Genomic DNA, 72,089 nt, shown 5'->3' with positions numbered 1-72,089 from the left:
CAGGAAAAACAAACATTGGATATATGATGAAAATTCTATTATCAATTTAATAAGGTGGGAGGCTTTTTAGCAAAATAGTAACGAAAATTAGGTCACGTAAAAACCATTTCTGTGTAATTTGTAAAGCCAATTTTAGCTTTGGGTGTTTACGAGATCCAGTTTTCCAATTAAGCCAAATTCAATATGATGACGGCTATTAAACTTTTCTTAGAGAGTCAGTAAGATTGGGGTCTTAAAAGTCGTATTTCAAACTCTTTACAATTTTTTACTTATAAGAAGTATTTAGGAAGAATTGCAATCGGACAAACAAGCAAAATCGCGATTCTCACAAATCTCGACGTTATACACCCCCTTGTGTCGGAACAACTTAGTTTTGAAGTATTGTATGTATGTCTGTATCTCTATGTGAGCTTGTTCGTGTGTGAGTGTTTGAATGTCTGTGTATCTGCGTGTCCGTATGTCTGTGTTTGTGTGTCTTTTTGTTTGTAAATACGATAGCGTGAGCACTGTTTCAGTTATGTTTCATATGTTGTTATTATATCAAATTTTAGGATCCGAATCAACGTTTAAGGAATATCTGCTAACCATAAGTGGTACTCACTCTACTTCCAGTTTCTTAACAGCCAATAACTTGAGTACCGTTTAGAGTAGGGGGACAACATTTCACATATAAGTATTACACTCCATGCGCTTATTTCTTTGAAATCCAACTGTTTCCGGTAACTGGAAATTACATTTTACTGTATTCTTGCAGGAACGCGCGATTCCGATTACTGTGTCATTTATATAATTTCATTTATATAAGCGCACGATTATAAAACGGGAGTACTCACTTTTAATTATTCAATAACCTCTGATAACCGGAAGTGGTACTTTACTCTTTTGCTGGTGTATAATAAACAGATAATTTAACAACTATTTCCGTGAAGTAGACAAAGTTGTAAACATTTGTATAAGTACTTATTCCCTTCATTCTCTCAAACTTTAAGTACTTTACGCTATTTCCAATTTCTCAAAAGAGGTAAGGAACATCTATTTAAATATATAAGGCCAAATGATCGGATGCCGATTCGGTCACTTGCATGCGCTTCAAATTTGGCAGGCGATCGCATATAGCGAAATAATCGAGGGGAAAATTTCGGTCAGGCTCTTGGCTCTCGCAGAGGGCTAAAAAGTGACCGGAATTGACCGGCCTTATATGAGCTATATATATATATATATATATATATATATATATATATATATATCGATGGTCTCGGTCGCAAACCGTCTAACTCCGAAAAAGTAAATTTTACAGGAGAGACAAAAAACTGATTATTTCTTTGTTGATCGCTCTAAAACAAATTGTTTTTAATGATATGTGCGAAGAAACTCTCTAGCCACTATGCTGTAGCGTTTTAAAATGAGTATTGTTAATATTTACAAAATTATAGTAGATTTTAAAAGATAGACGGTTTGCTCGGTCTAAAACTCTCGGTGCAAACCGTCTATCCGTGCGCGCGCAGACTTGGCCGTTTTGAACCGAGAATTTCGGTCTCAGTCGCGTTCGTTCGTTTTGTCCGATGAACGTGACTTAATTATGTTTATGTTTTTAAGTTATAATTAACACTTCATAATATTTAGATTATAGTTTTGAGCTCATATTTTAATTATTTGAGTTTATTCTACTTTATGGGGTCAGTTTAATTTTAGTAGAGATGTTTTAATATGGCTTTATCGCTTTCGACTGTTTATTCATTATGGCTGTATTTAGCACTAGACTTATTAACTGTTGAAGGTTATGCTTTATTTATTACATATTTCTATTCTCACTGTTTATTTTAATAAATCTGGTGGGTGCTGGGTTTTGTAGAATGATAATAATAAAAATGAGACATAACACAGTAATAACATTAATAATGACTTAATTTTTACTTATTTTACAAAATGTAACAAAAAATGTGTTTATTTTTTAAATTTATTCTTTAAATAAACGTCACATGAAGAAACATTAACATGGCAACATATTTTTAAAATCAGGCAATTCATCATAAAAATGTGTATTTATGACTTGCTTTTAGGTGCTCATTATATGACAACTTTTTTTTCTGCTCTTGTACAACTTGTAAGGGACTGCAGATGAGATCATTATCTTACGACCCTAGCTTAGCAATTTCCAGCTATCTGCTAATTCACTTTGAAGTAGACCTTAGCATCAGGCTTGTACTGCAGTGCACGAATATTTGTCGCATTGAATTCTTGATACGTCTGACTGGTCTTTTGAGAGAGGCTGGTCTCTTGTCTGTTATGTGAGACTGGTCTCTTGTATGGTAAGACTGGTCTGTAGAGAAAGGCTGGTGTCTTGTATGGTAAGAATGGTGTGCTGAGAGAGGATTGTCTATTGTATGTTAAGACTAATATTTTGAGAGAGGCTGGTTTCTTGTATGGTAAGATTGGTCAGTTAAGAGACTTTGGTCTTTTGTATATTACGACTGGTCCGCTGATAGAGACTGGTCTCTTGTATGGTAAGAATGGTCAGTTGAGAGAGGCTGGTCTGTTGAGTTGCTGGTGTCTCTAAGAGGGTTAGACTAGTTTGTTGAGATATTCTTGTGCCCTGTATTGTAAGAGAGTTTGGTCTTTTGTATGTTACGACTGGTATGTTGTGAAAGGCTTGTGTGTTAAGAGATGCTGATGTCTTGTATGGTAAGACTGGTCTGTTGAGAGAGGCTGATCTGTTGAGAGAGGCTGTTTGTTGAGAGAGGCTGGTCTGTTGGGAGAGGCTGGTGTCTTAAATGGTAATACTGGTCTGTTGAGAGAGGCTGGTATGTCGAGAGAGGCTGGTCTGTTGATAGAAGCTGGTTTGTTGAGAGAGGCTGATCTGTTGAGATAGGCTGGTATGTCGAGAGAGGCTGGTATGTTGAGAGAGGCTGGTATTTTGAGAGAGGCTGGTCTGTTGAGAGAGGCTGATCTGTTGAGAGAGGCTGATCTGTTGAGAGAGGCTGGTATGTCGAGAGAGACTGGTATGTTGAGAGAGACTAGTGTGTTAAGGGAGGCTGGTCTGTTGAGAGAGGCTGGTATGTTGAGAAAAGCTGGTCTGTAGAGAGAGGCTGGTATGTTGAGAGAGGCTGGTATGTCGAGTGATGCTGGTCTGTTGAGAGAGGCTGGTATGTCGAGAGAGGCCGGTCTGTTGAGAGAGGCTGGTATATTGAGAGAGCTTGTTCTGTTGTATGGTAAGATTGGTATGTTGAGAAAAGCTGGTATGTTTAGAGAGGCTGGTATTTTGAGAGAGGCTGGTCTATTTAGAGAGGCTGGTATGTTGCGAGAGAGGCTGGTCTGTTTAGAGAGGCTGGTATGTTGCGAGAGAGGCTGGTATCTTGAGAAAATAAAACTGAATTTTTTTTTTGGTCAGTCAGACTGGAATCTTTTTTTGACTTATAACATGACATCATTTTGTTACTTGACAGCTTGAGATTGCTAGCTAAGTTTAAATAGCCTTTTCCCTCTGCTGTATGGTAGCATCTGTCAATACAATTTCATATCATGTGATTAAATAATTTCAATTTTGATCTGAAATCTAAACATGTAATACTCATCACTGTAGTAAGCTAATTGCTAAGCTCATGTTTTAATGCGTTATACTTATGCATTGAAGCATGCTTATTATTTATTGAACTGAATAGTCATCTCAATAGTTGACCATTTATATTAAAATTAATCATACAGGCATTTACTAAACACAACTAAGCCTGTCGTTTAACATGTACGCCAAACATTTTGTGACCTACTATATAAATATTTCTTAACACGTAGCTAAACCCTCAATATAAAGCTATTAGTGAATTAACAATAATTAAATTTATTGCACAAGCTTGTGGAAATGTAATTCTAATAATATTGTTTTAATTGATCAATAGATTTAGATTCTAGAATGAAGATCTAGTTTCAAAGCATTGTGTTAGCGTAATAAAAATGTAAACAAATAAGTTTGGTTCTCGAAAATCTACTGGAAATAGGCAAATTTAAATAAATACTCTATGTTTATTATTTTTTAAATGATAAAATATAATATAATAGATGAAAATAATCAATAAAATAGTCTTACCAATAAGTAATTTGACTGCTGTGGTGTAAAATCGTGTGATTGCAGCGTGCGACTGCGTTTCCGATCAAAAGTCTACTGACAAATATAGCGGTATTCGTTTTGCGCCGAGATTTTTAGCGCTAGAAATAATAGGCGGTTTGTTCAAATGATTATATCTCAATAATCATTCAACAGATTTCTATAATATTTTCAGGCATTATGGGGAATCATACTGGCTTTTGATTTATGTAAAAAAAAGAAAATTGAATTTTTTTGAGTTAGACGGTTTGCGACCGAGACCATCGATATATATATATATATATATATATATATATATATATATATATATATATATATATATATATATATATATATATATATATATATACATATATATATATATATATATATATACATACATACATATATATATATATATATATATATATATATATATATATATATATATATATATATATATATATATATATATATATAAAGCTCGACGTCCCCCCGATACGTAACGAGATTGCATACCAATGCCCATAGATGAGGAAGAAAAACGGTGTACATTTCGGGAAAACTATTAAAAGCCGTTAAAATGAGAGAGCATATTTTACTATATAATCATTGTCTTTTATGTAAGAAAACAGAGGGTAATTTTATCTAACCAGATGCCATAATTTCTTATACAAACAAAGCAATTTTGTTAAATAAAGCGGAAGTGAACTCACCTAAACTTTCTGGCATATATTTGTATAAAAGTAATGGGGGCAGTACTTCCAGCTTGACAGGGCTTTAGGAATGGTTTATTTTAAAACTATTTTAAAAAAAATCCTTACATTCTAAAAATAGAAATAAAACGAATTGGAAAAATATGCACATCACTTGAAATTGTAGAATCATAGTGTCTTCCTGGCATCTATTGGGGGGGGGGGGGGGTGGGCAATGCCCCCCCCCCCCCCCGAAGAAAGTCTACCGCCCCTCCCCCGAACGAAATGAAATTTATTTAAAAGTATATACTTTTGACAGTGTCCGCCCCCCTCCCCCGGAAATTTGTTATCCACCCCCCCCCGAAAATTTCAAGTGCAACCCCGGAGAAAAAAGTCTGGAAAAAACACTGTGTATAATAGAGCGCAAAAACTAGTCATTTATAGAGGAAAAAAAATGCCTTGCTGTTTTTGAGAAACTGGAGATAGTGTGAAGTACTATTCCCTGTCATCGAAAATCACTTATAACTTCAAAGAATCAAGGGAATAAATACTTATATCTATGTGTAAAATTTATTCTGTCTTATTAACGGTACTCAAGTGATAGGAGTTTGAGAAACCGAAAGTACCTAATCAGGTTACCGGAAATCACGCAAAATTTGGTACAGACCTGCAAATTTTATATAATACTTATATATGAAATTTCGTCAATCTAGCTGTACAAGTTATCTTGTTATCGTGCTCACAGACAGACAGACACATGGGCAGAATTACAAAACCCAGTTTTTCTGACTAGTTAACGCGTAAAACGCCGAGATTTTGATACATTTGGTTTCAGATTTTTTGTTCTATTAAAATAATTCCATACACTCTAATATAATAAAGTACAGAGCTGTAAAACGTTGAAAACAGTCAACATTCAATGTGATTTTTGTGCACGATTACAATACTTCCTCTATAATATTAACTAAAGTACCCAGTTATTCTTGAATAAGCGTGTGTTTCAAGGGCATCTATAAATGACGTCATATTTATTTGATAATTTTTAACTTTTCCCTCCCCTTCCTACTGTCACTTATTATCACAAAAAACCGGACCCCCACAGTCAAAAAGACGTCACACCTCAGAAATGTTTTTGTCTTTTAAAACACTGATTTCGGCTGAGCATGAGTCTGACCACACTATTGCTTCATATGCTGACGGCACAGGTGAATTATACACCAACCTCGACACAGGTGAATTATACACCAACCCAACTCTACTTCACCTGCCCTGTATCCCGCCCAGTGTCCCGCCAAGTGTTAGACAACATGTTTTTATCGCTTAAAAAATATTTCGGCCGAGCATGGCTCTGACCACACTATCCTTAAATATGCTGTGGACAAAGAAACAGGTGAACTCTACTTTACCTGAACTGTATTCCGCCAAGTTCCGAAGGCAACTTTATCATTCTCAACTAAAGAAACATTAATTAATGTTTTCACGATGTGTCTCGAACGCGTGCCACCCGCATGGAAACCTAATACACTAACACCTTAGTTATCTAGGCTCTACATGTCGGTGACGATATCTAGTCTATATTGTACTTTGTCTATATTGTACTTTGTCTATATTGTACTTTGTCTATATTGTACTTTGATTCTGCGTAAGAAACTTGATTTACGCGAATAGGCCCTAGTATTATTTCAAATTAAATTTTACCCAAACAAAGCTAAACAAACAAAGATTGATATAAAATAATTAAGGTCTGAAATAGTTTAGTATGGAAACTTCTTATAATCTAGATCTATATAGAGTTATCTAGATTCTACGACTGGTTTGGTTCAGTCTGGTCAAGTCTTTCCGTAGTTCTAGATTTAGAACCTAGATAGTATAGATAAATCCCTTGTATTCTTGAATTAAATGATCATTGAAGCTAAAAAGCAAAGATTTATATCAAACTAGACTTACCCGTCATACCTTGGATGACTGTGGGTTTCGGGGGTCATCCATAAATGACATCACGTCGGTGAGGTGACTTTTTCACAAAATAACCAGACCCCCACATTCAAAAAGACGTTTTTCTTTTATCTTTTAAAAACACCGATTTCGGCTGAGTATGGGTCTGACCACACTATCCCTTCATATACTGACGTCACAGGTGACATTTAAAAAGTTCTTTTTAATTTTAATGACACCGACTTCAAAATTTAGCCTTCATTCTCCAAAGGAAATTTTAAAATGCTTTTCTGGCATATCTAGCCCTGGCCACCTACAGCATGCTTATATAACGTGAAAACCCGCCATTTTGCTCTTGGTAAACATAGCCTAAAAATGGTCGGAAGTCATGCGTCCGGTCCGGACGCCATTGATGTTAGCAACCGACCACGCCTCCAAGTTAGCGAGTAATCATGCTATATCTAGATATAGAAACTAGATAGATAAATCCCATGTATTCTCGAATTAGATGTTCATTGAAGCTAAACAAAGATTTATATAAATAATTAAGGCCTGAAATAGATTCTAGATCTAGAATTTACATTAAGTCTTGTGACCTAGATTTAGATCTAAATCTAGAATCTAGAATTCTAGATTCATAGCTTTTTCTTCCTTCGACAGCTGCTCTGTAGATCTAGAGAAATGTATTGTATAATAAAATAGAAAGAAGTGTTAAAACTTTGATACTAGTGTTGAAACGTAATAAATACAGCAAACGGACGTATTTTTAAAGTTATAACCGACAGAAAATTAGCTTTAGAACGCGTTAAACTTTTGAATGGGCCACAAAGTCTATGACGGAAGCCGCCATTTTGTTGTACTAAAAAGTAAACAAATCATGTGACGTCACTATTCAGACAAAATAAAGCCATTGTTTGAGAATTTTAAAATTAATGTGGTTAATCTACCTATGAATAAATCAATAAATTAATTAACGTCTTAAAACAAAAATTGTTCTCTACCTACATACTATTTTACAGCTCTCCACATAGCGCCGATTCTCTCCAGTAGTCAATCAGACAAACAAAAAAAAAATAAATATTCAAACATGTAAACAAACTTGAGTTTGATGCGGACTTTTGTTGAGAATAATATGTTAGATGTTTTAAATGTATAGACACAATTTTATTTAAAGAAGAAAAATAAAAAATAAAGGCATATTCGAATGCAGAAAAACAATTTTAATTATAGAAGCGGAAAAGTGTTTATAGTTGTGACAAGAACGCGATGAAACAATGACGTCAAAGGCCAAATGTTTACACTTAGGAAAGAACACAAAACTAATGGCGTCTTCTTACGATTTTAGAATATAAAGAAATGAACTATTTCATTCAAATTTGATTTAGATCTACGTACGCTATGAAATGTATAAAATACAATTTTCACGGTCTAAACTTATAAAATTTACTTTATCTATTTGGATTCCAGAACTGCAGAATGTAGAGATCTATGGAAAAACTAGACTTAGGACTTAGACTCTAGCTAGAGAGAGGGATAGATCTAGATTCTATCTAGATCTAGAATCTATTCCAATAATAGGCTACATTTCTATACTAAACTATTTTAGGCCTTGATTATTTTATAGAAATCTTTGTTTAGCTATGGAATTGGCTATTTTAGTGATAAAATTTAATTTGAAAGAACTTAACCTATTCGCGCAAGTTAAGTTTCTTAACTAAAGTGCCTACATAGCTGAGATGATAGTGTAATTGATACCGTGTCGATGTAACGAGTTCGAGGCTCACCAAGTCAATCTTAAGAATTTTTTTTTCAATCTGTTTTTTTAAAATATGTGAATGATAAAGTTGTCTATAGGGACTTGGCAGGACACGAGGCAGGTGAAGTAGAGTTCATCTGTTTCTGTCTTTTCGGTATATGAAGGGATAGTGTGGTCAGACCCATGCTCAGCCGAAATATGTGTTTTTAAAAGACAAAAACAACATAACTACCATTGAACAACCGGGTTTTCAACTAAATCTTTTAAGTCTCTTAATTTTAAATCTCTTAATCAGCGAGTGCATTTAATATGGTATTGTGTTGACTAATACTGTATATAATTTGGTTTTAATTTTTTATGCTATTTTAAACAAGTATAAACTTAGACAGTACGGCATACATAAAACAAACCCCTTCTTTTTCATAATATTAACAATGTTTCATTCCAATACTCTTGATCAATAAAATGTTTTTTTTCCTAATTTTCTGATAATGACTTTTTAAAAAGCTGAATTACAATTCATTTCATAACTCACTTTTCATAGATATATACATTTTCTTTAGGCATCTCTACCGTTTCTTCCCCTTTCACCTCCGAACAAAATTGAAAAAAATAATTCATAAAAAAAATATAGAAAACCAGTATCCGCTACCCCTACACCCCCCTTCCCCAACGCACATACATTCTCCACACCCTCCTCCGGACAGTTTTAAATGCCGCTCACCGGAAATAAATATCTAAAAGAAAAACCGGGTAGCCTATTTGTAAAGAGAGTCAAAAGTCACAAGAATTGCCCGATGGCTAGTAGATATATAAAAGCCCATGTGAGCACTTCATTTTCTCTCTCTCTTTCCGCATCATTTTTGAGGCTATGTGATCTGCATGTTCAGCTATATACAGACTTTTGTTGAAAATAATATGTTGGATGCTTTAAATATATAAACTAAATGTTATTTAAAGAAGGAAAATAAAAATAAAGGCATATTAGAATGTAGAAACACATTTTTAATTTATTGTTCAACGTGTAGTAAAACCGATTGCGTTTGACCAATAACTATTTTATAAAATATAAGTCTTAGGTTTTTCAGGTTTTGAAAGGGCACAATGTAAATGGTAGAAAGAGATGCACACCTCACCCCCCCCACTCCCCCCCCCCACTCAACCGGTCTGGAGGATAAATCAAGGGCAACATACGCACATCGCCAGGGGTCAATTTCTTGTCATGAAAAATTTTGGAATGATAGATCAGTATAAATAATACAAAGACCCTTTTCCCACGGTCGTTTCTGTTTCTGGCCATGAGTGGCTGTAATGTGAACTTTTGACTTCGCAACTGAGGATGGAGCACAGTAACTAAGCAGTCAAAAGAAACCGAGTTGCACACCTTATTTTTAGTCTAGTTCTTATGCCATTATATTTTCTCCATTTAATTACAATATATACAATTGATGTTCATGTCTTTAAAGCTATGTAAAACTACCAAATTAATTATTATTATTATTATTTTAAATGTTTAAAATAAACAAATAATTTTTTTTTTAGGGAGGACTGCTATAGATATAGATGTTACTAAGGGAAGAATGTTTGATTTGATGTGTCTCATTGTACTCAACATAGCATTCCGGTTGCTTAAAATTTGTATAAACTTAATTTTCTGCCATCCCAAATTCATTTCAGCTCTACTTAAAAGCCCAAACCCCCTCATCCCACCACACCGATGGAAAAAAAAAATCCTTTGAATCATCATTTTATTACACATTTGCATTTTCAGGTTTTTTTAATACATTGTAATTAGACGTTTTGTATCAGATCTATGTATAAGTAAACCATCTTATTACTATTGTAAATCTGTATCAGTCCTCAATAGCAAATAATGAAAACTATAATATTAGAGCGAACATGCAAGGCAAACTGTCGCTGTATATTACAAGTCTGAGGCGAAAATTAAAAAAAAACTAATTTTATAATAAAAAAATAAAAATAAAAATAAAAAACGAAACTAGTCATATTGCCTATTTTGCATTATTAAGTACTAATTTTCCGCTCTACTATATATATATATATATATATATATATATATATATATATATATATATATATATATATATATATATATATATATATATATATATATATATATATACACACACACACCGATTTCGTTCGAATTGTAAGCACTTTTTTTTTCTAATCGGTTGTATTCTATTCTTAGAATGTAAGTTGTTTTTTTTTTAAACTAAAAAAAATAGCTAAAGCCCGGTCGGCTTGCAGGTGCCACCCTCATCATTGTATATAGGAATATAAAGTTAAGGGGAGGTCACCCCCCGCTTTTTTCAAATTTAAGTTTTTTTTTTACATTACAAAAAATTGACACAATAAAAAAACAACTGCAACGAACCCATTGTAACGCGAAATTCGGATTTTGGTGATTTCTAATGTGCATACTCCCTATACTGCTACAATGAAGTGTGCTAATTGCTTAGTTAACTGCTAAATTAAAGTGCGCTAATTGCTCAGCTAACTGCTAAATTGCTTTTTGGTTGGACACCTTGAGCAAATGTTTGGTATGGATGTTAGAAGACATCCTGTTAATGAGTTTAAAGCGACAAATTGAATTAACAAACGTTTCCGGGCACAGCCCTTCCAATATTTATAAATTTTGTTGTTGAAAGAAACGTTCGCGGGTATTTTATGGCAGTTGGATGTATTAGGTACCAACTTATAAAAGAAACAAAAAAGGCGTACATTCAGTTTTCACTGTCTCGTATATGGAGAACAAAATGTAAAGTATTCTAACAAGTGGCGTCGCTAGGCCAGTGTTTCTAATTTATATTTTAAAGGTGAAGCTTTTGTAAACAGGCAATGTTTTTAAAATGGATAAATTTGACGTTTTACATGTTCCTGAATTAGATAAAGATAGTGTTGCAATAGCATGTGTGTGTGTGTGTGTCTGTTTTTTTTTGTCTGTCTCTGTCTGTCTGTCTGTCTGTTTGTCACTCTCTCTCTCTTTGTGTGTGTGTGTGTGTGTGTGTGTGTGTAGTGAAGAAATGAAGGGTATGATTGGGTGCATCTTGTTGTAAGCAGTGTAGTGAAGAAATGAAGGGTATGATTGGGTGCATGTTGTTGTAAGCAGTGTAGTGAAGAAATGAAGGGTATGATTGGGTGCATGTACGCAGTGTAGTGAAGAAATGAAGGGTATGATTGGGTGCATGTTGTTGTAAGCATTGTAGTGAAGAAATGAAGGGTATGATTGGGTGCATGTTGTTGTAAGCAGTGTAGTGAAGAAATGAAGGGTATGATTGGGTGCATGTTGTTGTAAGCAGTTTAGTGAAGAAATGAAGGGTATGATTGGGTGCATGTTGTTGTAAGCAGTGTAGTGAAGAAATGAAGGGTATGATTGGGTGCATGTACACAGTGTAGTGAAGAAATGAAGGGTATGATTGGGTGCATGTACGCAGTGTAGTGAAGAAATGAAGGGTATGATTGGGTGCATGTTGCTGTAAGCAGTGTAGTGAAGAAATGAAGGGTATGATTGGGTGCATGTACGCAGTGTAGTGAAGAAATGAAGGGTATGATTGGGTGCATGTACGCAGTGTAGTGAAGAAATGAAGGGTATGATTGGGTGCATGTTGTTGTAAGCAGTGTAGTGAAGAAATGAAGGGTATGATTGGGTGCATGTACGCAGTGACCCCCCCCCCCCCCCCACCCCACCCCGTTCGTCAGTGTTCTCCCGTCGTGCTGTGAGTTGTTATCGCGTGTCACCATCCGGTTTGTAATTGTGTTTGTAATTGTGTTTGTAATTGTGTTTGTAATTGTGTTTGTAATTGTGTTTGTAATTGTGTTTGTAATTGTGTTTGTAATTGTGTTTGTAATTGTGTTTGTAATTGTGTTTGTAATTCTGTTTGTAATTGTGTTTGTAATTGTGTTTGTAATTGTGTTTGTAATTGTGTTTGTAATTGTGTTTGTAATTGTGTTTGTAATTGTGTTTGTAATTGTGTTTGTAATTGTGTTTGTAATTCTGTTTGTAATTGTGTTTGTAATTGTGTTTGTAATTGTGTTTGTAATTGTGTTTGTAATTGTGTTTGTAATTGTGTTTGTAATTGTGTTTGTAATGGTGTTTGTAATTGTGTTTGTAATTGTGTTTGTCATTGTGTTTGTAATTGTGTTTGTAATTGTGTTTGTAATTGTGTTTGTAATTGTGTTTGTACTTTTGTTTGTACTTTTGTTTGTAATTGTGTTTGTAATTGTGTTTGTAATTGTGTTTGTAATTGTGTTTGTAATTGTGTTTGTAATTGTGTTTGTAATTGTGTTTGTAATTGTGTTTGTAATTGTGTTTGTAATTGTGTTTGTAATTGTGTTTGTAATTGTGTTTGTATTCGTGTTTGTAATTGTGTTTGTAATTGTGTTTGTAATTGTGTTTGTAATTGTGTTTGTAATTGTGTTTGTAATTGTGTTTGTAATTGTGTTTGTAATTGTGTTTGTAATTGTGTTTGTACTTGTGTTTGTACTTTTGTTTGTACTTTTGTTTGTAATTGTGTTTGTAATTGTGTTTGTAATTGTGTTTGTAATTGTGTTTGTAATTGTGTTTGTAATTGTGTTTGTAATTGTGTTTGTAATTGTGTTTGTAATTGTGTTTGTAATTGTGTTTGTAATTGTGTTTGTAATTGTGTTTGTATTCGTGTTTGTAATTGTGTTTGTAATTGTGTTTGTAATTGTGTTTGTAATTGTGTTTGTAATTGTGTTTGTAATTGTGTTTGTAATTGTGTTTGTAATTGTGTTTGTAATTGTGTTTGTACTTATGTTTGTACGGGTATAAAGGGGTTTGACAGAGCGTGATCTAGTACTTGCGTGCTAACAGATTAAGGAGTTTAGCTCTGTGTAGCAGTCAGAGTATTCTAGTGTTTAGTTTTGTTATTTAATTCGATTCAACCTTATTTCCCCGTGTGTGGATAGCCACTACACTTCTAGTACTATTGTTGTTACGTGCCCTTGTTTTTTTTTAGTCTTGTGTTTCAGGAACTGTGTCTGAATTTCTCCTTAATTGTTGTGAGACACACTTGATAACCAGTAAAGTCGGGGGGGGGGGGGGCGCGGGGGGGGGTGGGTTGCTACATATGTCCCCGGACGCCGACCTTAGGGGGTGCCAAAATGGGTTGGAAAAACAAATTAAAATCTCATTTTAGATGCAGTTTGGCATTATAAATATAAAAAAATATATTGGTGGAGGGTGCTAACTGAAAGTTTGAGGGTGGGAGGGAGAGTTCAAATCGAAAGTTTGAGGAGGGGTGCAAATTTAAAGTTTGAGGGGGATTGCAAATTTTAAACTGAAAGTTACTTCAAAGAGGCGCCAAACTGAAAGTTTGTCTCCGGGCGTCGGGAAGGGTCGCTACGCCTCTGGTCGTCTGAAATCGTTCACAAAAAAAAAAAAAAACAACTTGAGTAGGTCTATCATAGATTGAGGAAATCCTTGTTACATAAGTAGGGGAAAATGGGTAATTAGTTACCCCAAAAAAACCTTACATTAAGTCGGAAACATATTATTTTTACTATTGAAAGATTCATTATTGTAATCGAGACACAAAAAATCGATGTTTTAACGTATCATTATTAAAAAAAAACAGCATAGTTATTAAGAAAATAAAAATGACACAGAAGTTTTATTTACCCGCACTGGGGTCCAATGATATAAAACTGTTTCACATTATTTTTAGTACTGTTGATTAATTTCTAAACGTTTTAATCGGAATTCCCATCAAGACGCCATTTAGGTGTCATCCATTTATGACGTCCATAAAAATTTGAAATTTTAAACCCCCATTCCCCCATCCACATGCATCCACTTTCGACGAACCTCCCACCCCTCTCCGTGTGGACGCCCACAAAAATTCAGTCAAGCTTTTATCATACCAAACAAAATCTGCAAGGTATTCAACATTTATTGTTGCAATTGATTGGATTTTTTTTTCTGGAGTCGTATATGCCTTGTAATCTTAACAATCATAGCATATGTAAGTAGTAGCCTCCTCGAGTTTATGACCTCTATCTCTCTTTACTTTATTTCTCGTTTTATACAAAGAATGACTTAGCACAAGGCGCGGCCAGCGTTTGTGCTAAGTCAAGTAAATATCTAGAAAAGAAAATGTTAAACTTCTACAATTCTGGAAAACCATTAGTTTTCGGGCTGGCTTTTTAAAAAGTCTTGAAAATGTGAGGAATTTAATTTTAGAAATAATACTTTCTCGCGATACCCGTTAGTCTACGGCGTGTAAACTTACCGTGTGAATGTGGTAAGAACAGGGGCGGAACTACAGTGCCGCCAGACCCCGCAATGTGGGGGAGGGGGAGGCGATCCGTTTAGGGGCCCACAGCCAACCATAATCAATTTTTATATAGTTTTCTTGCATTTTTTACTTGATGGTTGTTTTGTAAAAAGAATACTGTAGCTGCGGCTGGATTATCTTTATTCTACATTCACCATCCTGAGTCCTCTTTCTTCTACAGTCAAAAACACGCTGTTGTCGGCAAAATTCTTTTGAAAATAAATCAAAGTTCACCGCGCAAGAAGCCGCTAGATATTAAGACGACTTTTGTTTCTTTACAGCATTGATTAGGGGCCCACAATTCATTGTGATTTTCTAATGTAAAATGTTCGTTTGGTAAAACTAGCCTACTATTCTGTACTGTTTCGGTTTTATGTACGTTTACATCTCTTTGTTTTACAAACAAATACGATAGTAAACGTATATAATTTGAATTCTCACCCTTGAGATTTTTACAATAGGCTTTAGGAAAATTAGTTGAGATCCCAACTTCGGTAAAATTTGGGAAGTCTTTGAGTACTCATAGAACTAACTGTAACAATTAAATGTAGATGAATGTATGTTTAGAGTGTGTATCTTAAAAAGGCGATATGAATATAAAATATAGGATGGGTGTGCGCATGCGCTAAAGAAAGGAAGCAGAGAGAGGTAGACAGAGCGCGAGGAGATGACGAAACTGAAGTCGTGATTCTAGTAGTGTAGCTGCTATGTTATCTGATATCAATAAAAGACTGTAAAATCACCAATCATGTGGTTTGTATTTGCCTTTAGTTTGTGCCATGAACCCAGTCATAAATAAATCGGGAGTGATCTCCCCTAAACTTTCTCGAATATTCTTATATAAAACAACAGGGGATGGGAACTCGGGCTATAGACATGATTTTTAATCCATTTTAAATACTTAAAGTTTTAAAAATACAATAAAATCTCGTAGACAAAAGAATTGCACGCCAAGTGAACGCCAAATAAAAAAGTGCATAATAGTGCGCAATATTATTAGTACTTTAAAAATTTACATTAGTTTTTTTGAGAAATCGGAAGTAGCGTAAATTACTACTTCCGGTCAACGGAAATTACTCAAAATTTAACAGAAGGTAGAAAATTAGATCGTTTACTTACATGTGAAATTTCATTTATCTGTCTGAAATAGTACTCAAGTTATAGGCTTTTGAAAAATTCAAAGTAGAAAAAGTACCACTTTCGGTTATCGGAAATCGCTCAAAAGTTGATACGGATCTACGATTTTGATAAAATACTTATGTATGAAATTTCATCAACCTAGCTGTAACGGTACTCAAGTTATCGTGTTTACACACGGACAGACACACACACACACACACAGACATACGGACAGAATTGCAAAGCCCAGTTTTTCAGACATCTTAATTTTGATAAATCTGGATTGATAATTTTTGCCCAATTAAAATAAGTCCTCTATACTTCGGATGTGATGAAGGACTGAGGTGTAATACGGTGAAAATTGTTAAAATTTCAAGTGATTTTTGTGCACGATTACAATACTTTCTCTATACTTCGTATATACGAGAAAGTAAAAAGGGCTGTGACACCAACATTTGTTTAAAATGTGTAGTTAAGCACCCAGAGATCCCAAGTGCCTATCTAAGCACCAGGGGTCCGCTTTTTGGGTGTCCTGCACAGGGAGGGATAGGTGTACAACTAGAATCACCAGTCTCGTTGCATTAGGGGCCTCATCCGGTGGCCGTGTCCCAAGAGCCCCGTGACGCCTCTGACACCAAGGCCGTCGCAGAGGGGTGTTTCTTTCACCATCAGCGTAAACCGGGGCGTATTTGTGGTACCGACTAGTGCTCCAACAACTAAGCCTTTAGTTAGTGGTTTAATAAAAACAATATCAGATCTACTATAGTAGTGATGTTCTACAGTAGCTAACACACGCTGTTGCGTAAAAGAAAAAAATATATATACATTAGTTGTAGTGTGATAGATACTCAAACGTTCAAACCACTTCCATGACTTATTTCCCTTTTTTAAATAGTCAAATATGTGTGCTCTTAAGCACCTTTTATTAGCTTTGCACTTAACAAATTAAAAAGGAATTATTTCTCTTAATTATTATTTTAAAAAATACATAATAAAGAATGACATATTATAAAAAGGAAATGTATTTAAAACTAAAAATATAAATACAAAAAAGATAAAAAATTAACATAACGAGAGATACATTTACAGATACAAAGCTTTCATGCTTCATATTCCTTTGACCGACTTGCATTTATGACAGACATATAAGGAAACAAAGATTTGCAAAACAGACTAATATCACTCACACAAATGACGTGTAGTTGTAACTTGTTTTAATTAAAAAAAAAACAACTAATAATTTTAATTTGTTTTCAAAACTCGAAAAAGCCCGAAATGTGTATTCTATGTTCGTATTTTCGTATTTTGTTTATATATATATATATATATATATATATATATATATATATATATATATATATATATATATATATATATATATATATATTATATATATATATATATATATATATATATATATATATATATATATATATATATGAAAGCCTATTACACTAACAACTTAGCTATTTTGACGTCACTGAAGTTTTTTTTTATGGTATAATTTAATACTTTGAGGCTCCTTATGCAACTCGATTTACGCGCATAGGCCTTATCTAGATCTAGATCTAAGTCTAGTAGTAGTAACTTTCAAATTAAATTTTATCTTAAATTAGCCAATTACATAGCTAAACAAAACAAGATTTATATAAAATATATTATAAAATTATCTAGATCTAGATAAAATTATCTAGATCTAGTTTCTACGACTCATTTGCTTAAGTCTTAAGTCTTAATCTACCTATGAATAAATCAATAAATTAATGAACGTCTTTAAATAAATTTGTGATTAACAGTCTGTCTGAAAAGAAAAATTATTTTCTACCTAATTACTATTTTACAGCTCTACACATATGTGAGCGGCTGGAGTGTATTTTTATTATTTGTAACTTAGAAGGCGAATGTATCGTTTCGTTTCATGTCGTAAATTGTTTGTCGTTTTAGTTGTGTAGTCCCGTATTATGGCGCCGCTGTCTCACTGTTTATGTCCATGGTTATAGCTAGTTTATATATATTTCGTTTATATTGTTGTCATTGTTTATATTAAGTGTCTTTTTATAATATTCTGTTGCATGTTTCGTCGTGTTTGGTTTGTTATCCGTGAATTAGGGACTATTTGTTTACGTGTAGTGTGTGAGGTGTGTGGAAGTCGGTTTCCGGCTTGTTCAACTCTGTCTTTTGTGTGGAAAACGGCGGTGAAGAGAGCAGGCAGTCTCTCTGGTCATCCAGTGAAAAGAAAAGCAAATTCGCACCATCCAGCCGTAGTTATTTTGTGTTTGTGTTCGTCGTAGTCCTGGACGAAGTCCGAAATCGGGTGTTTTGTTTGATGTAAAAAGTTTGTTTCGTTTGGTTCTGTTTTGTGTCAGTTTTATCTATTCTTTTTTTATAACTTTTGGTTCCATGCAATAAATTTTATTAAATTGTTAAAAGTTTTGTTTTATTTTAGAAGCTTATTATTTAGACTAAGGTTAGGGTTTAACCACTGTGGGTTCTACCACGGTTGCACTGACCGGACAGATTAGTTAGTTAAGCCTAGAAGGGTAGATTTTAGGTATCCCCCCCTAGCAGGGCTTACAAATTGGTAGCACGAGTGGGGTCAGTGCTTTAGTCTAGTTAAATTTTTGTTTTTTGATAGGGCTAGGTGTAGCTTAGATAAATTTTTTTGTTCTTGATAGGCCCTTTTTGGAACCATATGTGTTTAGTTTTTGTTTAGTGTAGGAATTGTTTGTAGTCTTAACACCCAATTAGGACGAGATGGCGGAGGCTGCATCGACCAACATAATCATCGTCCCACCCAGGGAGGTCCACATTAGGAGGTTTCATGGAGACAGCCATGCCTCTGAGGTGGATCGCTTCATTGAAGAAGTCCGGGCTGCCTGGAAGGTCAGGAAGGATCTCACGGCCGATGAGCAGAAGGACCTCCTCTGGCAGTACCTGGGCGAGGCAGTGCGGGAGGAGCTGAGTTGCAGGGGTGACGACCTGAACCGCGACCCGGAAGCCACCATCAGGCTCCTCCGGGAGGTGTATGGCGAGAAGAGGAGCGTCTCGCAGCTCATGGCTCAATTCCAAACGGTGCAACAGGGCCCACATGAGTCAGTGAGGGCCTACTCACACCGCCTACACCGGGCATTCAAGACCCTTGTTGCAAGGCAGGGCACCCTGCAGGTCCCACAGACCGACACGGAATTTCTTCGGGACCAGTTCCTGGAAAACCTGAGCCAGTCCTCGGTCCGACGTCAGCTCCAAGAACTTGTGTTCCACGACCCCAAAACCCCCTTTATGGCTCTAAGAGACGCAGCCATCAGGTGGTCCGGAGATGAGGATCCAGGGGCAGAACCTGCCTATGTAGCAGCTCTACAGGCCCGCCCCAAAGAAGAACCAGCCTTGCCCAGATCCAAGCTGGAAGACAAGGTAGACAGGCTAGCAGAGCAGCTGTCAGCCCTGTTGACCCATTTGGCCCAGAACCCCCCTGCTGCCTTTCCCCAAGTGCCAGCTGGTCGAAGGGTGCTCCGCCGACGTCCAGAGGCGGAAACAAGAACATGTTACAATTGCCACCAACAAGGCCACTTAGCCCGTCATTGCCGGCTTGCAAAAAACGGGGGCCCTCAGTAGATCGGAGTCCCACTGCTGGGGGGCCAGGCCCAGGCTCCACCCTACACAAACTGGTTGGACACTGTCCCACTCTGACTATCTACCTAGAAGGTGTACCGGTGACTGCTGTTATAGACAGTGGCTCCCAGGTTAGCACAGTCACAGAAACATTTTTCAACTGCAGCCTAAAAAACATTGTGCTAGAAACAGGCACCCACCTATCCCTGAGAGCAGCAAATGGGTTGGCCATCCCATACAATGGTTATTTTATTACTGACATTGAAGTCAACAAAGAAAAACTTTGTGACAAGGGGTTCCTGGTCATAAGAGACCCAGTAGGCGGCCCAGCTCCACCTTGCCTGCTGGGCATGAACATTCTCCAAGACCTGACCACATTGGCCCATCTGGTCAAGCCACCTGCTGCGACACCGAAGGTATGGCGAGAGGGCAAAGCCCTCAGCCCCCGCGAGAGAACTCTGGTGCCTGCCAAGAGCATATCAACCATTCGAGCGACGGGAGGAGACCCCAGAATGGTGGATGACATGCTGGTACAGCCATTGGAACAGCCATTTCACCCGGACCTGCTCGTGGTGCCAGGCCTAACTTCCTGCCGTGAGGGATTCTTCTCGGTACAGGTGGCTAACCTGTCTGAGGAGCCCGTCTACATCTCCTGTAGGACCTGTCTAGCAACAATCCACCCGTTCGAGCTGGTCCCCCCAAACCTGCAGTTCAGGGTCAACTCTCTGGCTGCTGAGGTGGTCATAGACTCATCCCTGTCCAGCGAGACCCACGATTCCATGCCAGAGCCCTCGTTTTCCAGCATGATGGCAGAAACCCTAGACCCACCACAGCGGGCGGCTCTGGAGAAATTACTCCAGGAATTCACAGACGTTTTTGCTTGGACAGACGACCAGTTGGGTTTCACGGACAAAATTAAACACAGCATCCCACTAACCAGTGACATACCAGTAGCGTTACCCTACCGCCGGCTTCCGCCTACAGAGTTCGCTGCGGTTAAAGAACACATTGAAAGGTTGACTACCAGGGGCATTATCCAACCCAGCACCAGCCCTTATGCAGCTCCAATGGTCATCGTGAAGAAAAAGAATGGCGAGATCCGGTTATGCTGCGATTACAGGAGGCTGAATGGCATAACCCGGAAGGATGCGTTCCCGCTGCCCCGAATCGATGAAACGTTGGATGCCCTGGCGGGGTCAACCTTCTTCTCCACGCTGGACTTAGCCAGTGGCTACCACCAGGTTGCCATGGCTGAAGAAGACCAAGAAAAGACTGCCTTCGTTACTCCCTTTGGTCTGTACCAGTGGACCAGAATGCCATTTGGCCTATGTGGCGCCGTCCAGACTTTTTCCAGATTAATGCAAGGGGTAATGAGTGAGCACATCATGAGAATCATGCTGGCCTATCTGGATGACATCCTGATATATGCCCCAGACTTCACCTCACACCTGGCCAACCTGCGCACAATACTCGCACGACTGAGAGATATCGGTCTCAAACTTAACCCTGAGAAATGTGTGTTTGGGGCGGAGAGCGTGCACTACCTGGGACATGTGGTGTCCAAGGATGGTGTGAAGACTGACCCAGGGAAAATTACAGCCATCAGCGAGTGGCAGCCCCCTAAGACCCTAAAAGAACTCCGTTCTTTCTTGGGCCTTGCCAGCTACTACCGAAGATTTGTTAAAGGTTTTGCCAACATAGCACAGCCCCTTCACCAAGTGGTCACCAATACTCATGAACAATTCGGCAAGCGAAACAAACGGCAGGACATAACCAACCTGTGGGGCCCAGAACAACAGTCAGCCTTTAACCGGCTTAAGACGGCCTTGACCACCACGCCTGTTCTGGGTTACCCTGACTTTACCCTACCCTTTATTCTAGAGACAGATGCCAGCAGCTACGGTTTGGGTGCAGTCCTAAGCCAGAAACAAGCGGATGGGGTGAAGGTAATAGCCTTCGCCAGCCGGTCACTCCGAGTAAATGAAAAAAACATGAAAAACTATAGTGCCCTCAAGTTAGAACTTTTGGCTTTGAAGTGGGCCATGGCCGAAAAATTCAGAGGGTATTTGCTGGGCAGCAAGACATTGGTACTGACAGACAACAATCCGCTTAGCTACATTAAATCATCTAAGACCGGTGCAACTGAGCACCGCTGGATTGCTGACCTAGATGTCTTCGACTTCGAAGTAAAATACAGGTCCGGCAAATCCAATGCCAATGCGGATGCCCTGTCCAGGTTTCCTGTGGACAAGCCTGCAGCCAGAGATCCAGAAGTCCAGTACTCCGGAGTGTACCAGGTCACCACACGGGTCCCACCAGAGGTGGCAATATCAACACCTCAACCTGTCCCTCTGGAGGCCCACTGCAATTTCCTGTCTTCGGCCTTACCGGCCGATGTGAAGAATGCCCAACAGGTAGACTCAACCATCCAGGAGATCCTACCCTTCCTGACGCCCGGCCACAGATTACATTCCTCGACATTATCACTCCCAGCCCAGATTCTCCTGAGACAAAAGTCGAGACTCAGGTTGAAGGACGGTATCCTACAGCGCACAGTGAAACTGCCAGGTCAAGGGGAAATCGCACAATGCGTTATCCCCAATCAACTACGACCAGAGGTGCTCCGTCTAAGTCACAACGACAACGGCCACCAAGGACCAGACCGCTGCCTGCAGCTGTTACGGCAACGATGCTACTGGCCGGGGATGGAGGCAGATATACGCCAGTACTGCCAGGCATGTGACCGCTGCCAGCACGCGAAAATGACCAGTCTGAAGGTGCACCAGCCTAAAGGTCATCTTTTGGCCACCATGCCCCTAGAGGTTGTGGCAGTCGACTTCACCCTGATGGACAAAGCGGCAGACGGTACGGAGGATGTATTGATTCTCACCGATGTTTTCACCAAGTGGACAGTTGCTGTTCCGACGAAGGACCAGACTGCCAAAACCGTGGCGAAGGCCCTGGTGCAGAACTGGATAGTTCACTACGGTGTCCCCAGGCGACTACACTCGGACCAGGGCAAATGCTTTGGGGCAGCCGTAATACACGAACTGTGCGATCATTATGGGATACAGAGGTCCCGAACAACGGCATACCACCCCCAAGGAAACGGCCAAGCAGAGAGGTTCAACCGGACCCTACACGATCTGCTTCGGACCCTACCTGTTGACAAGAAGAAGGACTGGCCTCGGTACCTGACCGAGCTGGTCTTTCTCTACAACACAACCCCGCACTCGTCAACAGGTTTCTCCCCGTTCCAGCTGTTGTTTGGGCGGGAGGCAGCCATCCCCTTGGACCTATTTTTAAATCAAGCCCCTCCGGCAAACAGTGGTGGTGCTGGAGATTACCTCCAGGGCCACCTAACACGACTGGCCAGCCTACACAAACTAGCACAGGAGAGGCTGCAAATAGAGGCCACCAAGAGGGACAGACAGGCCAATAACAGGCCAGCCGCTGAACTGGCCATAGGCGACCTGGTCCTGTTAAGGCAGCACCCCCTGGGCAGGCACAAAATGGCGGATCTGTACGGCCCGACAGTTTACGTCGTGGTCGAAGTACCTCCGATCACCGGCGGGTGTTACGCCATTAAAAAGAAAGATGGCCCTTCTGGCACCCGCCGGGTGGCCAGCACCCAGATCAGGAGATATGTGCCTCCCCGGGCTCAACCACCCTCCCCAAGGCCGGTCAAAGTGATACCGCCGGCTACTCCAGGCTACAGCCACATAATTTATAAGGTCCAATTGCCGGGGACCAGAGCAGCCGGTAACCCCACAGTACCTGACATACCTCTGCGTAGGTCGGTCAGGGAGCGCAGAGTCCCTAGTAGGCTAGACTTGTGATTGTGCCCTGTGGGCTGATTTTTTTGACAATGTTTTTTTGTAAAATTTATGATCGTGCCCTGTGGGCTGATTTTTTTGCAAGTTCTTTTGCAAAGTTTTGTTTTTTGTAACATTTATGATTATGCCCTGTGGGCTGTTTTTTTCAAGTTTGTTAGCTTGCGGTGACCGCAAGCTTTAAGGGGCGTGTATGTGAGCGGCTGGAGTGTATTTTTATTATTTGTAACTTAGAAGGCGAATGTATCGTTTCGTTTCATGTCGTAAATTGTTTGTCGTTTTAGTTGTGTAGTCCCGTATTATGGCGCCGCTGTCTCACTGTTTATGTCCATGGTTATAGCTAGTTTATATATATTTCGTTTATATTGTTGTCATTGTTTATATTAAGTGTCTTTTTATAATATTCTGTTGCATGTTTCGTCGTGTTTGGTTTGTTATCCGTGAATTAGGGACTATTTGTTTACGTGTAGTGTGTGAGGTGTGTGGAAGTCGGTTTCCGGCTTGTTCAACTCTGTCTTTTGTGTGGAAAGCGGCGGTGAAGAGAGCAGGCAGTCTCTCTGGTCATCCAGTGAAAAGAAAAGCAAATTCGCACCATCCAGCCGTAGTTATTTTGTGTTTGTGTTCGTCGTAGTCCTGGACGAAGTCCGAAATTGGGTGTTTTGTTTGATGTAAAAAGTTTGTTTCGTTTGGTTCTGTTTTGTGTCAGTTTTATCTATTCTTTTTTTATAACTTTTGGTTCCATGCAATAAATTTTATTAAATTGTTAAAAGTTTTGTTTTATTTTAGAAGCTTATTATTTAGACTAAGGTTAGGGTTTAACCACTGTGGGTTCTACCACGGTTGCACTGACCGGACAGATTAGTTAGTTAAGCCTAGAAGGGTAGATTTTAGGTATCCCCCCCTAGCAGGGCTTACACATAGCGCAGATTTTCAACAGTAGTCAATAGGACAAACAAACAAATAAATATTGAAACATGTAAACAAAGTTGAGTTTTAGTAGTATACTAGACTACCCGTCATTCCTTGGATAACTGTGGGTTTCAGGGGTCATCAGGGAGGTGAGAAGGGGAGAGCTCCGCCCCCTCCCCACGAAGAAAGTCTACCCCCCCCCCAGAAAAAAAAGTCTGGAAGAAACACTGACACCAACATAGGTTGAGCATAAGTCTGACCACATTATCTCTTTATATGCTGACGTCACAGGTGAACTCTACATCTACCCATCTCTATTTCGCCTGCCCAGTGTCCCGCCAAGTCTCAGACAACATCTTTTCATCGTTTACAAAAAGATTCCGGCCGAGAATGTCACTGACCACACTATCCCTTCATATGCCAAGAACACAGAAACAGGTGAACTCTACTTCACCTGTTCCTTGTCCTGCCATGTCCCGATAGACAACTTTATTATTCACATCTATACAAAAGATTACACAAAAAATTTAATATTTACAAGATAAGTTTCGAACCCGTACCACACACACGGTTAGAGATTACACTATCAACTCACCTATCTGGTAAGTTACAATTATAAGCAAATTTAGCGGTATAGAATCCTTGTATGAAACTTAAGTTACGCAAGTAAGCCCTAGAGCGAGCATTTCAAATTTAATATTATCCCAAATTAGCCTATTCCATAGCTAAACAAACAAAAATTTATATAAAGTAAAATATTAAGGTCTGAAATAGTTTAGATAGAGCTAGATCTAGAATTTAGGTTAAGTCTATAATTTTGCAAAATTAGACGTATAGAAGCCGCGTATGAATCTTAAGTTACGCAAATAGGCCCTAGATCGAGCATTTCCAAATTAGCATAAAAGATGTATATAAAATAATAAAGGTCTAAAATAGTTTAGTTTATAGAAACTCATTATTATCTAAATATAGATAGAATTATCTATATTCTAGATCTATGACTGATTTGCTTGTCTAGTTTTTTTTTTTTTTATTGTATTTTTAACTAATAAATCTTTGGTTTGATCTAGATTCTAGATCTAGATCTATAAATAACTTCTTGGACAGATTGTAGAGCTAGAGAAATTTATTGTAAAAGTAAATGAATAAGACAGTTGAAAATTGATATAAGTGTTGGAACGTACTAAAAACAGCAAACGGACGCATCATTAAAGCTATAGCCGACAGAAAATTAGCTTTAGAACGCGTTAAACATCGGAATGGGAACACACTCTTCTTCTATAGAAGCCGCAATTATTGATGTAAAAGGCAAACAAATCATGTGACGTCACTATTCCGTCAAAGTAAAGTCGTTTTTCTAAAATTTTAAAATTAATGTGGTTAATCTACCTACGAATAAATATATACATTTTATTAAGGTTTTTAAATAAATTTGTGATAAACAGTCTGTCTGAAAACAAACATTGTTCTCTACCCTCATACTATTTTACAGCTCTCTACATAGAGCAGATTCTCTCCAATACCCAATCAGACAAACAAAAAAAAACAACAACAAATAAACAAATAAATATTCAAACATGTAAACAAACTTGAGTTTTAGTAGTATATAGATAGATAGATTTCAATTCTTTGAAATGTTCACATGCTGCGCAATTCTTTATTCTATTCTATTCTATTCTATTCTATTGTATTCTATTCTATTCTATTCTATTCTATTCTATTCTACTCTATTCTATTCTATTCTATTCTATTCTATTCTATTCTATTCTATTCTATTCTATTCTATTCTATTCTATTCTGTTCTGTTCTGTTCTGTTCTGTTCTGTTCTGTTCTGTTCTGTTCTGTTCTGTTCTGTTCTGTTCTGTTCTGTTCTGTTCTGTTCTGTTCTGTTCTGTTCTGTTCTGTTCTGTTCTGTTCTGTTCTGTTGTGTTCTGTTGTGTTCTGTTGTGTTCTGTTCTGTTCTGTTCTATTCTGTTCTATTCTGTTCTATTCTGTTCTATTCTGTTCTATTCTGTTCTATTCTGTTCTATTCTGTTCTATTCTATTCTATTCTATTCTATTCTATTCTATTCTATTCTATTCTATTCTATTCTATTCTATTCTATTCTATTCTATTCTATTCTATTCTATTCTATTCTATTCTATTCTATTCTATTCTATTCTGTTCTTTTCTGTTCTTTTCTTTTCTGTTCTTTTCTGTTCTGTTCTGTTCTGTTCTGTTCTGTTCTGTTCTGTTCTGTTCTGTTCTGTTCTGTTCTGTTCTGTTCTATTCTGTTCTATTCTGTTCTATTCTGTTCTATTCTGTTCTATTCTGTTCTATTCTGTTCTATTCTGTTCTATTCTGTTCTATTCTGTTCTATTCTGTTCTATTCTGTTCTATTCTGTTCTATTCTGTTCTATTCTGTTCTATTCTGTTCTATTCTGTTCTATTCTGTTCTATTCTGTTCTATTCTGTTCTATTCTGTTCTATTCTGTTCTATTCTGTTCTATTCTGTTCTATTCTGTTCTATTCTGTTCTATTCTGTTCTATTCTGTTCTATTCTGTTCTATTCTGTTCTATTCTGTTCTATTCTGTTCTATTCTGTTCTATTCTGTTCTATTCTGTTCTATTCTGTTCTATTCTGTTCTATTCTGTTCTATTCTGTTCTATTCTGTTCTATTCTGTTCTATTCTGTTCTATTCTGTTCTATTCTGTTCTATTCTGTTCTATTCTGTTCTATTCTGTTCTATTCTGTTCTATTCTGTTCTATTCTGTTCTATTCTGTTCTATTCTGTTCTATTCTGTTCTATTCTGTTCTATTCTGTTCTATTCTGTTCTATTCTGTTCTATTCTGTTCTATTCTGTTCTATTCTGTTCTATTCTGTTCTATTCTGTTCTATTCTGTTCTATTCTGTTCTATTCTGTTCTATTCTGTTCTATTCTGTTCTATTCTGTTCTATTCTATTCTATTCTATTCTATTCTATTCTATTCTATTCTATTCTATTCTATTCTATTCTATTCTATTCTATTCTATTCTATTCTATTCTATTCTATTCTATTCTATTCTATTCTATTCTATTCTATTCTATTCTATTCTATTCTATTCTATTCTATTCTATTCTATTCTATTCTATTCTATTCTATTCTATTCTATTCTATTCTATTCTATTCTTAAAAGTTTAAGTAATTAAAAATGGATTGAAAATCATGTCTATATTCCGAGTTGCCATCCCCAGTAATATTTATAAGAATATAAGAGAAAGTTTCGGGGAGATCACTCCCGGTTTATTAATTTTTATCTTCTAGTGTACGAAGTATAGAGGAAGTATTGTAATCGTACAAAACAAATTTTACGCCCCCTGAGTCAGAAAAAAATAGTTTTACAAATTTGTGTGTATGTGTGTGTGTATGTGTGTATGTGTGTCTGTGAACACGATAACTTGAGTACAGTTACAGCTAGGTTGATGAAATTTCACATACAAGTATTATATCAAATGTGTAGTTCTGTATTAACTTTTCCGATAACCGGAAGTGGAACTTATTATATTTTAGTTTCTAAAAGCTTATAACTTGAGTACTGTTTCTTATATTATATAAATGAAATTTCACAGTAAAGATCCAATTCTCTGTCTTCTATCAAGTTTTTAGTAATTTCCGTTGACCGGAAGCAGTAATTTACGCTATTTCCGATTTTTCAAAAAAAAAAAAAAAACGCTTATGGATTTATCAAGTACTAATAATATTGCGCACTGTTATAAACATATTGTTTGCCATTCACTTGGTGCTTAACTCCTTTTTTGTACGAGATTCTATTCCTTTTTACATGTTTAAGTAATTGAAAATCATGTCTATATCCCGATTTGCAATACCATGATGTTTTATATAAGAATATCCAAGAAAGTTTAGGGGAGATCACTCCCGGTTTATTTTATCTATAAGTATTTTGTTAAGTTCGACATGTAGACGATCAAATTGACCCAAACACCCCCCCCCTCCCTCCATCCACACGCGTCCACAAAAGTCGAATTTTTCTGACATCCCCCACCCTCCCTACACTCTGTCAGCCACCCCCACCCTCCCTACACTATGCCAGCCACCCCTACCCTCCCTACATGGTACCATTCACCCCCACCCTCCCTACCTTATACCAACCACCCCCACCCTCCCTACACTTTTCCAGCCAACCTCACCCTCCTTACACTATACCAGACCCCCCCCACCTCTCCCTACCTACATTCGGCCGACCACCGCACCCGTTGAGTGACTCAAGTGGAAGTTATTGCCACAGACTTCCTAAGTGAGATGTACGCTGTAGGATGAGTCGCCAACTTCAGTTTAGTGATACCATTATGCAACAGTAGTTTCAACGTGATTTTTAGCCTAGACGTCTCAACGTGACCGTTAGCGTACGTCTTCTTGAGTATACGAAAAAAAATTGTAATAATGCACTAAAAAGTAGAAAATAAATTAAACACTACTATTTAAATAACTAGTAAAAAAGCGTGGTCCACTTTAGTATCTATTGGATACCTTTACTAATATTTAGGAAGAGACCCACGCTTTTCTTTATATTAAATATTTAAATAGTAGTGTATAATTTATGTTCTACTTTTTAGTGCATTACTACATAAAACCTTTTATTAAAACGGTGTTTTATGATTTTTTTTTCAGTACTTTAATTTTTTAAAATTTACATGTTGCATGTTGCGCACCTAATGAACGTGATGACGCGTGTATAATAGTGAGGAATAGTTGAGTAATATTATCTACTAATTTTGTCAAAATTTTAATTAATTCATACAAAATTAATCAGGCAACCAATTAAGTACAATTTAATGTCATGATGCACTGTCCTCATGTCTTGACCCACGAGCCAACGTTGAAACAAATCTGTCAGTTAGACGTGTCCGAAATTTCGCTTGGGCGTTTCGATCTAGACAGGCTGACGACTGACAACAGAGACAGTGATTTAAATAAAAACTTGTAATAAAAAGTAGAACAATTATAGACTACTATATAACTATAAAGAAAAGCGTGGGTCACTTAAGTATTTATTGGATACCTTTACTAGTTTTTAGGAAGAGACCCACGCTTTTCTTTATAGTTATTTAAATAGTAGTCTATAATTTATATTCTACTGTTTAGTGCATTAGTACATAAAAGCTTGTTATTAAAACGTTTTTTATGAAATTTTTTTAGTACTTTACATGTTTTTATTTACAATAGAGTTTCATGACTAAAAACAATTGCGCGCCTATTGAAAGTGATGACGCGCTATTGAACGTGATGACGCGTGTGGTGTGGTTGGATAGAAATGCCTACTAATTTGGTCAAAATTTTAATTAATTCATAAAAAATTAGTTAGATATCCAATTAAGCCAAATTTAGTGTCACGATGCATTGTCTTCATGTCATTACCCACGTTCCAACTACGAACCCTATCTGTCAGTTAGAAGTACCGGCAATTTCGCTCGACTGTTTCTATCTAGACTGACGACTGATGACAGAGGAAGTGAGTTAAATAAAAGCTTGTAAAAAATTCATAAAAAACGTTTTAATAACAAGCTTTTATGTAATGATGCAGTAAAAAGTAGAAAATAAATTATAGACTACTATTTAAATAACTATAAAGAAAAGCGTGGGTCACTTTAGTATCTATTGGATACCTTTACTAATGTTAAGGAAGACACCCACGCTTTTCTTTCTAGTTATTTAAATAGTAGTCTATAATTTATTTTCTACTTTTTAGTGCATCATTACATAAAAGCTTGTTATTAAAACGTTTTTTATGAATTTTTTTTTCAGTACTTTACATGTTTTATTTACAATAGAGTTACATGACTAAAAACCATTGCGCGCCTACTGAACATCACGTTCAGTAGGCGCGCAATGGTTTTTGAACGCAGCCATTATGTGATGGCGCAGCTATTGAAGGTGATGACGCGTGTTGTGTGGTTGGCTAGACATGCCTACTAATTCGGTCCAAATTTTAATTAATTCATAAAAAATTAATTAGGCATCCAATTAAGTCAAATTTAGTTTCATATTGCATTGTCTTCATGTCTTGACCCACGTGCCAACTGTGAATCGTATCGGTCAAGTAGAACTGTCCGAATTTTCACTCCTGCGTTTCCATCTAGACAGACAGACTGTCGACAGACTGTCGACAGAGGAAGTGAGTTAAATAAAAGCTTGTAAAAAAATTCATAAAAAACGTTTTAATAACAAGCTTTTATGTAATGATGCACTAAAAAGTAGAAAATAAATTATAGACTACTATTTAAATAACTATAAAGAAAAGCGTGGGTAACTTTAGTATCTATTGGATACCTTTACTAATGTTAAGGAAGACACCCACGCTTTTCTTTATAGTTATTTAAATAGTAGTCTATAATTTATTTTCTACTTTTTAGTGCATCATTACATAAAAGCTTGTTATTAAAACGTTTTTTATGAATTTTTTTTTCAGTACTTTACATGTTTTATCTACAATAGAGTTACATGACTAAAAACCATTGCGCGCCTACTGAATATCACGTTCAGTAGGCGCGCAATGGTTTTTGAACGCAGCCATTACGTGGTCGTGATGGCGCAGCTATTGATGACGCGTGTGGTGTGGTTGGCTAGACATGCCTACTAATTCGGTCCAAATTTTAATTAATTCATAAAAAATCAATTAGGCATCCAATTAAGTCAAATTTAGTTTCAGATTGCATTGTCTTCATGTCTTGACCCACGTGCCAACTGTGAATCGTATCGGTCAAGTAGAACTGTCCGAATTTTCACTCCTGCGTTTCTATCTAGACTGACGACAGACAGAATGACGAGGAAGTGAGTTAAATAAAAGCTTGTAAAAATTGAGTCTAATCTTGACGTTGTTTTTTTCGACGATGCCATTTGTTTCCATCAATCGTAACTTATTGTTGTAGGTTTAGTTTCCATCAATCGTAACTTATTGTTGTAGGTTTAGTTTCCATCAATCGTAACTTATTGTTGTAGGTTTAGTTTCCATCAATCGTAACTTATTGTTGTAGGTTTAGTTTCCATCAATCGTAACTTATTGTTGTAGGTTTAGTTTCCATCAATCGTAACTTATTGTTGTAGGTTTAGTTTCCATCAATCGTAACTTATTGTTGTAGGTTTAGTTTCCATCAATCGTAACTTATTGTTGTAGGTTTAGTTTCCATCAATCGTAACTTATTGTTGTAGGTTTAGTTTCCATCAATCGTAACTTATTGTTGTAGGTTTAGTTTCCATCAATCGTAACTTATTGTTGTAGGTTTAGTTTCCATCAATCGTAACTTATTGTTGTAGGTTTAGTTTCCATCAATCGTAACTTATTGTTGTAGGTTTAGTTTCCATCAATCGTAACTTATTGTTGTAGGTTTAGTTTCCATCAATCGTAACTTATTGTTGTAGGTTTAGTTTCCATCAATCGTAACTTATTGTTGTAGGTTTAGTTTCCATCAATCGTAACTTATTGTTGTAGGTTTAGTTTCCATCAATCGTAACTTATTGTTGTAGGTTTAGTTTCCATCAATCGTAACTTATTGTTGTAGGTTTAGTTTCCATCAATCGTAACTTATTGTTGTAGGTTTAGTTTCCATCAATCGTAACTTATTGTTGTAGGTTTAGTTTCCATCAATCGTAACTTATTGTTGTAGGTTTAGTTTCCATCAATCGTAACTTATTGTTGTAGGTTTATATTGTAACCGGACATGGGACAATATCGTCTGTTGGCCGGACACATTAGCTGGTCACGTGGCCAGACAGCCCTGTCCACAGTACATCAACATGTTTGACCAAGGAGGTAATGCACTTACTTTTTATCTCGTGAGTTGGATCAATCTGATCTTCCTATTCTAACTTTGTCTTCATCAAACTAGTTATGGACAAATCTGAAGACGGTTTCATAACAAATGATCTCAAGACAAATTATCTCACGGACAAAATATACCAAGACAAATTATATAAGTACAAATAACATCAAGCACAAATTTTCTCAGACAAAATATCTCAGACAAATATCTCACAGCTACATTTTAATAGTATGTGCGATGATTTTAGTTGATTTGAACTTTTTTTTTATTGACTGTCAATATGGTTTCGTTTACTTTTTTATGCATAATAATTGTGAATAATGCTATGTGATCATGCATTGTGTGAACTCTTGCTCGACATGTTCTAACTTCACATTTCCAAATCTATTTGCCTGCTGCTTTACTTATGGCTTTTATAAACAGAAATTCACCAGAAACTAATGTCCTAAAACCTTTCTGCCTGGTAACGAAAGAGGCCATAACTGAGTAATCACCACTAATACTGCTTTGTTTGATGCACACTACGACAAACTTAGCTCCGCGATGACCGCTGTCGTTTAAATAGGCATTTTTCACTTGATCACTAAGGTGTGACCGACGCATAACTATTTACTTTAGATGCTAGTTGTATTGTCCATGGAGGGCGGATGTCTTTCCCATAATTGATATATTTTGTCTGAGATATTTTGTCTGAGATCATTTGTCCGTGAGATATTTTGTCTGAGATCATTTGTCCTAAAGACACAGCAATTGATGCCAAATTAAACGGATCTCCCACTGGTCAAAGCCGCTATTTAAGGAGACCAGGAGTGAAGTAAAACATATTTTCTTTTTTTGTTGTTGTTTAATACATATATGGCGATTCGTAAAGGTTGTTGACATTACTTGCAATTGTTAAACAGATGATGATGACAGTTGTAGTAATTTAATTATAACAGAAATACGGATCTTATTCTGACAGAGAGGTGGACCTAATTCCGACAGAATATGGTTGTGTTTAATTACAGAATTTGCAAGCAGAACTTGCACGGAAAACGGCACTTGGTGGGCCAACCCAGAGACCAACCAAAGCTGGTCTAACTACAGCGCTTGTATCCGGAGCTCCGCGGAGAAAGTTCCACAGCTGATTCAAGTAAGTCCTTTATTTATTAAGGTAAGCAATTATGTAGAAACTATATTTGTCTGACGTAAGTTCGAAATTATTTGACATGTAATTTGATAGAATTTTAATCAATTGAAAAGTCTATCTTGTTTAGACTAGGCATGTTTAGATTCGCAGAGTTGGGACCAAGTCAAACAGTGTCTTACATTGACCCGATCAACGCAATATTGACTGGGTAATTTCAAGCTATGAACAACAATAACTAAAATCAAATCAAACTTAAGGCAACATCGACTTGACAAAATAAACACGAGGAAATAAATCCTTAGAAAACGTTAAGATAGTGAAGCGAAATATGAGGCGTCGGGGATTGAAAATATATACACTATGAATCTCCTTTGCATATATTCCATCGTAGAATTTCTATTATGTGAAACGTGTAGGTAATCATGAAAGTCCCTTTTGATGTATAGGTTTGTTGAACATCTAGGTGTAGTTGTGTTTAGTGTAATTGTATTAGATGTATTTGTGTTTAGTGCAGTAGTATTAGATGTATTTGTGTTTAGTGTAATTGTATTAGATGTATTTGTGTTTAGTGCAATAGTATTAGATGTATTTGTGTTTAGTGCAATAGTATTAGATGTATTTGTGTTTAGTGTAATTGTAGTAGAAGTATTTGTGTTTGTTGTTATTGTATTAAATGTAGGCCTATTTGTGTTTGATGGTATTGTATTAGATGCATTTGTGTTTGGTTATTAGTTAAGCACCTGATCTAAATGCAATAAACTGCGCCAATAAATCTGTGACACTATGGCTCTAATCGTGCGGCTCAGGCAAGCAGCTGCGTCTCCTCTGACAGTATTGATTGTACTTCATTCTTAGGCTGTGGCCGAAGTCAGGAATATTTCTCTTATCATTTCAGTCAGCTCTGTCGTTTATCAAAGACAAGCCACTAACAGGCTGAAAAGAATTGCTTGAACTGATTTCTCCAAATCCACTACTGTACTAACTCCCTAGAATCTAGTGCTAAACAAAACATCTTTTAACCCACATTCCTAAACTATCAATTTGACTAGAACTCATCCACACACATGACCCAACGATCCACACATGACCCAACGATCCACACATGGCCCCCTACACACATGGCCCCCTACACACATGGCCCCCTACACACATGACCCCTTACACACATGACCCCAAACACACACATGACCCCTTACACACATGACCCCAAACACACACATGACCCCTACACACATATGACCCCCAACACACACATGGCCCCCTACACACATGGCCCCCTACACACATGGCCCCCTACACACAAGGCCCCCTACACACATGGCCCCCAACACACACATGACCCCTACACACATATGACCCCCAACACACACATGACCCAACGATCCACACATGGCCCCCTACACACAAGGCCCCTTACACACATGACCCCCTACACACATGACCCCCAACACACACATGACCCCTACACACATATGACCCCCAACACACACATGACCCCTACACACATGACCCCACGACCCACACATGACCTACCCTACTACATAATATACATAACCCCATTATCCATATATAACTACCAATAAATGACTTTGAAAACACTGATTTATCGTCCTATGTTTTGCCTTCTCTATAAAGTTGTACAAAAGATGCACAATTTGTTTTGGTTCAACTCCACTCCCCCCCCCGGGTTTTAGATCCGAACATAAACCAAGTGTAAGTTTGGTTGGCGTGCAGACACCCTGAGCCCGTCCTTTCAACCATGCAAGCAATATTCACACGCACAAGATATTCCGTCTAAAGGTGGCTGTCCATTATCAGAGAATGTTTGGCATCAGTTGATTCCTTCTGACATTACAGCAGAATTATCCGTTCCACACGTGGCTAAGAAAGTCTGAAGTGGGGTTACAAAAGTGTAAAATTAGGTTATAGAAAGTCTGAAGTGGGGTTACAAAAGTGTAAAATTAGGTTATAGAAAGTCTGAAGTGGGGTTACAAAAGTGTAAAATTAGGTTATAGAAAGTCTGAAGTGGGGTTACAAAAGTGTAAAATTAGGTTATAGAAAGTCTGAAGTGGGGTTACAAAAGTGTAAAATTAGGTTATAGAAAGTCTGAAGTGGGGTTACAAAAGTGTAAAATTAGGTTATAGAAAGTCTGAAGTGGGGTTACAAAAGTGTAAAATTAGGTTATAGAAAGTCTGAAGTGGGGTTACAAAAGTGTAAAATTAGGTTATAGAAAGTCTGAAGTGGGGTTACAAAAGTGTAAAATTAGGTTATAGAAAGTCTGAAGTGGGGTTACAAAAGTGTAAAATTAGGTTATAGAAAGTCTGAAGTGGGGTTACAAAAGTGTAAAATTAGGTTATAGAAAGTCTGAAGTGGGGTTACAAAAGTGTAAAATTAGGTTATAGAAAGTCTGAAGTGGGGTTACAAAAGTGTAAAATTAGGTTATAGAAAGTCTGAAGTGGGGTTACAAAAGTGTAAAATTAGGTTATAGAAAGTCTGAAGTGGGATTAGAAAAGTGTAAAATAAAGAAAGTCTACAATTAGGCTAAGAAATTGGCTTTATAGACCTATGTCTGTGTATTTAAATTATGTCCCTCGTGTGGCGAAATGTCCCTTGTGTGGCAAAATGTCCCTAGTGCGGGGAAATGTCCCTGTATGGCGAAATGTCCCTCTTGTGATGAAATGTCCCTTGTGTGGCAAAATGTCCCTAGTGCGGGGAAATGTCCCTGTATGGCGAAATGTCCCTCGTGTGATGAAATGTCCCTCGTGTGGCGAAATGTCCCTCTTGTGATGAAATGTCCCAGGTTTTGTTAGAAAAGAATGTGTTGACTGTAGAACACCTCTGCTGACGTTTATTAAAAAATGGCGGGGACTTTGACGGATGGCGTCTGGCATCTATTCGGGTTATTGAAAACTTGCGGGGCACTCGGTGTAATGGCTGTACCTGCCACCTCGGTGTAATGGCTGTACCTGCCACCTCGGTGTAATGGCTGTACCTGCCACCTCGGTGTAATGGCTGTACCTGCCACCTCGGTGTAATGGCTGTACCTGCCACCTCGGTGTAATGGCTGTACCTGCCACCTCGGTGTAATGGCTGTACCTGCCACCTCGGTGTAAGGGTTTTACCTGCGACCTCGGTGTAAGGGTTTTACCTGCGACCTCGGTGTAAGGGTTTTACCTGCGACCTCAGTGTAAGGGTTTTACCTGCGACCTCGGTGTAAGGGTTTTACCTGCGACCTTTGAATTAAGTGTGTGAATTAGGTGTGTGAATTAGGTGTCAATTAGGTGTATGAACTATGTGTGTCTATTAAGTATTTAAATTACGTGTGTGAATTATGTGTGTGAATTGAGAGTGCGAATTAAGTGTGTAAATTAAGTGTGTAAATTAAGTGTGTGAAAAAGGTGTGTGAATTAGTGTGTGAATTATGTGTGTGAATTAAGTGCCAAAATGTGTGTGAATTAGGTGTGTAAAATTAAGTGTTTTTATAAAGTGTGTAAATTAGGTAAGTGAATCTGGTGTGTGAATTAAGTGTATGATTTAGGTGTGTGAATTGTGTGAATTAAGTGTGTGAATTAGGTATGTGAACCAGGTGTGTGAATTAAGTGTGCCAATAAGGTGTGTGAATTAGGTGTGAATTGAGTGTATGAATTAGGTGTTTGTGAATTAAGTGTATGAATAAGGTATGTAAATTAATTATTTGAATTACGTCTGTGAAATTGTTGTGTTAATTAGGTGTATGAAAAAGTTGTGTGAATTAGGTGTGTGAATAAATTATGTGAATACGGAGTTTGAATTGAATGTTTTAATAAAGTTTGTGAATTTAGTGTATGAATTAAGTATGCGAATTGAGTGTATAAATAAGGTGTGTGAATTAAGAGTTTAAATAAAGTGTCTGAATTAGGTGTGTTAATTAGTTGTGTGAATTCAGTGAGTCTTAGTGAGTGAATTAGGTGTGTGAATTAAGTGTGCCAATAATGTGTGTTAATCAGTTGTGTGAATTTGAGTGTATGTATGTATGTATGTATGTATGTATGTATGTATGTATGTATGTATGTATGTATGTATGTATGTATGTATGTATGTATGTATGTATGTATGTATGTATGTATGTATGTATGTATGTATGTATGTATGTATGTATGTATGTATGTATGTATGTATGTATGTATGTATGTATGTATGTATGTATGTATGTATGTATGTATGTATGTATGTATGTATGTATGTATGTATGTATGTATGTATGTATGTATGTATGTATGTATGTATGTATGTATGTATGTATGTATGTATGTATGTATGTATGTATGTATGTATGTATGTATGTATGTATGTATGTATGTATGTATGTATGTATGTATGTATGTATGTATGTATGTATGTATGTATGTATGTATGTATGTATGTATGTATGTATGTATGTATGTATGTATGTATGTATGTATGTATGTATGTATGTATGTATGTATGTATGTATGTATGTATGTATGTATGTATGTATGTATGTATGTATGTATGTATGTATGTATGTATGTATGTATGTATGTATGTATGTATGTATGTATGTATGTATGTATGTATGTATGTATGTATGTATGTATGTATGTATGTATGTATGTATGTATGTATGTATGTATGTATGTATGTATGTATGTATGTATGTATGTATGTATGTATGTATGTATGTATGTATGTATGTATGTATGTATGTATGTATGTATGTATGTATGTATGTATGTATGTATGTATGTATGTATGTATGTATGTATGTATGTATGTATGTATGTATGTATGTATGTATGTATGTATGTATGTATGTATGTATGTATGTATGTATGTATGTATGTATGTATGTATGTATGTATGTATGTATGTATGTATGTATGTATGTATGTATGTATGTATGTATGTATGTATGTATGTATGTATGTATGTATGTATGTATGTATGTATGTATGTATGTATGTATGTATGTATGTATGTATGTATGTATGTATGTATGTATGTATGTATGTATGTATGTATGTATGTATGTATGTATGTATGTATGTATGTATGTATGTATGTATGTATGTATGTATGTATGTATGTATGTATGTATGTATGTATGTATGTATGTATGTATGTATGTATGTATGTATGTATGTATGTATGTATGTATGTATGTATGTATGTATGTATGTATGTATGTATGTATGTATGTATGTATGTATGTATGTATGTATGTATGTATGTATGTATGTATGTATGTATGTATGTATGTATGTATGTATGTATGTATGTATGTATGTATGTATGTATGTATGTATGTATGTATGTATGTATGTATGTATGTATGTATGTATGTATGTATGTATGTATGTATGTATGTATGTATGTATGTATGTATGTATGTATGTATGTATGTATGTATGTATGTATGTATGTATGTATGTATGTTGATGTATGTATGTATGTATGTATGTATGTATGTATGTATGTATGTATGTATGTATGTATGTATGTATGTATGATGTATGTATGTATGTATGTATGTATGTATGTATGTATGTATGTATGTATGTATGTATGTATGGTATGTATGTATGTATGTATGTATGTATGTATGTATGTATGTATGTATGTATGTATGTATGTATGTATGTATGTATGTATGTATGTATGTATGTATGTATGTATGTATGTATGTATGTATGTATGTATGTGTATGTATGTATGTATGTATGTATGTATGTATGTATGTATGTATGTATGTATGTATGTATGTATGTATGTATGTATGTATGTATGTATGTATGTATGTATGTATGTATGTATGTATGTATGTATGTATGTATGTATGTATGTATGTATGTATGTATGTATGTATGTATGTATGTATGTATGTATGTATGTATGTATGTATGTATGTATGTATGTATGTATGTATGTATGTATGTATGTATGTATGTATGTATGTATGTATGTATGTATGTATGTATGTATGTATGTATGTATGTATGTATGTATGTATGTATGTATGTATGTATGTATGTATGTATGCATGTATGTATGTATGTATGTATGTATGTATGTATTTATGTATGTATGTATGTATGTATGTTTGTATGTTTGTATGCATGCTTGTTTGTATGTATGTATGTATGTATGTATGTATGTATGTTTACTGACCCTCCCTTACCGGGGCACTACAATATTTGTTGGAAACTACGGGAACCAGGCAAGATGTTTATAAACATGTTCACAATTTTTTGTGTCCGCTCTTTTGTTCTCAATTCTTGATTGTATTTTGTTTGATTGTGAATTCTTTGTCTCAGCAAACATGGTGTTAAAAATTACAAATCATTAAACGATGTCGGAAAACGTTTTCATAAAGAGAGAACTTTGAAAAAAAAAATTTCGGATGGTAAACAAAATTAAATAATTAGTTTCATTAATTAGTTCCTAATTCTGCCTGTCTCCATCGTCCAGACATTTGAACCAGGTGGTGACGTAACACAGGGCTAGCGGCAATTTAAAAAAAAATCTCTCGTTAATTCTAGCACGCCCACGCTACACGCCAACAACGCCACACTGCAGGTATTAATCAAACAAACAATTAGTTCCACATACATCCACAACATGTATCCAACACATACATCCCACACCACCACATACATCCACCACATACATCCACCACATCCATCCACCACATCCATCCACCACATACATCCACCACATACTTCCAACACATCCATCCACCACATCCATCCACCACATACATCCACCACATACATCCACCACATCCATCCACCACATCCATCCACCACATACATCCATCCACCACATACATCCACCACATCCATCCACCACATCCATCCACCACATACATCCACCACATACATCCACCACATCCATTCACCACATACATCTACCACATACAACCACCACATACATCCATCCACCACATACATCTACCACATACATCCACCACATCCATCCATCCAATACATACATCCACCACATCCATCCATCCACCACATACATCCACCACATCCATCCATCCACCACATACATCTACCACATACATCCACCACATCCATCCATCCACCACATCCATCCAGCACATACATCCACCACATCCATCCATCCACCACATCCATCCACCACATCCATCCACCACATCCATCCACCACATCCATCCATCCACCACATACATCCACCACATCCATCCATCCACCACATACATCTACCACATACATCCACCAAATCCATCCATCCACCACATACATTCACCACATCCCCACCACATACATCCACCACATCCATCCATCCACCACATTCATCCACCACATCCATCCATCCACCACATACATCCACCACATCTATCCACCACATCCATCCACCACATACATCCACCACATACTTCCACCACATCCATCCACCACATCCATCCACCACATCCATCCACCACATACATCCACCACATACATCCACCACATCCATCCACCACATCCATCCACCACATACATCCATCCACCACATACATCCACCACATCCATCCACCACATCCATCCACCACATACATCCACCACATACATCCACCACATCCATTCACCACATACATCTACCACATACAACCACCACATACATCCATCCACCACATACATCTACCACATACATCCACCACATCCATCCATCCAATACATACATCCACCACATCCATCCATCCACCACATACATCCACCACATCCATCCATCCACCACATACATCTACCACATACATCCACCACATCCATCCATCCACCACATCCATCCACCACATACATCCACCACATCCATCCATCCACCACATCCATCCACCACATCCATCCACCACATCCATCCACCACATCCATCCATCCACCACATACATCCACCACATCCATCCATCCACCACATACATCTACCACATACATCCACCAAATCCATCCATCCACCACATACATTCACCACATCCATCCATCCACCACATACATCCACCACATCCATCCATCCACCACATACATCCATCCACCACATACATCCACCACATCCATCCATCCACCACATTCATCCACCACATCCATCCATCCACCACATACATCCACCACATCTATCCACCACATCCATCCACCACATCCATCCATCCACCACATTCATCCACCACATCCATCCATCCACCACATACATCCACCACATCCATCCACCACATCCATCCACCACATCCATCCATCCACCACATACATCCACCACATCCATCCATCCACCACATTCATCCACCACATCCATTCATCCACCACATACATCCACCACATACATCTACCACATACATCCACCACATCTATCCACCACATCTATCCACCACATCCATCCACCACATCCATCCATCCACCACATACTTCCACCACATATTTCCACCACATACATCTACCACATACATCCACCACATCCATCCATCCACCACATCCATCCATCCACCACATCCATCCACCACATACATCCACCACATCCATCCACCACATACATCTACCACATACAACCACCACATACATCCATCCACCACATACATCTACCACATACATCCACCACATCCATCCATCCAATACATACATCCACCACATCCATCCATCCACCACATACATCCACCACATCCATCCATCCACCACATACATCCACCACATCCATCCATCCACCACATACATTCACCACATCCATCCATCCACCACATACATCCACCATATCCACCCATCCACCACATACATCTACCACATACATCCACCACATCCATCAATCCACCACATACATCTACCACATACATCCACCACATCTATCCACCACATCCATCCACCACATCCATCCACCACATCCATCCATCCACCACATACATCCACCACATCTATCCACCACATCCATCCATCCACCACATACATCCACCACATACATCCACCACATACATCTACCACATACATCCACCACATACATCTACCACATACATCCACCACATCCATCCATCCACCACATACATCTACCACATACATCCACCACATCCATCCATCCACCACATCTATCCACCACATCTATCCATCCACCACATACATCCATCCACCACATCCATCCACCACATCTATCCACCACATCTATCCACCACATCCATCCACCACATCTATCCATCCACCACATCCATCCACCACATCCATCCATACACCACATACATCCACCACATCCATCAATCCACCACATACATCTACCACATACATCCACCACATCTATCCACCACATCTATCCACCACATCCATCCACCACATCCATCCATCCACCACATACATCCACCACATCCATCAATCCACCACATACATCTACCACATACATCCACCACATCTATCCACCACATCTATCCACCACATCCATCCACCACATCCATCCATCCACCACATACATCCACCACATCCATCAATCCACCACATACATCTACCACATACATCCACCACATCTATCCACCACATCCATCCACCACATCCATCCACCACATCCATCCATCCACCACATACATCCACCACATCCATCAATCCACCACATACATCTACCACATACATCCACCACATACATCTACCACATACATCCACCACATCCATCCATCCACCACATACATTTACCACATCCATCCATACACCACATACATCTACCACATACATCCACCACATCCATCGACCACATCTATCCATCCACCACATACATCTACCACATACTTCCACCACGTACCTAACCACATAGAAACGGTGCTCGATGATTTACACATTCGCTACTGCTACGAAGTGGGAGGGGGGGGGGGTTCACGGGAAATGTACGAAGCTGAGGGAGTCGCTACAAGGGGGCGCGGACAACTACAGTGTGTGTGAGGGAGGTAGTGGGGGGGGGATCATATGCCGGGCATTAATCTGATGTAGATTTTTGCTTTTGCAGGATCATATGCCGGGCATTAATCTGATGTAGATTTTTGCTTTTGCAGGATCATATGCCGGGCATTAAGCTGATGTAGACTTTTGTTTTTGCAGGATCATATGCCGGGCATTAAGCTGATGTAGACTTTTGTTTTTGCAGGATCATATGCCGGGCATTAAGCTGATGTACACAATCGGTTACTTTCTATCACTGACCACATTGGTCCTAGCTTTATGTATCATGGTTTATTTGAGGTAAGTCAGATTTAACCTCAGCTTTTGCACGAAGATAAAATGAAACTTTAGTTGTAATCTCTAGTACCAATGGTTAACACAATCAAAGTACCAATGGTTAACACAATCAAAGTACCAATGCTGTACACAATCAAAGTACCAATTGTTGAGACACAATTGACGATGACAGTAGCCCACATCTTGTAACTCTGCCCCCTCCCCCACCGAAGAACTTCTACCGCCCTCCACCCTCCAACGAAATGTATTTGACATAGAAAATATAAACTTTTAGTAGTGTCCGCCACCCGGAAATTTTTAGTAAAGTCTGGAAGAAACACTGCAACCATTGCAGTACTAAACTGTATCGTTTGTGGTGTTATATATATATTGTATGTACTTCTTTACATTCACTGACTTGTGTCTGTGTTATCAGCGATAAACAAAATGTTTTCTTCTGTCCATGACTGCTTCATCATGTGTCGCCAGCACTACCAATATTTTCAGTTGAGTCATGTTTAACACAATATTACCAAATAGCTGCTTTCCTCTGATAATCAACTTCCATAAGTGTGATCATGCCAAATAGTCTGTCTAGACAAAAGACATATGTGGTCTTACTTGTTAAATCTGATGACCACATTCAAACATGACGCTAGACACAGATCTCATGACCACATTCAAACATGACGCTAGACACAGATCTGATGACCACATTCAAACATGACGCTAGACACAGATCTCATGACCACATTCAAACATGACGCTAGACACAGATCTGATGACCACATTCAAACATGACGCTAGACACAGATCTCATGGCCACATTCAAACATGACGCTAGACACAGATCTGATGACCACATTCAAACATGACGCTAGACACAGATCTCATGACCACATTCAAACATGACGCTAGACACAGATCTGATGACCACATTCAAACATGACGCTAGACACAGATCTGATGACCACATTCAAACATGACGGTAGACACAGATCTCATGACCACATTCAAACATGACGCTAGACACAGATCTGATGACCACATTTAAACATGACGCTAGACACAGATCTGATGACCACATTCAAACATGACGCTAGACACAGATCTCATGACCACATTCAAACATGACGCTAGACACAGATCTGATGACCACATTCAAACATGACGCTAGACACAGATCTGATGACCACATTCAAACATGACGCTAGACACAGATCTGATGACCACATTCAAACATGACGCTAGACACAGATCTCATGACCACATTCAAACATGACGCTAGACACAGATCTGATGACCACATTCAAACATGACGCTAGACACAGATCTCATGACCACATTCAAACATGACGCTAGACACAGATCTCATGACCACATTCAAACATGACGCTAGACACAGATCTCATGACCACATTCAAACATGACGCTAGACACAGATCTGATGACCACATTCAAACATGACGCTAGACACAGATCTGATGACCACATTTAAACATGACGCTAGACACAGATCTGATGACCACATTCAAACATGACGGTAGACACAGATCTGATGACCACATTTAAACATAACGCTAGACACAGATCTGATGACCACATTCAAACATGACGCTAGACACAGATCTCATGACCACATTCAAACATGACGCTAGACACAGATCTCATGACCACATTCAAACATGACGCTAGACACAGATCTGATGACCACATTCAAACATGACGCTAGACACAGATCTGATGACCACATTTAAACATGACGCTAGACACAGATCTGATGACCACATTCAAACATGACGGTAGACACAGATCTGATGACCACATTTAAGGGGGTAGGCTCCAGAAAAAACCAACTTCTTAAGTAAAACCTTTTATTGATTCATTTGTGTATATCCAACTTAGGGTACTTGAAGGAAAATATTTCCATGCATCAGGGACTTTTTTGAAAATATGGTTGCCATGGCAACGGCGGCCATCTTGAAAAAAACATCATTTTCTGGAGTTCTAAAATTTCATAAACTAACATAAATATCGGCTATATAACCATTGATCCTTCTTGTACTAACGCTAATAGAGTCAGCTGGCTAGTTTTTGTAACAGAAATCACTCTAGAAATATTTTTTTTTAATTTTCAAAGTTTGGTGTGACGAAATTCCAATAAAAATAATGCTAAATTCAATGGAATTTCACCACAAATTTTTTTTGAAAATTTGAAAAAAATATTTCTAGCTGTTTTTTGGTTACAGAAATTAGCCAGCTGACTCTATTGGTGTTAGTACAATAAGGATCAATGATTATATGGGTGGTTTATATGTTACTTTAGGAAATTTTAGAACTCCACAAAAGGTAGTTTTTTCCAAGATGGCCGCCGTTTCCATGGCAACCATATTTTCAGAAGAGTCCCTGGTACATCCAAATATTTTTCCTTAAGTACCCTAACTTATACATACACAAATAAATGAAAAAGGCGTATTACTTAAAAAGTTTTTTTCTCCGTTTTTTTCGGGAGCCTATCCCCTTAAACATAACGCTAGACACAGATCTGATGACCACATTCAAACATGACGCTAGACACAGATCTCATGACCACATTCAAACATGACGCTAGACACAGATCTCATGGCCTAGCCAGCTTTAGTGCAAGCCGCTGAGAGAAAAATGTGTGCCATGTTGCTAAGAACCCCTAGCAGTGTGGCGAGGGGTAAGGGGGAGGGTGGATGGTTGGGAGTGGGGAGGGAATGGGGATGGGGAAGGGGTGGAAATTTGCTGACACCTCAGGCAGCGGACAGATCTGATTTGAAATTTTCAAGCCACAAAAATATCTGCCGTATTCTGCCATCAGTTTTACCAATCATCGCATCTGCCGTATTCTGCCATCAGTTTTACCAATCATCGCGCCCTGTGTCTAGAGAACAGATCTTTTTAATACCGACAAAATAATCAGCTTTTGGTGATAGTGTGGTGCGTTAGTTAGATGTGGTGAGTTATAACATGGCTATTTGTCAGAAAAGCATGGGTTGCAATATTGTCTATTCGATACCTTTACTAATATTTACGAAAAGGAGACCCACCCCTTTCTTTATAGAGAGACCAACAGATCAAACAGACAGACCAGACTTCGTATACTAGAAAGTAAAAGAATTAAATAAATGTTGTGTATCATCTCGCCACAGGCGTCTGCACTGTTCCCGTAACATGATCCACATGAACATGTTCCTTGCCTTTGGTCTGAGAGCTATGTTGTCTCTAACCAAGAACGCGCTGCTCGTTGATGACCTTGGGTTCGCTAATGACGTCAACCAGACTGGAACGAATGTCAGATTTGTTGAGAATGGAATGGTGAGTTGAAACCTTGTCAGGTGAGTTGAAACCTTGTCAGGTGAGTTGAAACCTTGTCAGGTGAGTTCAAACCTTGTCAGGTGAGTTCAAACCTTATCAGGTGAGTTCAAACCTTGTCAGGTGAGTTCAAACCTTGTCAGGTAAGTTGAAACCTTGTCAGGTGAGTTCAAACCTTGTAAGGTGAGTTCAAGAGTTCAAACCTTGCCAGTTTTTGAAAAGAGCAACGTAATAGAACATCGCCTTTTCTTTTAACGTGTAATTCAACTGATCACATAAGGAATAATTGGAGGAATGTTTATCATGCTAATTAACTTTGTATACGGCTATAGAAACGGTTCTGGGCGCACCTACCATTTTTCTCTCTAGGTTAGTTATCCACGTATGGCTCTTATAATAAAAGTGTAATCTAGTGCTTACAGTTATGTTACACGAGTATATAAGGCGAGTTGCCTTTGTATTGCCTATAAAAAAAATTGCATAATGTACATAATAAGTTCAAGTTTACAGCAATTTTCTGAGGCCCGCCCGAAACCTTGTACAAAGACCAAGTGATTTACTTTTAATCCGTAAACAAACTCTGATCATACGGAGTAAATGTACAACGACAAGCTGTCAATTTTATAACATTAATACTATAAAGAAGATGTTTACAAAGTAGAGAGAAAGTATTGTAATCGTGCAAAAAAAAGAAAATTGAGATTTTTACAAATCTCGACGTTTTACACCTCCCTGAGTCGGAAAAACATAGTTTTGCAATTTCGTCCGTATGTCTGTGTATGTATGTGTGTGTGTACGTAGGCCTATGAAATGATCTCAAATGATCTCAGGACAAATGATCTCATACAAAATATCTCAGACAAAATATCTCACGGACAAATGATCTCAGGACAAATGATCTCAGGACAAATGATCTCAGGACAAATGATCTCAAGGACAAAAGATACCAGGACAAAATATATCAGGACAAATGATACCACAGACAATTGATCTCAGACAAAATATCTCAGACAAAATATCTCACACCTAAATTTTAATAGTGTAATTGATGATTTTAGTTGATCTGAATTTTTTTAAGCGCAATTTCCATTCTGGAGAATTGCGTTTATTAACCCGTCATTTCTGGATGGATGAATGGATGTATGAATGTGTGTCCGCAGCTTTAAGTCGTATCTCCTCCTCAACGAAGCAATATCGATGACTAGTTCCAAAAGCAATTATGTTAAGCAAATTACGAGGATGAACATAGGCCACAAAAATTCCGGGTTTCTTTCATGGATTTCCCGGAAAAGCCAAAAAAACTTTTTAAAAATGCAGTTTTTGGCCCATATCTCGGCAACCAGACCACTTAGCGACTTGAAACATGTACCAATCGATTCCTGCCATAATTTAGAACAATATTGCCGAAGAAAGTTTTCAAAAATATCCTTTCGTTCGGTCACAAAAATTTTTTTTGAATTAATTAAAATTTGGACCGAATTAGTAGGCATTTTTATCCAACCACACCACACGCGTCATCACGTTCAATAGCTGCGCCATCACATTCAATGGCTGCGTCATCACGTTCAGTAGCTAGGCGCGCAATGGTTTTTAGTCATGTAACTCTGTTGTAAATAAAACATGTATTTTAACCAATGGTTTTACTAACCCTGCTCTTGATTTACGCTACGACAGAGCTATTTTTAGATAACATAAGGAAATTGCGCTTAAATGTCACTAGACTTTTTAATTAACTTGTTTTATTGATTGTCATATGGTTTTGTTTATTATGTTTTAATATTGTTTATATGCTTATATAATAATTGTAAGAATATTTGCCGTATAAATTTGTCATATTGCACTAAACATTTTAAAGTTAGTATTAGTAATATAGTATACGAAGATTAAAGATTTTTTTCGATAGACAGCGTAGGTGTGCTCAATGGCGTAGCCAAGATCGTCTCAAGGGGGGTTCCAATTTTTACCCGGGGACAAACTTTCGATTTGCACCCCCTCAGACTTTTGATTTGCACCCCCCCCCCGCTCAAACTTTCGATTTGCACCCCCTCCCTCATACTTTATATATATATATATATACCGAGGGGTCTATGGGGTGGTTATGACCCCCCCCCCCCCTAACCCCCCCCCCCCCCCTGCCTACGCCACTGGGTGTGCTTGATAAACATGAGACAATCCTACCACGTCAGGTGGACGAAACTATATTAAAGGGAATAAAATAACAATAAAGACACACCTTCGTATCAAGGTGGCCGCCTGCTTTGTTGGCAGAGACATGCCTTAAGGGAAAGACATCCGCCCTCGATGGACAATACAACTAGCATCAACAGTCAATAGTTATGCGCCGATCACACCTTAGTGATCAGGTGACAAAAGCTTATTTAAACAAACAGCGGAAATCGCGGAGCTACGTTTGTCGTAGTGTGCATCAAACAAAGCAGTATTAGTGGTGATTAATCAGTTATGACCTCTTTTGTTACCTCGCAGAAAGGTATTAGGACATTAGTTTCTGGTGAATTTATGTTTGCCATAAGCAGGCAAAGAGATTTAGAAATGTGAAATTAGGACATGTCGCGCAAGAGTTCACACAATAGATAATCACATAGTATATGAGAGGTGTGATCATATTGATGTACCTGCCAGCAAAGAAACGTAAACGTTATGTTTGTGTTTATATTTCGCGTGTTTTGAACATAAGGTTGTATAACAACCATTACTTTATTTGTTTTATACATTATCATTTATTATACCTTTCAGGCTAAAAGAGTAAGTTTGTTATAATTTTTACTTTTTCGAATCAAATGCTACGACAAAGTTTAATAAATCTTTTGATGGTTTGTTAGGTTTAACAAATTCATTTTATTCACAATTTTTTTTTTGCGTAAAAAAGTAAACAAACCCACATTAACAGTCAATAAAAAAAAGTTCAAATCAACTAAAATCATCGTACACACTATTAAAATTTAGCTGTGAGATATTTTGTCTGAGATATTTTGTCTGAGATCATTTGTCCATGCTATCATTTGTCCTGATATATTTTGTCCTGATATCTTTTGTCCGTGAGATCATTTGTCCTTGAGATCATTTGTCCTGAGATCATTTGTCCTGAGATCATTTGTCATGGAACCGTGTATGTGTGTCTGTAAACACGATAACTTGAGTATCGTTACAGCTAGGTTGATGAACATTCATATATAAGTATAATATCAATCTTGCAGTTCTGTATAAACTTTTCAGCGATTTTCGGTAACCGGAAGTGGAACTTATTCTACTTTCAATTTTTCAAAAGCCTATAACTTGAGTACTGTTTCAGATGGTCCTAGGACCTTTGACCACTGGTGCTTTGACCATAGGGGGTTTGACCATAGGGGGTTTGACCATAGGGGGTTTGACCATAGGGGGTTTGACCATAGGGGGTTTGACCATAGGGGGTTTGACCATAGGGGGTTTGACCATAGGTTCTTTGACCATAGGGGGTTTGACCATAGGGGGTTTGACCATAGGGGGTTTGACCAGAGCGGAGCTTTGACCATAGGGGGTTTGACCATAGGGGGTTTGACCACAGCGGGGCTTTGACCATAGGGGCTTTGACCATAGGGGCTTTGACCATAGGGGGTTTGACCATAGGGGTTTTGACCATAGGGGGTTTGACCATAGGGGATTTGACCATAGGGGGTTTGACCACAGCGGGCCTTTGACCATAGCGGTGCTTTGACCAAAGGGGGTTTGACCAGAGCGGAGCTTTGACCATAGGGGGTTTGACCATAGGGGGTTTGACCACAGCGGAGCTTTGACCACAGGTGCTTTGACCATAGGGGGTTTGACCATAGGGGGTTTGACCATAGGGGTTTTGACCAGAGCGGAGCTTTGACCATAGGGGGTTTGACCATAGGGGGTTTGACCAGAGCGGAGCTTTGACCATAGGGGCTTTGACCATAGGGGGTTTGACCATAGGGGCTTTGACCATAGGGGGTTTGACCATAGGGGGTTTGACCATAGGGGGTTTGACCATAGGGGTTTTGACCAGAGCGGAGCTTTGACCATAGGGGCTTTGACCATAGGGGGTTTGACCACAGCGGGCCTTTGACCATAGCGGTGCTTTGACCATAGGGGTTTTGATCATAGGGGGTTTTATCATAGGGGGTTTGACCACAGGTGTTTTTCAGCTGAGGGTCTTTGATCACAGGTGGTCTATCAACTGGTGTTTGATCACAAGCGCTGTGTCCGGCTTGATCTTAAGTGTGATACAATTAACACGATTTTATACATGTCTCCTGAGAGTACGTTAATAGAAATTAACATGTATTTTAAAAAAGCCAAGAACTATATTTTAGTCTCCACATAAAGGCTGGTGCTAGGCCTCATAGATTTATTTTAAATGTAAATGGAACACAAATAATGCGACATATAACAAGTTTCGTACACCGCCAAACGCGTGACCCGTCCTGGCGTTCTCTGTGTAGCCAAAACTCGTGGCCACGATACAACAAAGTTCTTTTACCTTTTTTCGACGTGCTATACTCTCCAAGATTCTCCATGGTTTTGACATGGAGTAGTTTAGCTGAGTTGTATTTATACATGATGATTTAACATATTATTACATCATGTAGCAATTTAAAATATAATTTAGCAACTTTTAAAATAAATCCTTACCATATATGGACCTGAGATCAAAGACCCTATGTGGACAAAACACCTGAGATCAAAGACCCTATGTGGACAAAACACCTATGATCAAAGCCGGACACAGCGATGTGATCAAACACCCATTTATAGATCACGCGTGATCAAAGACCCTCTGCTGAGAAAACACCTGTGGTCAAACCCCCTATGGTCAAAGCACCGCTATGGTCAAAGGCCCGCTGTGGTCAAACCCCCTATGGTCAAAGCCCCTATGTTCAAAGCTTCGCTGTGGTCAAACCCCTTATGGTCAAACCCCCTATGGCCAAAGCACCTGTGGTCAAAGGTCCGCGCACCGTTTCACATATAAGTAAAGATCTAATTCTCTGCCATCTATCTGAGTAATTTCTGAATAATTTCCGTTTGACCGGAAGTAATAATTTACGCTATTTCCGATTTCTCAAAAAACGCATGTGAATTTATAAAGTACTAATAATATTCCGCACTATTATACACAGTTTGTTTAGCCTTCACTTGGTGCGCAATTTTTTTTCTACGAGTTTCAATTCTATTTTTAAAAGTTGAAGTAATTAAAAAATGAATTTAAAAAGTTGTCGATATCCCGAGTTGCCATTCCCCGTAGTGTTATATTAGAATATTCGAGGAATGTTAGGGGAGATCACTCCCGGTTTATTTTTTTTTACAATAAGTACAATTAATGAAAGCTACATGCACATTGTAAATTATTTCAAATATCGAAGTAACTAATTACAGTATGCAAATCTAGCGTTAGTTAATTGCTTTAAAATGAAATGAATGCTATTTTTACAGCCCAAACCCAACGCTCAAACAAAACCCACCCGGTCACACGCACACACACACACGTAGTGTGAGTGTAAGTGTAAGTGTAAGTGTAAGTGTAAGTGTGAGTGTAAGTGTAAGTGTAAGTGTAAGTGTAAGTGTAAGTGTAAGTGTAAGTGTAAGTGTAAGTGTAAGTGTAAGTGTAAGTGTAAGTGTAAGTGTAAGTGTAAGTGTGAGTGTGAGTGTGAGTGTGAGTGTGAGTGTGAGTGTGAGTGTGAGTGTGAGTGTGAGTGTGAGTGTGAGTGTGAGTGTGAGTGTGAGTGTGAGTGTGAGTGTGAGTGTGAGTGTGAGTGTGAGTGTGAGTGTGAGTGTGAGTGTGAGTGTGAGTGTGAGTGTGAGTGTGAGTGTGAGTGTGAGTGTGAGTGTGAGTGTAAGTGTAAGTGTAAGTGTAAGTGTAAGTGTAAGTGTAAGTGTAAGTGTAAGTGTAAGTGTAAGTGTAAGTGTAAGTGTAAGTGTAAGTGTAAGTGTAAGTGTAAGTGTAAGTGTAAGTGTAAGTGTAAGTGTAAGTGTAAGTGTAAGTGTGAGTGTGAGTGTAAGTGTAAGTGTAAGTGTAAGTGTAAGCCCTTTGTTTTTCAGCACTGGGAGTGTAAGTTGTTCTTCACGCTCTTCTATTACGTCATCTTTGCGAGTGTGATGTGGTTGTTGAACGAGGGCCTCTACCTTCAGCTCATCCTCTCGGTCGCTGTCTTCGCTGACAAGACAAGAGTGCGCTGGTTCGTGCTCATTGGCTGGGGTAAGTTGACCTTCAAGTGTCATTGGCTGGGGTAAGTTGACCTTCAATTGTCATTGCCTGGGGTAAGTTGACCTTCCATTGTCATTGCCTGGGGTAAGTTGACCTTGAAGTGTCATTGGATGGGGTAAATTGACCCTGAGGTTTCATTGGCTGGTGTAAGTTGACCTTGAAGTGTCATTGGCTGGGGTAAGTTGACCTTCAAGTGTCATTGGCTGGGGTAAGTTGACCTTCAATTGTCATTGCCTGGGGTAAGTTGACCTTCAATTGTCATTGCCTGGGGTAAGTTGACCTTGAAGTGTCATTGGCTGGGGTAAATTGACCCTGAGGTTTCATTGGCTGGGGTAAGTTGACCTTGAAGTGTCATTGGCTGGGGTAAGTTGACCTTATAGTGTCATTGGCTGGGGTAAGTTGACCCTGTAGTGTCATTGGCTGGGGTAAGTTGACCTTGAAGTGTCATTGGCTGGGGTAAGTTGACCGTATAGTGTCATTGGTTGGGGTAAGTTGACCTTGTAGTGTCATTGGCTGGGGTATGTTGACCTTGAAGTGTCATTGGCTGGGGTATGTTGATCTTATAGTGCCATTTGCCGGGGTATGTTGATCTTATAGTGCCATTTGCCGGGGTATGTTGATCTTATAGTGCCATTTGCCGGGGTATGTTGATCTTATAGTGCCATTTGCCGGGGTATGTTGATCTTATAGTGCCATTTGCCGGGGTATGTTGACCTTGTAGTGTCATTGGCTGGGGTATGTTGACCTTATTGTGCCATTTGCCGGGGTATGTTGATCTTATAGTGCCATAGCTTGGGTAAGTTGACGTTATTGTATCTTTGTTTTAAGTTGCAAACGCCAGCTAGGCAAGAGCTTTTCTATGGTTTATTCGTTTGTTTGTTTGGTTTTATTTTTGCTAGCTATTCTTTGTATGTTTGATTTATTTCTTCTTCTGTGTATCTGTTTTTGTTTGTTTGTTGGTTGGTTTGTTGGTTTATTGTTTGGCTTGTTTTGGTTTGGTTTGTTGTTTTTTTTGTTTATTTGCTGGTTTGTTTATTTGTCTATTTGTTTGATTACACTTGGCTATCCGTAAAATCTGCTCGAGGCGACGATCTACGAGAGTGTAAAGCCTGGAGGCCCAGAACATCTGGACCGTGCTCTAGTGGGTTCTACCTCGTGTTCTACCTTGTGTTCTAACTTGTGTTCTACCTTGTGTTCTACCTTGTGTTCTACCTTATGTTCTAACTTGTGTTCTAACTTGTGTTCTACCTCGTGTTCTACCTCGTGTTCTACCTTGTGTTCTACCTTGTGTTCTAACTTGTGTTCTAACTTGTGTTCTACCTCGTGTTCTACCTCGTGTTCTACCTTGTGTTCTACCTCGTGTTCTACCTCGTGTTCTACATTGTGTTCTACCTTGTGTTCTAACTTGTGTTCTAACTTGTGTTCTACCTCGTGTTCTACCTCGTGTTCTACCTCGTGTTCTACCTCGTGTTCTACCTTGTGTTCTACCTTGTGTTCTAACTTGTGTTCTAACTTGTGTTCTAACTTGTGTTCTACCTCGTGTTCTACCTCGTGTTCTACCTCGTGTTCTACCTCGTGTTCTACCTCGTGTTCTACCTTGTGTTCTACCTCGTGTTCTACCTTGTGTTCTGCCTTGTGTTCTACCTTGTGTTCTACCTCGTGTTCTACCTCGTGTTCTACCTCGTGTTCTACCTCGTGTTCTAACTTGTGTTCTAACTTGTGTTCTACCTCGTGTTCTACCTCGTGTTCTACCTTGTGTTCTACCTCGTGTTCTACCTCGTGTTCTACCTTGTGTTCTACCTCGTGTTCTACCTCGTGTTCTACATTGTGTTCTGCCTTGTGTTCTAACTTGTGTTCTAACTTGTGTTCTACCTCGTGTTCTACCTCGTGTTCTACTTCGTGTTCTACCTCGTGTTCTACCTTGTGTTCTACCTTGTGTTCTAACTTGTGTTCTAACTTGTGTTCTACCTCGTGTTCTACATTGTGTTCTGCCTTGTGTTCTGCCTTGTGTTCTACCTCGTGTTCCACCTCGTGTTCTACCTTGTGTTCTGCCTTGTGTTCTACCTCGTGTTCTACCTCGTGTTCTACCTCGTGTTCTACATTGTGTTCTGCCTTGTGTTCTGCCTTGTGTTCTGCCTTGTGTTCTACCTCGTGTTCTGCCTTGTGTTCTACCTCGTGTTCTGCCTCAGTTTTTGTGGAAGGCAATGAGCGGACACTCATGATTTTTCACTCAGCACACCCAGGGGCGTATAGGCGATTATTCAGACAACTCTGCCCACCAACAATTAAGATCAAAATAGGTAGTACCAACAATGTTTAAACGCACTAGAGTTCTAGCAAACTGAAAATGATGCCTTGGGTTACTGAGAGTAGCAAACGGATGCCCCACATGGTCTTAGCAAATAACTCCACATTTTTCTTCGTGTCTTCCTATAACCTCAATATAATCAGCATCACTTATTTCATTCGTTATTTGTTTCACCTATCCATAAACTGTAGCATTGCTCAAAGTGATACACAATAGAAAATGATAAGACACATGAACTACAAATCGAAGCGACACAAATGTTTTGGTAGACTGAATAATGAAGCAAACTACATGAAACAAACGACATGAAATTCAACGTACACAACTTGAAAGCTTATAGTTCACAGATGGGCACTGCTTTATCCCACATAGCCAACTGCAGAACATATTCTAATGGTTTAAGAAGCAGTAAAAAAAGGTCCAATTTTTATGGTACCGACCACGACAAAAACGGTCATAAAGAAAATTATTCCAAAGAGAATTGGGGGAGGCTTGATTGTAATTGCTAAAGCAAAAAAAATAAAATAATAATAATGAAGTTAATAGACAGTGTTTCCTAGGAATATGCTACATTGGTAGTCGAAATAAATGAAAAGAAGAAAATCTGAGGATTAGAGGGTGTTTAGTAAATGATGCATGTAAAAGCCAAAGGCTTAGTGAGGGGGGGGGGGTGCGAACCGCACCAGGTGACATCATTTAAGGGCGGGGGGGGGTTGACTTACTTGAATTAGTCCTCTTAGCTCCTTATTTAACATAGGGCCTCCACCATTTCCTTCCATTTCTTCCCATCCCCGGCTAATAATTTTGTTCTTTCCCAAGACATCCCTGTTGGCTTCAGTTCTTCAAGAAGACTCCGCCTTCAGGTCTGTCTTGGGCGCCCTCTTTTCCGCTTTCCCTGAGGGTTCCACTCAAGCGCTTGGCGTGTAACATTTGTGTGAGCCTTTCGCAGTGTGTGACCCACCCAGCGCCACTTCCTCCTTCTTATTTGCACACCTATAGGCTCCTGCCTAGCTTTCCTCCATAGTTCCAAGTTCGGCACTTTGTCCTGCCATCTCAGTTTCAATATCTGTCTAAGGCATATATTCATGAAGGTCTGTATCTTTGCCGTGCTTGCTTTGGAGACTCTCCATGTTTCTGCTACATATAGCAGAACTGCCTTGACATTAGAGTTAAATATACTAATGTTTGTGGTAATGGAGAGTGCCGAACGTTTCCATATTGGTCGCAGAACTGTGAAAGCGCAGCGGGCTCTATTAACTCTAGCACGTATGTCCTCCTCTGTGCCTCCCGTTTTGCTGATCTTGCTGCCAAGGTAGACAAACTCTTGCACATCATTTACCTGTCTTCCGTCTATGGTCACTATTCTTATTGTTGATCTTGAGACCTACGCGCTGAGAGATGGCTCCTAATGCATCAACTTTTTCTTGCATGTCTTGTAGCCTGTGCGAGAGTAAGGCAAGATCATCTGCAAACTCCAGATCTTCTAGTTTCCCCGTGAGTGTCCACTGAATACCTTTTCCAGAACTGGCATAGGCTGTGCGTGTCACCTAATCGAGAACCACCAAGAAGAGGAGGGGCGACAGCAGACATCCTTGTCTCACACCTGTGTTGACCTGGAACTCTTTAGACAGTTTCCCAGCATGGCTAACTTGGCATGAAAATCCATTGTAAAGTTGCTGGATTATTTCCACTAACTTAGCAGGTACACCATAGTATGTCAACAGATTCCATATTATTTGCCTATCCACACTATCAAAGGCCTTCTCAAAGTCAACAAAGCAGATGTAAAGCGGGGCTTGCCATTCTATCGTCTGTTCTACAATAATTCTAAGACTGGCTATTTGATCTGTACAAGATCTTTCCTTCCTGAATCCTTCTTGTTCCTCTCTTAGCTTAAGGTCAACCGCCTCTTTCATTCTGTCCAAAACTCTTGTAAGGACTTTACTTGGGATGGACAACAAGGTAATGCCCCTCCATTTTCCACACTGAGATAAGTCACCGTTCTTAGGCAACTTCACAAGGAGGCCCCACTTCCAATCGGTTTGGATCCGTCCTGTGTTCCAGACTAAGTTAAGTAATTTATGAAGTCGATTTACTACTTCTTCTCCACCTTGCTTTAATGCCTCTGCTTGGATATTATCTGGTCCTGATGCCTTGCCGCTCTTCAAACTATTTAAGGCGTTGAGAATTTCGTGTCTGGTGATTTCTTAGGTATTGATGCTAAGGGGTTCCCCTGGCTCCAGGTCTGGTGGATCTTGAGGTGCTGGGCCATTTAGTATTTCCTGGAAGTGCTCTCTCCATCGTGCCAATTGTTCCTCAATTGACGTTAGAAGTTTACCATTTTTGCTCCTTACTGGCCTGTTGGGATTGGTTTTCCTCCCACTCAGAGCTCTGGTTGTTGCATAGAGCGTCTTCAGATCTCCCTTACTGGCAGCTGTTTCGGCCTGCTCTGCCATTTCATTTATAAACTATCTCTTGTCATTTCTAAGTTTCCTTTTCACCGCTTTAGCCTTTTCGTTATATCGAGAGGCTGCTGCTTGTTTCTGCTGCCGTGTTTTTTGGCTTGATTTAGTCCGCTCTTTAGGCTTTTTCTTTCTTCCGCCTTCTGCCATGTATCATCTGTGATCCAGGGCTTCCTGTTGGGCGCTCTGCCTTCTAGAGCCTCTTCGGAGGCTTCAATAGTGGCTTACTTAAATATTTCCCGGGTGTGTTCAACTGAATCAAAATCTTTTTCTTCTGTCTGTAGAGATTCAAACCGATTCTTTAGGGTGTCCTGAAAATTTGTCTTGCTATCCTGTGTCTTAAGCTTACTTACATCAAATCTTCTTCGTGAATCAATTTAAGGTTGCCTCCTCTTTGCCTTTAGCTTCATCTCCAGTTTAGCAACAACCAGGTGGTGATCAGATCCTATGTCGGCTCCTCGCTTTGTTCTCACATCCTGCAGTACCGCGACATGATCAATCTGGTTTTCTGAATGATGATCTGGTGATATCCAGGTGGCTTTATGACAATTTCGGTGGGGGAAAAGTGTACTGCCGATAGTAACCTCATTTTGAGGCACAAAAGTCTGTGAAGAGTTCACCATTTTCATTCATTTTCCCTAGGCCATTGGTTCCCATCTCCATTTCCCTGCCACTATTGTCTTTGCCTACTTTAGCATTTCAGCATGTCGCGCTTGGGTACCTTATCAACCACCGATTGAAGCTCTTCGTAGAAGCGGTCTTTTTGTTCCTCGTCTGCGTTGTTCGAAACCTGGATTCAAATCGAGCTTTAATTATTCGATCAGATACAGGTTCCCATTCCATCATGCTTTATGTTTCTTCCTTCGTCAATAGCAAGGCTACGCCTGCCTCTCGTGGGTCGTCCTCATTTTCTTTTCCCGAGTATAACAGTGTTTCTCCCGTCAGGAATTTTGTCTCTCCAAAGGTGTTCCATCTTGTTTCGCAAAGCCCGAGCACTGTAAGATGATACTGTTGCATTTCTTTCACTGCCTGTGCACACTTCCTTGCTTCCCATAGTGTTCTGACGTTCCATGTTCCTATGAGGATAGGTTTCTTATGCGACAGTTGTTTTGGGACTGTGAATTTAGTTTTCCTCGGTTGAAGAAGGGGCGTCGGCTCTGTAGCTTCCTTGCGGTTTTGGCTGCATTGCGTCATACTTCTAAGTGGAGTTCTGGTTCTTCCGAGGACTGGATTAATTTCAGATTTGGCTTTGGTTTCTGTAACTGTCTTTTGTTTTATGTGAACGAGTAGTTAGCCCATCGCACAACCCCCAACCTGGAGGACCAGGGCACAACGTTTGGTCTGGCCCCTACCCACGCAGATCTGTCCGACTTGGTTAGACCTGCCAGGAGCACTAGGCTCCCGTCGGCATAGCTCTGGGGGTCGCTGGGGCACACAAGCCATCCCACCACTTCAAGGCGGTGTGCCATCAGGATGGGGGGGGGGGGGTGACACCAAGTCAAATAATATCAAAATATATACATCAAAAATGATTATTCCAGTTAAATAATTGATTAAAGTTACATCAACTAAGCTTTTCAAAATTTGACTTAGGAATTTTTTGTTGATGAATAATAAAAGAATTAATAACAGTTAGAGTTAGGCCCCTAAATGTTTTTCCTAGGTGGATTAATATAGTGTTTGAAAGAATTTCTAGGTGGATTAATATAGTGTTTGAAAGAATTTCTAGGTGGATTAATAAAGTGTTTGAAAGAATTTCTAGGTGAATTAATATAGTGTTTGAAAGAATTGACGCTATTCGACAAACAAATTGGGAAATGGACGTAGTGACACCAAATACAACGTCCACCAAAGTGGATTGGAGTAAAAACTCTTAGGAAATTTACAAATATACATATCATTCGATCAAACAAATTATTATAAAACAGCCTACGAGTGTGTAAGTGTGTGTATTTATACGTGTGTGTGTATAGGTGTGTGACACCAATAAGCATATATATATATATATATATATATATATATATATATATATATATATATATATATATAAATGAGGACTAGATTTATAATTATTACAAAATTTACATAAGATTGAATGGAAACAGTAAAAGATTAATTTTTTTAATTGAAGAACTGCAGACATAACACAGGGTCCTAAAGAGGACAGTGGCCAAAGATATTAATACAGGACTGTACTAAAATTGACTAAAGTTGACGTTTGTATTGTTGAATGCCTGTACACGATTGAGTGATGTTGCCTCCGGACTTCGCAGAGATAACTTGTCCTTGTGACTTTGCTTAAATGCCTTGAGGCAATCCTCTCCTGCAGTTTTCACAGAAAACCAGGATTCTGGCATGGAAATTTTGTTGGTGACAGCAACTTCGTAGCCTAGTTTGCGTAATTCTCTCAGAGTTAGGCCATAGTAGATTGAAGAGGCTTCAATGATGTAGTCCAGCAAAACTTGTTCTTGCTCATCTGATAAGATGCGCCTCTTTTGTGTACTGTAGCCAACAATAGCCTTCTCAGTGTTGCCGTCTGTTTTGTGCAGCTTTACATAGCGTTGAAGGGTCTTATAATTAATCCCACTGTAGGATGCTGCTTTACGAAGCGACTTTCCTTAAAAGTGGGCTACAACTGCCATCTCAATGGCATGTTTCGTAAATGTTCCTCGTGTTATCCAGAGCTTGTATTGTCTTGGCATGATTCTGTGAAGAAAAAAAAGCTAAACGCCTTAGACTAAACTCAAAGATACAATCTAAACTCAAAAAATTCAGTGATTGCATATGTAATAAATGGACTATGAAGGTTCTTATTTCTGAGTAAAATTATATTTTTATTACTACTACTACTTGACTTGCCTATTATTATCTTATTCACTGTATACATGCTAAGGAAATATAATGACATTCATCATTTGGAAATTCAAGAAGTATTAAACCGGGAGTGATCTCCCCTAAACTTTCTCGATTATTCTTATATAAAAAAAACAGGGGATGGGAACTCGGGATATAGACATGATTTTTAATCCATTTTAAATAAACTTTTAAAAATAGAATAAAATCTCGTGGAAAAAAAAGAATTGCACACCGGTGAACGCCAAATAAAATGTGCATAATAGTGCGGAATATTATTAGTACTTTATAAATTTGCAGAAGGTAGAGAATTAGATCTTTTACTTACATGTGAAATTTCATTTATCTATCTGAAATTACAGTATTCAAGTTATAGGCTTTTGAAAAATTCAAAGTAAAAAGTACCACTTCCGGTTATCAGAAATCGCTCAAAAGTTGATACGGATCTACGATTTTGATAAAATACTTATATATGAAATTTCATCAACCTAGCTGTAACGGTACTCAAGTTATCGTGTTTACACACACACACAGACACACAGACAGAATTGGATAATCCAGTTATTCCAAGTCCATTAAGCATTAAACACCAAAATTTTGATAAATCTGGATTTATAATTTTTGCCCGTTTAAAATAAGTCCTCTATATCCCGTATGTGATGAAGGACTGAGGAGTAAAACGGTGAAAACTGTCAAAATTTCATGTGATTTTTGTGCACGATTACAATACTTTCTCTATACTCTGTATACGAGAAAGTAAAAAAAGGAAAAAAATAAAAATTTTGCATATTTTGTACCAAGTAGTCTTCTTTTTTTACTGACCGGGGTGAAAAGTCACACCAAAGAAAAAGTGTGACTTTTCACCCCAGCAGAGGTGTTGTCATACAAAATGATCCACACTTTCAAATCTATTTCTCAAAAGTAACAATAATCAATCCAGACTTACGTTATTATGGCTTGAGAAAATAAATGTTGCGTGAAAACACAAAAATAATGAAAGATGCAAGCATACTAACAGGATTTCGTTGTTTAGATTTCCTCTTTTGTCAATGAAAATAAGTACATGAGATTCTGAACTCAGTTCCGTTTCAGAAAATTAAAACAGGAAGTGCACTCCAAGCAGGGTAAATGACTAAAAACCATAACTTTCTTGATGAAGGAATGAAAAAGAATGTTCTACACGGCAAAAACTTGCTGTGAGTTTTCGCCCTTGTGACTTTTCACCCACACCGCCGCCAAGTTTTAATTAGTTAAAGCCTACATATTATATTTCATAGAATTTAATAGAATGTTGCAAACTTCTCGGTTTTTGTCGTGTTTTTTTAATATACTAACTTTCAATTAGCATGAAATGGCATAAAGACGTAGTAAATGTGACTTGCTGTCCTCAGCTAATAGCAACAATAGCTCAATCACCTGTTTTGACCACAAGTATCACGCTTATTATATAACAAATCATAGGATCGAAACAGAAAGCCGACATGGTACAAATGCTGTCATTGACACAAAATGTCCACAATGCACGATAAAGGAGAAAATAAATGATTTTGTTTAATTATTATTATAATACAGTACTATTTAAATAACTATGAATAAAGCGTGGGTCTCTTCCTAAATATCAGTAAAGGTATCAAACAGACAATACAGTGACCCACGCTTTGCTTTGCTATAATAAGTAATTTTTTGAAACTTGGCAAAATTAAGGCTACACGGTCTAAATTTGTGTCATTCCGTTCACTTAAAACATCGGTTTCTATTGACTGTGTGTTGAAGACAGCTTTGCCATCATTTCTCCATGCATTACAATTCAGGGAATGATCTCTCACAATCCTCTTGTGTAGACATCAATCAGCTGTCATTGTTTAACCCCTTCTTGACCGCTGTTATTGTTTAACCCCTTCTTGACCTCCGTTGTTTTACAGGCATACCTTTATTGTTTGTACTGCCGTGGGTGATGAGCCGTCTATACTTGGATGATATGCTGTGAGTTTTTTACCTAAACAATCAAAATATTTGAAGACAATATCACCATTTAATGCTCAGTAATCAATTCACACTATTTGCAAAACATGTGACTATTTAAACAAGCAATTATAACTATCTTAAGATAATGTAAGGTTTATAATAATTTTCATTAGGAAATATAGCGTCCAATGCTAAGTTTTTTACATTTTTCTTTTCTCAGCTGTTGGAATGTGCACGTATTTAAGTCACTTTACTGGATCATCCACGCACCCATGGTTTCATCAGTTGCTGTAAGTTATATATGTCACGACACTTTGTAGCCTAAATAATCCTAAACACTATTGCCTACAAATTTTGCTGTGAGATATTTTTTTTGGGAGATCATTTGTAAATAAATAAATAAATAAATAAATAAATAAATATATATATATATATATATATATATATATATATATATATATATATATATATATATATATATATAAATAGATAAATAAATAAATAAATAAATAAATAAATAAATATATATATATATATATATATATATATATATATATATATATATATATATATATATATATATATATATATATATATATATGTTACGGTCAAAGCCCGAAGTCGGCCAAAGCACACATTGGCCGGCCAATATTCGCCAATATCGCCTCTCATTGACCGCTCAAAGTCCGAAACTGTACATGATTTCGACCTTTGGCCGGCCATTCATGGCCAGACCGCGGAATGGCCATAATGGAACGGCCAAAGTCCGAATTTGAAGACCATGAGCAGATTCTGAGTTTATTATACCGTAAGAGTCACGAAATTAAGTCTTTATGGATTATTAATTAAAGTAAATAACTGAATAATTAACATTATTTTATTGTACTTTTGTCACAATTAATACTATCACTTGTTACAACAAGTTGAACTTTTTTGGCTCTTGGAATTACATAGTAGCTTATTGTTTTTACACGTGCAGCGATTTGTTGTGGACTTGGTTGTGCAATTGCAGCGAGTGTAGCCTTGACCGCCGGTCAGTGATTCTGAAGATGCGATGGTTCGTAGTGATTTTTCTCAGTGACAACGGTCGACAGTGTGAGCAGTTTTTCGTGAAGAATGGAAGGCTCACTTCTAGCATACAGTTGTTTTAGAACACCATGTTCCGTTCCTAACTTCTAGCATACAGTTGTTTTAGAACACCATGTTCCGTTCCTAACTTCTAGCATACAGTTGTTTTAGAACACCATGTTCCGTTCCTAACTTCTAGCATACAGTTGTTTTAGAACACCATGTTCCTTTCCTAACTTCTAGCATACAGTTGTTTTAGAACACCATGTTCCGTTCCTCACTTCTAGCATACAGTTGTTTTAGAACACCATGTTCCGTTCCTAACTTCTAGCATACAGTTGTTTTAGAACACCATGTTCCGTTCCTAACTTCTAGCATACAGTTGTTTTAGAACACCATGTTCCTTTCCTAACTTCTAGCATACAGTTGTTTTAGAACACCATGTTCCGTTCCTAACTTCTAGCATACAGTTGTTTTAGAACACCATGTTCCGTTCCTAACTTCTAGCATACAGTTGTTTTAGAACACCATGTTCCGTTCCTAACTTCTAGCATACAGTTGTTTTAGAACACCATGTTCCGTTCCTAACTTCTAGCATACAGTTGTTTTAGAACACCATGTTCCGTTCCTAACTTCTAGCATACAGTTGTTTTAGAACACCATGTTCCGTTCCTAACTTCTAGCATACAGTTGTTTTAGAACACCATGTTCCGTTCCTAACTTCTAGCATACAGTTGTTTTAGAACACCATGTTCCGTTCCTAACTTCTAGCATACAGTTGTTTTAGAACACCATGTTCCGTTCCTCACTTCTAACATACAGTTGTTTTAGAACACCATGTTCCGTTCCTAGCTTGTAGAAAGCGCCCTCGACGCACATGACAACTGCAATGACGCTTCCGGGATCACCGCGACCTCTGTCAACATTAGATATAAGGATGCGAACATTATCTGCCACTTCATCTTGTTTAAGTTTTGTCTATGATTTTGTTAGTATTTTATCACCTTGAGTTTGCAAGCTTGTTGGGGCTTCTGACCTGTTTTCCATGATTTTCTTTTTATTGTAACATAATCTGCAAATACTGTTCCCTCCATACCCTTCGTCTGCTTCATTGGCTATTCCGCAAATCGCATGTACATCGTTGCCACAGGATCCACAAACTTTTTTTCACAAACTACGCAGTGTCTGTTGGTCTTATTATTGTCACGCAACTGGTCTGGATTGTCCGTCAGAGGATATCACAAACAGTAATAGCCAATATATGGGAACTAAAAAAGGATTTGGAATTTTTTCTTTGGCAGCCAAGAACCAACTAATACGTTACTCACAATAAAACCGCACCTAGAATAATAAAAACTCGATCACACCGTAGTTTACATCGGACATTGGCCAGGACGTCCCAGCCAGAGCGGAGATTGGCTTGTATAAAAATTTTTTAAACTTTTGGCACTTTGGCCAGTACGTTACGGCCAATGCGCACATTGGCCTGCCAATACGTGCTTTGGCCACACTTCGGGCTTTGACCGTAACATATATATATATATATATATATATATATATATATATATATATATATATATATATATATATATATATATATATATATAGGCCCTATATATATATATAGGCCCTATATATATATATATATATATATATATATATATATATATATATATATATATATATATATTTATATATATGTATATATATATAATTTTTATTTATTTATTTATATATATTTATGTATGAGATTACTGTATATGTCTATACCTATATATATATATATATATATATATATATATATATATATATATATATATATATATATATATATATATATGTATGTATGTATGTATGTATGTATGTATGAGGTTACTGTGAGTGTACGCGAACTGGTTTATGAACCATAGAACAAAAACATTATCTGGTTCTAAAACCTTTTTGTTGCAGTGAAATTTCAGAGATTGAAATTGAATTTACGAGCTTTAGATCTGTTAAAAGCTTTGTCTGTCTTTCTGCTCTTTTCGTTTGACACACTGGCCTAGCAATCATTTACGTCTTCACTGGCCTAGCGTATCCATCTGTTGTTTTGATTTTTTTAAAAGATACCGAAGCACTTCACATTCGCTACTAGTAATAGTTAAATACTAGAACCATTTTGAAACTCTTTGCTGGAAAAAGAACTATTTTACAAACCTCAATCTTTTTCATGTTCGTTTATTCACTTTAATTATTTATTTGACATTTGTATTAAGTAAAAAAAAAAACTCTAACTTTAAACATGCTTTAAACCTAATCCTAACTTTTAATATGTTTAAAACCCAATCCTAACTTTTAATATGTTTAAAACCTAATCCTAACTTTTAATATGTTTAAAACCTAATCCCAACTTTTAATATGTTTAAAACCTAATCCTAACTTTTAATATGTTTAAAACCTAATCCTAACTTTTAATATGTTTAAAACCTAATCCTAACTTTTAATATGTTTAAAACCTAATCCTAACTTTTAATATTGAGTCCGGGGCGTAAACCCACATTAACTTGTGAAATTCTTGAAATGGAAATGCGAAATGAGAACCTGAATAAAAACATATGAAGGTATACATCTAATATATAATGTATATTTGTGGAAGACACGCATCAAGTAATAAACGCGACCTGATTGCCATTGTGTATTATTTTTAAAGTATTTTTTGTGTTAAAATTTGAAGTGATATAAAAAAAATTCAACATTGACAATTTTGAAAACAAGTTTTCATTTTACAACTTATCTTTTTAATTGACGTAACTTGCAAAGAACAGAATAAATGTAAATTATAATTTTGTCTCAAAATAAGTATACATGTTGCATCCCTTGGTATCAGTTACTTCCCTTTATCGATGACTTACAAAATAAAACATTACATCAGTAAAAAATTTAATAGTTTTTTGATGTTGGGAAAAAAATTATGTAATTAGCATGTATTGATAAAGTGCAATGTTGTACGTAAAACAACGATATTTTAAATACTGCCTTTTATTTATTTTATACACTGAATGTACTGTTTACTAATCAATATTTTTAATCAACACAGTTTAGAAACCGCTCCTAAATGTCCTCTGTGTTTACTGATATCTTTCCGTTTGCATTATTGTTTCCGTTTATGCTGATGCTTGCTTTTAAGTTGTGTTTATGTTCGGGTTTATGTTTCTGTTATTTTCTGCGTTATTAAATGCGTTTACATCTACGTTTATATTTACGTTTACGTTTGCGTTTCTGGTCGAATCTATGCTGGCGTTCATTAGGACGCTAACTGTCTACTACAGGCATTCCGCCTGCTCCCTAGAAAGCGCTGGTCCGAATACAATAGGGTATCTCATTATGTGTTTCCCAAATTTATCTCCCGTGGCTGGTCGAGTTCGAGTCCAACCATCTCCAGTCACCTCAGGTCAAATGAGAGGCAGCCGTGCCCTGAACACTGCTAGATGTGACACTAATGTCTTCGTCCAAGATCAGGCAGAGAATAACTCACTAAGGTCAACCGTGGCCTCCGTTATAACAATCAAGATGATCTGATATTGACAATTTAGTTTTATCCAGTTTCATTCAGCGACGTATAAAAACGACTTCAGACAACAATGACGATGTTGAAGCGCGCGGCCCCTTCAAGCGAGGGGCCTGGGGCGACCGCCCCATTTGCCAACTCTAAACGCCTGGTCAGTGTGCCAGATAAACGCCTGGTCAGTGCGCCAGATAAACGCCTGGTCAGTGAGCCAGATAAACGCCTGGTCAGTGTGCCAGATAAACGCCTGGTCAGTGTGCCAGATAAACGCCTGGTCAGTGCGCCAGATAAACGCCCGGTCAGTGTGCCAGATAAACGCCTGGTCAGTGTGCCAGATAAACGCCTGGTCAGTGTGCCAGATAAACGCCTGGTCAGTGCGCCAGATAAACGCCTGGTCAGTGCGCCAGATAAACGCCTGGTCAGTGTGCCAGATAAACGCCTGGTCAGTGTGCCAGATAAACGCCTGGTCAGTGTGCCAGATAAACGCCTGGTCAGTGTGCCAGATAAACGCCTGGTCAGTGAGCCAGATAAACGCCTGGTCAGTGTGCCAGATGTACTGTTCAAAAGGCAGGCCTAAGAGCGTGTTTTTAAAGTTAAAGGGAAATGATTATTAGTAAAAATTTAAATATAATATAACTTCAGTTACCTCTCTTGATCTAAAAGTTGTGCCTTCGCCACGGCAAGAAGATAATAATGGCAGTTCAGACCAGATAGATTTAATAGGCGGGTGGGGGCAACTTTCCGGGCTCAAAGATCAAGGGGATCAACAAAAAAATAAGGAGCTCTCTTGAATATATGCCAAAGACCTATAAACTATAAACGTTCAAAATTTAAAAAAAAAAACGCGCCTTAATCTGTCGACGTGCAATTAAAGAAAAACAAATTACTGTCGAAGTTCAAAGCTTTTGTTTAATTTTTAGTAAAAGATATGTTGTCTTTTAGTGGAATAAAATAGCAAAATAAAACAAGAGTAATCTCCACTTAATAATATCGCTTCTACTCTGTAAAGATTAAATGAGCTAGCTGGCTCTGTATATAGTAAAAAACTAGAAATAAAAATGTTCACAGGAAAACATAATGACATCACATGATACTAAGAAGAAACAATCGTATCAAGTCAGAAGAAACGAAACTTATAAAGTTAAAACTCACGAAAAGTACACAAAAATAATGATGTCATTAGTGGTAGATAAAAATAGAATTGATAGTCAAATGTCGAAAAGGATACCCAATAATCAATGACGTCATTAATATCTATAATAATAGTTTCGCTGTCTGTGTATCTATCTATGTATCTGACAAGAACGCTCTAGAGAAAACACAAGCAATTTAAAAACTTTCACAGTGAGACGGAAACGAAATATGACGTCATACTGAGCATGTAGTAGAAAATAATCTCAAGCCGGAGAGTGCACACAGTAATATGACGTCACTGATTCTCGAGTAAACATTGAATAAAAAGGCAATTTTGTCTAATCTGAATGGTTTGCGTGAAGAGTTTCTTTCATACAATTCTTCGGGTTGGGGCGAAGCCCCACCCCCGCGTAAGAACGTCTGAGCCCCCCCCCCTTCCCCAACTCAAAAGAAATTTCTTCATCGATACTCTATAATAAAATTACCGCCTAATTAATGTGTCTAATCTAAAAAGTGGTTTTCTTGCAATTTCTTTTATGCAATTCTTCGGTAAGTGGCTAAGCGCGACACCAGTGTTTCTTTCAGACTTTTTCCTCCCTGGAGGGGGGAACTTTTTCTAATCTAAAAAGTGTTTAGCGTGCAGATTTTTTTTCAAGCATCTCTTCCGGTAGGGGCGAAGCCCCGCCCAGATTCTTCCTTTAGTTTGTATGATCTACAAATGCGACCAGTGTTTCTTTCAGACTTTTTCCTCCCCGGAGAGGGGTGGGGGTACTTGAAATTTTCGGGGGCGGGGTAGAATTTTCTGGGAGGGGGCGGACACTGGAAAAAGTATATAATTATATTTCGTTGAATGGGACGGTAGACATGTTTTGGGGAGTGTGTGTGTGTGGGGGGGGGGGGGGGGGGCGAAGTAGAGTTGCCTGAAAGAAACTCTAAATGCGACTTTTGTCATGAATGAGATTAGGTGCATGGTTTAGGGATATGCCTATGACCATATTTTGTATAAATTAAAGTACCGAGAAAATAGACAGCACTATCAACCTAGCGCCCGTTGTATCTTTCCTCAAGAGGCCATTTTTCTCGTTCTGTATAATAGTTTCGTTATTCGGTCACCCTAGAGAAAAGACACGGTAAATAATAACTTTTTAAGTCAAACGAAACGAAACTTACCGAAAGCAACACGAAAAAGAATGACGTCATTGATTCTAGAGTAAATAAATCTAATGCGGAAAAACAAAACACATTAATAATGAGGTCATCAATATTCATTAAAAAGACACTAACATTTCTGCCTAATTTATTTGTTTAACCATAAAAGTGGTCTGCATGTCCTTTTGTTTTTCAGGCATCTCTTTGGGTAGAAGAACCGCCGTAGCAGTCTAACGCCGCCCCCTCCCCTGGGCATATTCTATAGAATATATATACTTTTACCAGTGTTAGCCCCCCCCCCCCCCAAGGAGAATTTAATTCGTCCCCCCCCCCCCCCGCCACCATAAAATTTATATTGCCCCAATCCCGAAAAAAAGTTTGAAAGAAACACTATCTGCATGATTAAAGTTTAGCGGTCAAAAGTAGAAAACGGGTTATTGTTATAGAAGTAGAATCTACCTGAAGTCTACAATTGCGACCAGTGTTTCTTTCAAACCTTTTTCCCCGTGGGAGGGGGAACTTAATTTTTTTTTTTGGGGGGGGGGGGGGGGGGGGAATCTAAAGAATTTTGTAATTTTCGTTGAGGTGGAGAAATGGCGGACACTAGTAAAAGTATTTCCTCTATTTGAATTCTATTTCGTTTGAGGGGGCGAAGTTATGCCTGAATGAAACTCTGAATGCGACTTTTGTCAAGTTTGAGCTTAGGTGCAAGGTTAAGTGGTATGACTAGGACTGTATTTACTATGAATGAGGAGTTACTAAGTGTATATGAAGGTTACCAGATTAACTATTGTTGCAATGTATACAAAATAAAATGACCTCGTTGATTTTCGAGAAAAAGTTACAGGCCTTATTTTAATTGTCTAATTTTAGAAATGAATGTAGATATAAAAAAAACCGGAAAAGTAATAAATATAATTAGCGTTAGTATCAGGATTAAGGTTAGGGTTATTAGGTATTTTCTTTCAACTTAAATTTCCGGATCCAGTTAAAATGCCGATTCTTGATAAAAATCCGCTTTTAATGAGATTTTTCGTTTTCGGTTGAATTTGAAGTTGTGGTGCTGATTTTGGTTTTGGTTTAAGTTTAGATAAAATATGAAAAATGTATGTATAAGGACAAAATGGCAAATAAGAATAAAATAACTCCGAAGCAGAATAAATAACATGGTAAAATTTAATATAGGAAAATAAGTATGTATAGTTATGACAAATGCCATTCACAGATTTAAAATATTAAACTAGTAAACGCTTATTATTTATTGTTTGTTCTTGCGTTTATGTTTGTGTTTACGGTTGTGTTTTGTTTTGTGTTTTCTTTAGTGTTTGAACGATGCATTTGATTAGGATGTTTCAGAGTGTTCACAAAGATATTGTTGATGATCTCTGAAAATATTGTTGATGTTATTTTCTTTAGGTCAACTCACTGATATTTATGAACATTGTGAGAGTGTTGTTCACCAAACTACGAGCAGTGAACTGCCCTGAGACCAAGATGGTTCGTTACAGGCATGTCGGAAATTCATCCATTGGTTTAATAAGCGTTAGACATTAAGTGGTTATTCTCGTCATCTGGTTTAGATCAACACACATTTACTTTATTGCACTACACAACACTTGCCTAATGTAAACAAACAACACTTGCCTAATGTCAAACGCAACAGCAGCCTAACTCATGTTACAATTTTTAGTTTTTACAACAGAGGAAATTGCGTCAAAAAATGTTCGCCTCCTTATCCGCCATTTCCGAAGTCTAACATCGAACGATCTCTTAAAAAGTTCAGACAGGATTTGCATTCCGGTATTAGTTGTAATATAAAGAAAGAAATAGCAAAAGAGAAAGTGGTAGAAAGTCTTTTAAAAGCTAAACATTGCAGAAAAAGCAGCTTTTCTAAAACATGACATGTAAAAAAATAAACATAACGTCCAAAACATTACCATTAGCACGATATTTTTTTTTAAAGGACATACTGTAGACATCACTATTCATAGGGATAGAAAAATAGCCTATTAAGCACATTGCTAATGATGCATTAAAATTCAATACAACACACATTTTATAGGAGTCTCGACATTACTGAAGCCGACTTGAACAATGAAATTTATAATTTTTGGTTTAATGGTGTCACCCCCTCCCCCTACACAAATATATATACTTTAACTCTTGAAAGCTGTTGATAAGGTATTAAACATTAATACTTAATAAGCAGTCATGCCCAAGCATTGAATGATATGTTGCTTTTCAAGTTTCCACTGTGGTGTCACCCTGATCCACTTATGTGGACGGTGTATTCCGTTCTAATCAATAGCTTGGTGTTCCCTCTACCCATTTTGCAAAATGGCGTCAATTTGTGCACTCATTTTATTAATTCACCTATTAATACAGGTAAAAAAAAATTTGGATTGTAAATAATTGCGTCACTTTGTGCATGTAGTGTAATGTAAGTGCATGTAGTGTCAGCTCAACCCACATCAATATTTTAAAAATTCAACAAAACCTCATCTTAAAGTTGATGTGTCACCCCCCCCCCTCCCAGGAATGAAATCTTTAGTCTGCGCAAAATTAATAGTGAAGATGTTTATCGCTAGATGGTTTTTAAAAATAACCCAACTGATGTTGTAATGTTGTCTCTTCATTTAGGGTTATTCCATTTATGACGTCCACAAAAATTTGGAATTCTTGATCTCCCACTCTAC

The sequence above is a fragment of the Physella acuta genome, unplaced genomic scaffold, assembly GCF_028476545.2.
Source record: "Physella acuta isolate Inbredline_101_S28 unplaced genomic scaffold, ASM2847654v3 ptg000385l, whole genome shotgun sequence".
NCBI lineage: Eukaryota > Metazoa > Mollusca > Gastropoda > Physidae > Physella > Physella acuta.
Note: the sequence above shows the minus strand (reverse complement) of the source record.